At 43.1% G+C, this 61,116-nt stretch overlaps 1 protein-coding gene across 1 annotated transcript; it reads right to left on the bottom strand.

The window, feature by feature from the left end:
• Positions 1–14,517: 14,517 nt before the first annotated feature.
• LOC138651901 (transcription factor Spi-B-like) lies at positions 14,518–40,322 on the bottom strand. Its single transcript, XM_069742496.1, has 6 exons — positions 40,196–40,322; positions 31,963–31,987; positions 29,633–29,741; positions 24,585–24,787; positions 21,952–22,105; positions 14,518–16,541 (listed from the first exon to the last, which is right to left on the bottom strand). The coding sequence occupies exons 1-6, from the start codon at positions 40,315–40,317 to the stop codon at positions 16,222–16,224; spliced, it is 933 nt and encodes a 310-aa protein (XP_069598597.1). The 5' UTR covers positions 40,318–40,322; the 3' UTR covers positions 14,518–16,221.
• Between the last annotated feature and the right edge of the window lie 20,794 nt (positions 40,323–61,116).

Here is a 61,116-nt window from a genome sequence, read left to right as displayed (position 1 = left end):
TCTCACTGCCCTAACAGTAAAGAATCCTCTTCTATGTTGGTGGAAAAACCTTCTCTCCTCCAGACGCAAAGAATGCCCCCTTGTGCCCGTCACCTTCCTTGGTATAAACAGATCCCCAGCGAGATATTTGTATTGTCCCCTTATATACTTATACATGGTTATTAGATCGCCCCTCAGTCGTCTTTTTTCTAGACTAAATAATCCTAATTTCGCTAATCTATCTGGGTATTGTAGTTCTCCCGTCCCCTTTATTAATTTTGTTGCCCTCCTTTGTACTCTCTCTAGTTCCATTATATCCTTCCTGAGCACAGGTGCCCAAAACTGGACACAGTAGTCCATGTGCGGTCTAACTAGGGATTTGTACAGAGGCAGTATAATGCTCTCATCATGTGTATCCAGACCTCTTTTAATGCACCCCATGATCCTGTTTGCCTTGGCAGCTGCTGCCTGGCACTGGCTGCTCCAGGTAAGTTTATCATTAACTAGGATCCTCAAGTCCTTCTCCCTGTCAGATTTACCCAGTGGTTTCCCATTCAGTGTGTAATGGTGATATTGATTCCTTCTTCCCATGTGTATAACCTTACATTTATCATTGTTAAACCTCATCTGCCACCTTTCAGCCCAAGTTTCCAACTTATCCGGATCCATCTGTAGCAGAATACTATCTTCTCTTGTATTAACTGCTTTACATAGTTTTGTATCATCTGCCAATATCGATATTTTACTGTGTAAACCTTCTACCAGATCATTAATGAATATGTTGAAGAGAACAGGTCCCAATACTGAGCCCTGCGGTACCCCACTGGTCACAGCGACCCAGTTAGAGACTATACCATTTATAACCACCCTCTGCTTTCTATCACTAAGCCAGTTACTAACCCATTTACACACATTTTCCCCCAGACCAAGCATTCTCATTTTGTGTACCAACCTCTTGTGCGGCACGGTATCAAACGCTTTGGAAAAATCGAGATATACCACGTCCAATGACTCACCGTGGTCCAGCCTATAGCTTACCTCTTCATAAAAACTGATTAAATTGGTTTGACAGGAGCGATTTCTCATAAACCCATGCTGATATGGAGTTAAACAGTTATTCTCATTGAGATAATCCAGAATAACATCCCTCAGAAACCCTTCATATATTTTACCAACAATAGAGGTTAGACTTACTGGCCTATAATTTCCAGGTTCACTTTTAGAGCCCTTTTTGAATATTGGCACCACATTTGCTATGCGCCAGTCCTGCGGAACAGACCCTGTCGCTATAGAGTCACTAAAAATAAGAAATAATGGTTTATCTATTACATTACTTAGTTCTCTTAGTACTCGTGGGTGTATGCCATCCGGACCCGGAGATTTATCTATTTTAATCTTATTTAGCCGGTTTCGCACCTCTTCTTGGGTTAGATTGGTGAGTGGTGACCCTTAATATAGGGTTTTCATTGTTTCTTGGGATTTCACCTAGCATTTCATTTTCCACCGTGAATACCGTGGAGAAGAAGGTGTTAAATGTTAGCTTTTTCCTCGTCATCTACAACCATTCTTTCCTCACTATTTTTTAAGGGGCCTACATTTTCAGTTTTTATTCTTTTACTATTGATATAGTTGAAGAACAGTTTGGGATTAGTTTTACTCTCCTTAGCAATGTGCTTCTCTGTTTCCTTTTTGGCAGCTTTAATTAGTTTTTTAGATAAAGTATTTTTCTCCCTATAGTTTTTTAGAGCTTCAATGGTGCCATCCTGCTTTAGTAGTGCAAATGCTTTCTTTTTACTGTTAATTGCCTGTCTTACTTCTTTGTTTAGCCACATTGGGTTTTTCCTATTTCTAGTCCTTTTATTCCCACAAGGTATAAACCGCTTACACTGCCTATTTAGGATGTTCTTAAACATTTCCCATTTATTATCTGTATTCTTATTTCTGAGGATATTGTCCCAGTCTACCAGATTAAGGGCATCTCTAAGCTGGTCAAACTTTGCCTTCCTAAAGTTCAGTGTTTTTGTGACTCCCTGACAAGTCCCCCTAGTGAAAGACAGGTGAAACTGTACAATATTGTGGTCGCTATTTCCTAGATGCCCGACCACCTGCAGATTTGTTATTCTGTCAGGTCTATTAGATAGTATTAGGTCTAAAAGTGCTGCTCCTCTGGTTGAATTCTGCACCAATTGTGAAAGATAATTTTTCTTGGTTATTAGCAGAAACCTGTTGCCTTTATGGGTTTCACAGGTTTCTGTTTCCCAGTTAATATCCGGGTAGTTAAAGTCCCCCATAACCAGGACCTCATTATGGGTTGCAGCTTCATCTATCTGCTTTAGAAGTAGACTTTCCATGGTTTCTGTTATATTTGGGGTTTGTAACAGACCCCAATGAGAATTTTGTTACCATTTTTCCCTCCATGAATTTCGACCCATATGGACTCGACATCCTCATTTCCTTCGCTAATATCCTCCCTTAAAGTGGACTTTAGACAAGACTTTACATAGAGACAAACCCCTCCTCCTCTCCGATTTTTACGATCCTTTCTAAACAGACTGTAACCCTGTAAGTTAACTGCCCAGTCATAGCTTTCATCTAACCATGTCTCGGTTATTCCCACTATGTCAAAGTTACCTGTAGATATTTCTGCTTCTAGTTCTTCCATCTTGTTTGTCAGGCTTCTGGCGTTTGCGAGCATTCAGTTTAGAGGATTTTGTTTTGTTCCAATCTCCTCGCTGTGGATTGTTTTAGAAATGTTCTTACCTCCCTTCTGAGTATGTTTTCCTGGATCTTCTTTGTTCAAGTCTAATGTTTTTCTTCCCGTCCCCTCTTCTTCTAGTTTAACGCCCTCCTGATGAGTGTAGCGAGTCTTCTGGCGAATGTGTGTTTCCCAGGTTTGTTGAGGTGTAGTCCGTCTCTGGCGAGGAGTCCATCGTACAAGAAATTCACACCGTGGTCCAGGAATCCGAATCCTTGTTGTCTGCACCATCGTCTTAGCCAGTTGTTTGCATCAAGGATCCTGTTCCATCTCGTGGTGCCATGCCCGTCTACTGGAAGGATAGAAGAAAAAACTACCTGTGCATCCAGTTCCTTTACTTTCTTCCCCAACTCTTCAAAGTCTTTGCAGATTGTCGGTAGGTCCTTCCTTGCCGTGTCATTGGTGCCAACATGTATCAGAAGAAATGGCTGGACGTCCTTGGAGCTGAAGAGATTTGGTATCCTATCGGTCACATCCTTGATCATCGCACCTGTGTGTATGTGTATGTGTGTGTTTGTGTGTGTGTTTGTGTGTGTGTTTGTGTGTGTGTTTGTGTCTGTGTGTGTGTATGTTTGTGTGTGTGTATGTGTTTGCGTGTGTGTATGTGTGTGTAAGTGTTTGTGTGTGTGTGTTTGTGTGTATGTGTGTGTTTGTATGTGTGTGTGTAAGTGTTTGTGTGTGCGTATGTGTGTATGTGTGTTTGTATGTTTAGGTGTGTGCATGTTTGTGTGTGTGCATGTTTGTGTGTGTGCATGTGTGTGTGCATGTGTGTGTGCATGTGTGTGTGCATGTGTGTGTGTGTGTGTGTGTGTGTTTGTGTGTATGTGTGTTTAGGTGTGTGCATGTTTGTGTGTTTAAGTGTTTGTGTGTGTGTTTGTGTGTATGTGTGTGCATGTGTGTGTTTGTGTGTGTGTGTTTGTGTGTGTGTGTGTTGTGTATGTGTGTGATTGTGTGTGTGTGTTTGTGTATGTGTGTGTGTTTGTGTGTGTGTTTGTGTATGTGTGTGTGTTTGTGTGTGTGTTTGTGTATGTGTGTCTGTGTGTGTTTGTGTGTGTATATGTGTGCATGTGTGTGTATGTGTGTGTTTGTGTATGTGTGTGCATGTGTGTGTTTGTGTGTGTGTGTATGTGTGTGTGTTTGTGTATTTGTGTGTGTGTGTGTTTGTGTGTGTTTGTGTGTGTGTGTGTGTTTGTGTGTGTATTTGTGTGTGTGTGTTTGTGTGTGTATTTGTGTGTGTGTTTGTGTGTGTATGTGTTTGCGTGTGTGTGTTTGTGTGTGTGTGAGTGTGTGTGCATGTGTGTATGTGTGTGTGTGTTTGTGTGTGTTTGTGTTTGTGTGTGTTTGTGTGTATGTGTGTGTGTGTATGTGTGTTTGTGTGTGTGTGTTTGTGTGTGTGTTTGTGTCTGTGTGTGTGTGTTTGTGTGTGTGTTTGTGTGTGTGTATGTGTGTGTAGGTGTGTGCATGTTTGTGTGTGTGTGTTTGTGTGTTTGTGTGTGTATGTGTGTGTATGTGTGTGTGTTTGTGTGTGTTTGTGTGTGTATGTGTGTGTGTTTGTGTGTGTTTGTGTCTGTGTTTGTGTCTGTGTTTGTGTGTGTATGTGTATATGTGTGTATATGTGTGTGTATGTGTGTGTTTGTGTGTGTGTATATGTGTGGATATGTGTGGATATGTGTGTGTATGTGTGTGTTTGTGTGTATATATGTGTGGATATGTGTGGATATGTGTGTATATGGGGGTGTATATGTGTGTGTATATGTGTATTCAATTCAATGAAGCTTTATTGTGTGAGGCTGTGGCCTCTGATACTGCTAGGGGGCGTTGTTTGTTCTCCCCAGAATGTGCATGCACACGGATGAAGTCCATAGGTGTGCATGAGAGTCATGGATTTCCGGTCCGGGTTTTCAAGGTGGCTGAAGGCCACAGGTTTGTGTGTGCTTATAAACCCTGCAGTAAGGGGTATGGGTGTGTCAGGTGTCTGGCCAGGTGCACGTCAGTGTCAGTCTGGTGTGTGCTGGTCTGCAGAGTGCATGGAGGCCAGCAGAGCCAGCACCCAGGGCAGCTGAATAGCCTGGCACCCGCAGCGTACACAGAGATGCAAGTTGTCCATGGTACTGGTCTCGGATGTGGACAGTCCTGTGCCCGGATGTGGATGTCCTGTACCCGAAAGAGGACTAACATGTGCAACGATTGCAAACAGGTGGATATGGTGCCTGGCTGCTATCCGGAGGATATCCTGAACTGTGTACGACTGTGTGAGTAAAGAGTCTGTAAAGAGACTGTGATACAGCGATGCAGGACACCCACGAGAACTAGTCAGAGGTTGGCTGGCGTGTGTAGTGTCTGCAACATAGGAGGCTGTGTGTATGGAGACTAATATGGCGTGCGGTCACCCAGGGAAACTGGACAAGGGGAGTCTGGCCTGTTTAGGGACCGCAAATCCAAAGCCATGTGATATGTATTGCTTCGAACTGGTGTAAACTGGTCACTGATAATGTCCACTGAAGTTATATGCATTTATGTGAATTGGACTTTAATGCTGTGAAGAAACACATTAACAGAGACTTTTGTGTTTGAATTTGTGGGTCACTGCTTCTTCACTGCGTACGATGCTACTGCAGCTTTACAATTGGCAGGACAAACTGTGGGGACAATGGATGGGGTACAGGGTGGGGGGTAAGGAAGTCCATGGCATATCATAGTTGTCTTTCTCGCAGCCTATGGCAAGCGCTCACATCTCCACTGCGCTCTCTTCGTCCCCCAGCAGGATATATGTTTTCTCTTACTCCTTCATGGAGCTGAAATCCGGGAAGAGATCGGAGAGTCTCCTGAAATGTCCCTCACTGCTGAGTATTTGGTGCAGTGTAGCAGGAAGTGGGTCTCATCCTCCAGGTCACAGTGTAGTCACAGTCTGTCCTCCCTGGGATTGAAGCTCTGTCTATGCCCGGTTTCTGTGAGCTGCTGATCTCATTCCTCCAGACACTGATATACATCTCCTCTACCATCTTTCTAATTGTGGCTTTTGTCAGGTTGTTTTGGTTGACGGTTCGGTCAGGTTGTGTTTGGGTGAGCTGTTCTAGGGGTCCTGGTTTGTGGGGACCACCTTTATGTAGCATGACTTTATGGTGATGGGAGCTTGGGTTCCTACTCTGTAGGTGAGCCTAGAAGGACAGCGTCCTCTTCAGGACTGCTAGGTGCAGTGAGAATCTGCCCAGCTCAGCCCGTCAGGCATTGTTGGTGGTGCTCCGATGCACCTGGAGAAGGTGTTGACAGAATTCCAGGTGGAATATTTCTGTTGGACTGGAATCCCACTTTGACCAGTCTGGGTATGTGCCATACAGGAGGATTGGGGTGATTATGGCATCGAAGATTTTTAGCCAGACTCTCACTGGTGGCTTCAAATGGTAGAACTTCCTTCGGATGGCATAGGTTTTGCAGACGTTGTCCTTCAGGGTCTCTATGGCTTGTTTGAAGCTCCCTGACCGGTGACTTTCCAGGCCCAGGTAGTTATATCTGTCAGTTTCTGTAAGAGCGCAGTTGTTTAGCACGAATGGAAGGTGCTGGTTTGGTCTTGGCTTTCTCTTTTGGAACACCATGATGTTGGTTTTCTTTGCATTTATCGGTAGTGCCCAAGTGGAGCTGAATTTCTCCAGGATTTTCAGGTTTTTTTGGAGAACTTTCTCAGTTGGTGACAGCAGCAGTAGGTCATCCGCATACAGCAAAAATTTCACCTGGGTGTCATGGAGTGTGAGACCTGGGGCCGTGGAAGATTCCAAAGTGGTGGCCAGCTCATTGATGTAAATGTTGAAGAGCGTTGGGCTTAGGGTGCAGCCCTGTCTGACTCCGCGGCTCTGCTGGAAATCAGTCGTTCTTCTACCATTCACACTCACGCTGCATTGGTTCTCGGTGTAGGAGCTTTTGATGACATCGTAGGTCTTTCCTCCTATTCTGCTCTCCAGCAGTATATGTATGTATATATGTACGTATGTATATGTAGGTATATATGTGTATGTATGTGTGTGTGGTGTGTGTGTATATATGTATGATATGACGAAAGTGTAATCAGAAAATTGTATTAATTTAAAAGGTATTTTTTGTTTTTAATGTAACATTTCACTATCTACATTTTAATAAAAAAAAAAAAAAAATTTTGCCATTTTTAAATGGGCTACTAAAATTAATATTTGGCTCAACATTCCTGTTCTGTATAGAAGACTTTTCATAATTTAAATTTTATATATCAATACAACAAAATCCACCATTCACAATAGGAGCTGTCACATTTTACACGTTTGTCTCTATAAAGTATATAACACAGGATCCACCATTCACAATAGATGATGTCACAGCTCACCTCCTCCTCCTGTAGAATGACTGATAACACCTCTATATACAGTAGATAACACAGGATCCACCATTCACAATAAGTGATGTTACAGCTCACTTCCTCCTCCTGTACAATGACAGATAACACATCTATATACAGTAGATAACACAGGATCCACCATTCACAATAGGTGATGTCACAGCTTACCTCCTCCTGTACAATGACTGTGGAGACCTGGGTGTCGTAACCAGTGCCTTCCCCCCTCCCATCAGTCCCGTAATGAAACACACACAGTCCTAGGTGGGTTGAACAGGTCGGTCACAGTTTATTAATTAAATAATCGGAGAAAGGGCAATTACATATCGTAACGAGCGGCTCGCGCCGATCTCCTGTCAGTGATCGACAGGGGAATTGGCCCAACGAGCGGTTACGACCTTTGCCCTCCTCCGCTTTTTCCGCTGTGACTTAATAAAGGTTACCAGGGTTAGTTATATCAACATGCGCAATAATTTTTTTTTTTTTTAAATCTTATAACATAATTCACACATTTACATTCTCCTGCGGGTTAGTTTAATCATTAGCCTTTAAAAGGGAGGGTGGGTGGGACAAAAGCTTCCAGGTGTCCTGCCGAGAGTGAAAGAGAAAGTTCTCGGCTGGACACCTGGATTTAACCCCTGTAGGAGTGGCCGTAGGACCCCTCCCCTCTAGTGCCCACTGGCCGGCTGGGGGTCTTCCAATTAGTGCATCACTAAGGGGGGGCGGGGGGGAATGATGCTAGGGGGGGAACTGGCACAGACAACCTTTACGTGCAGCTCTCTATGTGCTCCCCAGTCAGAGACGCGCACCTTATTCAGTACCGCGTCTGCCAGACTGTGGAGACCTGGGTGTCGTAACCAGTGCCTTCCCCCCTCCCATCAGTCCCGTAATGAAACACACACAGTCCTAGGTGGGTTGAACAGGTCGGTCACAGTTTATTAATTAAATAATCGGAGAAAGGGCAATTACATATCGTAACGAGCGGCTCGCGCCGAGCTCCTGTCAGTGATCGACAGGGGAATTGGCCCAACGAGCGGTTACGACCTTTGCCCTCCTCCGCTTTTTCCGCCACGGAGGATCCCGTGTATTAACTACACGGGACTCCGACCCCACCCCTCGATGTTAGGGCCTGTTCAACCCCATCCTGTAAACCAGACAGAAAAATATCGAGGCCAATGTCCGTTAGGTGAACTCCGTCCGGTCCTAATTGTGGCGTGTTATCCCCTTGTAGCTGGCGGTGCCGGATCACGATACCGCCTCTTCCTCTCACATATTTTCCAATCCGCGCGTTGAATTTCCTTCTTGTCCGCTCTATGGCTTTTTTTACTCCTCGCCAAACGGCCCGTGGTGTTATATCTGACCACACCAGCATTATGTTCCTGAATAGACAGTTGAACCTTTCGATATCCGTTGTCACCCATTTGTACAATTCGGCCACCTTTTGTTTGCCAAGGTCATTGCCACCCGCGTGTACCACCATTATCACCGGATGTTCTGCCATCCTTGCTATGCCAACCATCTCTTTGAACACCTGTTTCCACTGGAGGCCTCTGACACCCCTCCAGTTAACTTTTATGCCCGGGAGGTAAAGATTTGCTCCTCCTGGCCGCAGTTTGGCCCTCTTTTCGGCCCAGTAAACGTAGGAATCTCCTACAACCCAAACTTCAACCCCTGAAAGAGACAACACCTGTTAATTAAGCAAGTCGGGTCTTATGTATCTGGCGAAGCATGCGGACTTCCAACGACCCATTCTCTGCACTTCGGCCTGCTCTGACACTCCCCTATGCGGAACGAATGTGTTCCGTACTCCTTTGGATTTGCCCCGGCTTTTTCCAAGCATACCTTGAACATCGCCTGAAATTGGTACTTGGTAAGAGGGGACCCGTCTGTATGAGTGAAGAAAAATCTACCAGCGTGTCTTATCCCGGCGTATCTTCTAACCATTTTTAGCGGGCAAGCTGGGCCATCTGTGGAGTTAACCAGTACCCATGTGCCCCTACCGGTGGGATCGCATTTGGATTTCCTAACCCTGATGCATAGGGCATCACTGCATATAAATATGTCCTCATTAATTCCGACGCGTTTTTTGACCGCGGTAGCAATTCGCTGATACGCAGTGTTCCGAAAAAGACGGTCGCAAAAGCTGCTGATATGAGGGCCGCCTCATATTGCGATAAGCAGACCGACGGGGATATCGCAATCAGGTCCTGCAATAGTCTAAGAGAAATGGGGGGGCGACATTCTTGGCTTGGCTGAAGCCTTTTCCAGCCTTTTATAGCTTGTCTTATGCAAAAGGACTTAGTTACGTCTACCCAACCCAATAATTGAAAGAAAAATGCTAGCTCCGATAATTTCCGTTGTGCCGAGGTGCCCGACGCCCCACTTTCCCTCATCCGTAATAAGAAATCGGTTGTCACCGCGCTTCGTGCTCGGTCGCATTTATCGACTGGCCTACCCTGAATTAGTGAGCACCACTCCTCCCAAGCCTTACCATACACCTGCCAGGTAGCTGGCGAAACAGAGGCCCGGATTAAGGGCATCAATGTTTGGCCACTGTGTCCCCCAGGGACTGTGGACACCAAATACCCCGGGGTTGCGCGTTGGGCTGCTGGATTCTGAAAGCCTGCCAATTGGAAAATAACAATGGGTTAATGATATTCTCGTCAACTTCCGCCACCATGATGGCTCTACACCAAATATTGTTTTCCAGGCATATCAGTGCGAGCCTTCGCAAGAGAGCGAGTATGGGCAAGGATGAAGAAGACATGTGATTTAGACTCTTCGCTGTTTTCACATTTTTAGTTTGGAAACGAATGTTCATGTTCCTCAACTGATCGGCCCATATCTCCATCGCTGCTACTACCGCAAACAATTCCCATAGGGCCGGGTCTTGCCCCCACTTTGTTGTCGTCCATTTCTCTGGCCAACCAGATTTGCACCATTGGTTTTTATAGATTGCTGCGAAACCCTCTTTTTTGTTCCACCCTAATGTCAGCCCTAATTCCTTGCTTGTGATCTCTCTAGCCATGACGCATGTGTGACCGTTGTACGATTGTAGGAACGTCTGCCATACAAGCAGATCTGCTTTTAGCGAACGAGTGAGCCTAATTCTATGGCCGGGCTGAGAAGCGCCTTTTGTTGCCAGGGATAGTCTGCGCGAGAATGCTCTGCCGACAGGCATTACACGGCAGGCGAACGTCAGAAGACCCAATAAAGCCTGCATTTGCTGTAGGGTTATCTTGTTAACTTCGCGGAAGCCTTTCAACATTTGCAGGTTTTTTTTTTTTGTTTTTTTGGGTTTTTTTTTGTATATTTTACCCTCTGGTAAGCGGAACACCATCATGTTGGTATCTATTTCAATGCCCAGAAAGGGCAATACATTACATGGACCCTCCGTTTTCTCTGGTGACAAGGGCACGCCGAATTTGAGTGAGATAGATTTGAATTTTTCTAGTAGATAGAAGCAGAGTTTAGAATTTCTGGGGCCGACAAACAGGAAATCATCGAGGTAGTGAATTAGGGATTTACTGCCCGTCTCGTACCGAACTACCCAACCTAGGAAGGTGCTGAACAGCTCAAAATAGTGACATGAGATGGAACATCCCATCGGGAGGCACATGTCGAAGTAATAGTATTGGTCCACTTTGCAGCTCAGAAGGTGGAAACATTTGGGGTGCACGGGTAGTAACCGGAATGCCGATTCTATGTCGGATTTGGCCAGCAGGGCGCCGGGTCCGGCTGCCCAGACTAGTTCTACCGCTTTATCGAAGAATGCGTATGAGACGGAAGCTTCTTCTGGGGAAATTGCGTCGTTAACCGAATCGCCCTTTGGGTGAGATAAATGGTGGATTAGGCGGTATTTACCGGGTTCCTTTTTTGGTATGATGCCTAACGGTGATATTCTCATGTTTTTAAAGGGGAGCGATTTAAAGGGGCCGGCTATTCTACCCATTTCTACCTCCTTTTCGATTTTTAGTCTGAGAATTTGGGGAAATTCGCGAGCCGATTTTAGGTTATCAGATAGGGTTGGCGTTTTTGTTAGCCTAAAGGGGATAAAGAAACCGTCGGAGAATCCTGCCTGCAGCTGCTGAGCCGCTTGCTTATTAGGGTAGAGCTTTAGCCAGGCTGCGGAATAATTAGTGGTCGTGGCTGAAAAGGGGGGCTGCTTTTGGGACAGCATCAGCCGCAACCACACATCTGTCGCTTTCACCCCCCAACCTAGATCGGGCTGTAGGGCCAGACGCCTGCGGAACTCCTCGTCATACCGTCGCCAGGCTGAACCGCCGTGCGACTTATACGAACTATATATCATGTCCTGATATATAAACAGTTCGGAGCAGCGTTCCGGATGTTTCTGGCCCATAATACAGCCCAATACTGCGAAGGCCTGGAGCCAATTATTCATGATTAAACCGATTTTCGATCTCCCCCTATCGAAACCCCTATCGTTAGGTCTATCCACCGTTAGTTGGTCCGCTGATAACAGCGACCATATATCAATGTAATCGTTGTTCCATATCTTCTGTCTAGTTTCCTGATCTATATGAGCGCCTAGCGGGCTGATTCCGCAGAAGAACGTCTTTGTGTAGATTAGCGGACTGTGGTGTTGTATTGTTCACCACTTTACCGCTCGAATGTGAAAGTTGTAGGATTATCTCCTTTAACGCTGAAGTTAGCTCCATTTCCTTTACATTAACCCCGTAGCGTAACGTTTCCTCGCTATCCTTGGAACACTCACCGCTGTGTGACTCTGGACGAGTGTACACCGATCCTGGAGGAACCCCCACAGATGTTGACGGGGTGATGTCGCAGGACGGGGAAACTCTGGCTCCCGCTACAGCGAGGGATTGAAGGTGAGTATCTTGCGATGGAGCCCGATTACAACCACGTAGTGGCGGATTGTTGGCTCTGTCTTCGGCAACTGCGTGGTGGTTGTTGTGGCTGGAAGCCGCGGGGGATTGTTCTCCCCGGCTGATAGCCCTAGAGGGTGCCCGTGATTTAGATGATTTGCCACGTGCGCGACTTCTATCCGGGCTCTGCGATGATGTTGTCTGAGATCTGCGGCAGCTCCTATGGGAGCTGCATCTGCGACGGTGACGGGAGGGGCGTTTAGAGGGGTAGCGGGAATGGTGTTATCTGATGAGGATTGGGAGGACGTGCGGCGTCTACGCCTTCGTCCGCCGTTGCTCAGCGGTGTAATGGGGGGGTTCTAACGGAATTATGGGGGTGAATAGTGGAGGTATACGGTCCTGTCGTGCTACTTAGAAGGGGGGGAGTCAGGCGGTAACTGTATTCATCCTCGTTGCTGGGATTTAACGGGGCGGCAGTTGACGGATAATTTTTATTAGGAAATTGGGCAATGGGGGGAGGTGTAAATATGTCCGTGCTTGGTGCGTTTATTGATATTTCGAAGTGATTCCCGTTGTGCAGCTGTTGAGCGCCCTGCTTGGTCCTATGGGACCGAACAATGAGCTCTTCAGCCGCGCTGTAACCGTTTCGTCCTGGCCCCTGATACCCCCGAGCAGGCGTCAGTGCGGCGTCTGCCGGGGGTGGGCAGGAGGTCAGGCCAGGTGAGAAATCAGCGCGCTGATCGGTCTGGTTTGACCGATCAGCGCGCTCTGGGGACCGTGGGGCGCTAGTGGTAGCCTCCAGGTTACCCCCTGCGGGCGGCATATATGTGCCCGCAGGGAAGGTAACGGAGGCCTGTCCGGCGCTGTAACCAGCGCTGCTGAAATGAGGGGACCGGAAGTGGGTGGGCGGGGACCGGAAGTGGGTGGGCGGGGACAGGAAGTCGGTGGGCGGAGCTTCCACCGAGCGTCGGACCGCTGCAGCGTGCGGTGCCCGAGGACGCCGGCCGCTGCGAGGTGGCGAGGCCGCCCCTTCACCAACCTGGAGCCGCTCCGGGGCGCGGGGTAGGCGGGCAGACCGCCTTCCCCCCCGCACAGCCGCGGTACCCGCCGGAGCGGCCAGGGAAGGAGGCGAAGCCTCACACCGCCTGGCGCCGCTAGCCAGCTCACCACCGGCCACCAGAGGCACATGGGGAGGAGGCGACCCTGCCAGCTGCACGGCGCGGCCCGCGACGCCCGGGGGGACAACCCTTCTTTTGCAATGTGTGCGGCGCCCGGCCCTCCCCCGCCGCTTCCTGGAGGCCCTCACAGCGTCTGCGGCTGTGATACCCTCAGCCCGTAGGGGGGAATAGAGGGGCAGCACCGAATCAAAACCTGGACCGCATGAATGCTGCACGGGACGGCCCCCAGCTGGCGTGAAAGGTGAGCTTGCCATAAGGGGCCCCGGGGGCGCAGGCGTGAGGGAGGACGAGGCCGGACCAGATAAGGGGGGTGTGAGCAGGGGGTCAGGAGAGGACACAGAAAGCTGAGCCCTGATGTCGGTAAAAATGGACCGAAGCCAGTTCTCACCTCTCTGTGCCGCTCTCTTCTGTAAGGCCTCAATCAGGGGGTCCGACATCACGACTGCAGGGACAAAAGCTTCCAGGTGTCCTGCCGAGAGTGAAAGAGAAAGTTCCTGGCCGGACACCTGGATTTAACCCCTGTAGGAGTGGCCGTAGGACCCCTCCCCTCTAGTGCCCACTGGCCGGCTGGGGGTCTTCCAATTAGTGCATCACTAAGGGGGGGGGGAATTGGCACTGACAACCTTTACGTGCAGCTCTCTATGTGCTCCCCAGTCAGAGACGCGCACCTTATTCAGTACCGCGTCTGCCAGACTGATAACCTCCATATACAGCTGATAACACAGGATCCACCATTCACAATAGGAGATGTCACAGCTCCACCTGCCCAGAACAGAACATGCCTAGGAAATCTCTCTTGTGCAACTCAATGAGTCAGTCTGTCACTTCCTGTTCACAATAGGAAGTATAAGGCTATGTGCACACGTTGCGGATTTTGCTGCGGATCTGCAGCGGATTGGTCTCTGCGGATTTGCACCAGTTTTCCCTGAGTTTACAGTACCATGTAAACCTATGGAAAACAAAATCCGCAGTGCACATGCTGCGGAAAAAAAACGCACGGAAACGTAGCGGTTTATTCCGCAGCATGTCAATTCTTTGTGCGGATTCTGCAGCGGTTTACACCTGCTCCATAATAGGAATCTGCACAAAAATCGCGGTAATTCCATAGGAAATCCGCAGTGCGGGTTACCTGCGGATTTACCAAAATCAGTCCGGAAAAGTCCGTACCACTTTCCGCAACGTGTGCACGTGGCCTCAATCTAGAAAATTGCAAGATTCTTTATTATATCATATTTTTTAATACACATTGTATTATGAAAAAATAAAATTAAACATTAGGTCCTTTTCTCACAACACCTTCCTTTACAATGTCCTTGTCGGTGGGCGACGGTTACTAGTGTGAGATGAGTTTAAGATTTAAGATAAGCCGGATACAAGTATAATGTCCCAAAAGAGTTTAATGATTTAAACACATTTTATTTTTTTTTAAAATAAGAAAAACACTTAACCATTTACATCAATTTCAACATTAACATCCCTTTAAAAATACAAGTATATACATAAAACCGCCACTCGAAAGAGATGAGGCCCTTCCTAGTCTCCCCCGTATGTTCTATATACAATGTGTGTGACTTTGGCCCTCCATATATCACATTAGTACCATATGAGTATAATGCTATTACGCCCTTCTGCTCTCGATTTGCACAGAATTACTGTTACATCAAAGGTGTCTGTGTTTATTATTTTACATCATGATTTTGCATGGGAAAAAAAATGATGTCTGGACCTAGAATGTTCAAGGTTGTCAATATATTTCTATTGACTCAGTAATGAGGATCCTATAGTCACCTAAGATGACTTTACTTTGGATCCTAGTGTCATACATTGTCATTCATTTCCTCAACTACTTTTTTTGCTATTTGATCTGAGAGCATCATCTTATAGCGGGAGATACCCTGATTGCAGCGATGTCAATTATTAGGCTGCTTTATGTAATTTCAATAGAATCACTATTTATCAGCAAGAGACTGAGTAGAGGACTACTTGTCTCATGCCATGCAGTCTTCCTGCTCTGTATAACCCCGCCCTCACCACTGATTGGTAGCTTTCTGCTTACACTGTACATAAGCAGCCAATCAGTGGTGTGGGAGGAGCTATACAAAGTTCAGATAACTGGACGATCTGCAGCAGAGGAAACAGTGATTTTTTTTTATTTTTTTTTAAATCAATACAGCACTAACAGTCTAATAATTGATACATTGCTGGAATCAGGATCTCTGCCTCTATAACATGTTGCTCTTAGTCGAGATAGCAAAAACTTGGTGACAGATTCCCTTTGAAGGTTGTCCAGTGCCTCTCATTTCAGCGTTAAAAGATACGGAGACAATATTTGAATTTGAAGCATGTGTACTATTAGGGCGCATGATACCTGCCTGGGTGGCTGATGGTCTGTCTAAAGGAGTGGACAATTAGTAGTAGATCTAAAGGATCCATATATATATGGCAGTGCTGGTGCTTGAGCTTCACTAGAATCATACAAGATCACAAGTCTCTTAATTGTATTTTTAATCTATCCAATATGGAAGAAAAGAAACGGACAAAAGAAATGGAAATGTGGGGGTAAAATATTTTTTTAGAAGAAATCTAATGATCTTACCAGAAGACATTTAGAGGGAAGGAAACAAAATATCAAAGAACACAAATTCTCTTACAGTAGAGGTTCTCTTGGTGTTTTTAGACCTTCTTGAAAAAGAGATCAGTATATTATTAAACGAAGATCACGCAAAGTCCACTTGTGTCAGGATAAGGCCTGGAAGTGGGCACGAGCTCTTCAGGCACCATTGGTGGTGATAATCTGGTTTTAAGGAACATTGTTGGGTTTCATCCTTCAGTTGATGGAAAATAAACTTTTTTCCCCCCTAAATTAATAGTCTTTATACGTTCCTCCTCCATGAACCAGATGGTTGTCAGATGCCAGTCGTGAAGAAGGTCGCTGGTAGGATTCTAGGCCTTACGTCTTCCTTCACTTACTATGATATTCTATGAAGATGTTGACGATAGTCCTATATACCTGCCATTGTGATGTCCACTAATCTTCATAGAAATAAGAAAACAAAAAAGAGTTTATAAAAATTGACAAGTCAGTAGATGATGGTTGGCTTACAAGAGAGGGAGCATGGTGGACTCCGCTTTCCTTTCGCTCAGTAATACGTTATCAAACTGATATGTCAGCTTCTTCTTCACCTTCCTGATCTCGCCAGTCTTGCCGTAGTTGCGTAGAGCACGGGCCATCTTCTGGTAGGTCATCTTTTTGCGGTTTCCCTTTTGTTGCCCCCATCTGTGAGCGAGAAGCTCTTTGTGCTTTGAGGAGAACTGAAAGGTCCCTCTCTCCCGGTCCAGCCACCAAATGCAATCTCTCATGTCGCCATTCTGGAGGAGCTCCAGGAGAAACTTGTACAGTCGGACCTTCTTACGAACGCCTTCAAGAAAAAAATACAATATGGTGGTTAAGTTTTGTAGAGTTTTATAAGTCCTTAGAGTTGGAAAAATAAAATCATGATGAGGAAAGCCTACACTAGTGATTTGCAGCTGTGCTTTATGGTAGCTATTTTGATTCATGTGTACGTCACCGGGGTCATCGTCTTACTTGATTTATAGGACAGTCCTATAACGATTATCGTTTATTAGTATTTACAGTGGATGGAACACACACTGTCACTGACTAATGATCCTCTGATAACAGCTAGCAGGCAATTTACTTTTTTTTGGTACCCTACAACTCCAAGAAACTGTCATTCATTGATGAAACAGAAGGCTAACGAGCCCTGTGCAGGACCTTCAGGAGGTCATTAGTTTCCATATTTAATATGCGTGAGCTTCATGTGAACTACTACAGTACTTGGAGCTTCGTGAAATCCTTGGGTCTCCTTGTAGGTCATTTCTTCATAAGAAGAAAAGATCGACCCATTTTGTTTTAAAGGGGTTTCACAGGAGCTATGAGCGAATGTGCTGGGATAAGGTGTTATCTAACTATGTTTGGGTGGTAACCGAGTGTCTTCGGCATGCTCAAAAAATGTGTTCGAGTGCCCGTGGCTGTTCGACAGGCGCAACGCATGTAGGGATTGCCTAACAAACAGGCCAAGGTTATTAAGGGAATAGGTGATTAATACCAAGACAGGTTATCAAACTTGGGGTTAGTCAGATTGGAAAAAAAGAAATGTTTAGGTGCAAACTTATTCGAATGTATAAATATATGAATGGACCATACAGAGATCTTTCTAATGATCTGTTTACACCTACGCCTGCTATGGTGATAGGGGGACGTCCTCTACATATAGAGGAAAAAGATTCAATCATCACAGATGCAGATTCTTTACTGTAAGAGTAGAGAGATTACAGATTATTTACTGTAAGCAGTGAGACTATGGATTCTTTACTTTAAGAGCAGTGATATTATGGTTTCTTTACTGTAAGAGCAGTGAGACTATGGATATTTTACTGTAGGAGCAGTGAGATTATCGTTTCTTTACTGTAAGAGCAGTGAGACTATGGGTTCTTTACTGTAGGAACAGTGAGATTATAGATTCTTTACTGTAAGAGCAGTGAAACTATGGATTCTTTACTGTAAGAGCATTGAGATTAGATTCTTTACTGTAAAGGCAGTGAGACTATGGATTCTTTACTGTAAAGGCAATGAGATTATATATTCTTTACTGTAAGAGCAATGAGATGATAGATTCTTTACTGTAAGAGCAATGAGATTAGATTATTTACTGTAAAGGCAATGAGATTATAGATTACTGTAAGAGCAGTGAGATTATGGATCCTTTACTGTAAGAGCATTGAGATTATAGATTCTTTACTGTAAGAGCAGTGAGACTATGCATTCTTTACTGTAAAGGCAATGAGATTATAGATCCTTTACTGTAAGAGCAGTGAAATTATGGATTCTTTACTGTAAGGGCAGCGAGAGTAGAGATTCTTTCCTGCAACAGCAGTGAGATTATGAAACAGTCTTCAACATGATGTTGTAATGGTTGATTCACTACAAAAGTAGCCTAGATGCCGTTCTTGACCCATATTACAGAATCTGGGTACTAGATTCTGTGATGGGACGTTGATCCAGGGAAGTAGTCTGATTGTTGTATGTGGAGTCAGGAAGGAATTTTTCCCTAATGGGACAATTAGCATATGTCTCTAGATCAACAGGCTGGGCTTTAGGTTGACTTCTGTCTACCTTCATCTTTGAAGAAGTGGCTACATGTCATATGAATTCTCTGCATTTACGAGCAGTCGATCGAGTGGCATCTAGACTCGTGATCGCTCTATCCACCCAGTGACAGCAGTGATAACGAGGCACATGGCACTTCCGGGCAAGTTCAGACACTGGAAATATAAGTATGACTTTTTTCTTATTAGGCCGGCGTCACACACAGCGTAAAACAATACGGTCCGTATATTACGGCCGTAATACGCTGAAAAGTCCCGAAAAAAGTGGTCCGTAGCTCCTCCGTAGGCAGGGTGTGTCAGCGTTTTTTGCGCATGGCATCCTCCGTATGTAATCCGTATGGCATCCGTACTGCGTGGTTTTCTCGCAGGCTAGCAAAACCAACATACCGCTATAGAAGTGATCCATGTGTCCCAAAAAGAAAAGAAAATATATATATACTGTCTATATATATATATATATATATATATATATATATATATATATATATATATATATATATATATATATATATATATATATATGTCAGTAGACACATATATTAGAGAGAAAAGCCGGTAATTCAGTGCGGTGTACAGTAATATCACACTGACAGCTTACAGTAGAATAGGTAGAATAAATGTGTACACATAGAATAGGTATATATATATATATATATATATGTCAGTGAGACACATATATGTATATATATTAATATTTATTCCAGCGCTAGACAGCTTGAAAGCCGGTAATTCAATTACCGGCTTTTTCCTTCTCCTTCCTAAAACCCGACATGATTTGAGACATGGTTTACATACAGTAAACCATGTCTTCTCTCCATTTTTTTTGCAGATTCCACACTACTAATGTCAGTAGTGTGTATCTGCAAAATTTGGCCGTTCTAGCTCTTAAAATAAAGGGTTAAATGGCGGAATAAATTGGCGTGGGCTCCCGCGCAATTTTCTCCGCCAGAGTAGTAAAGCCAGTGACTGAGGGCAGATATTAATAGCCTGGAGAGGGTCCACGGTTATTGGCCCCCCCCTGGCTAAAAATATCTGCCCCCAGCCACACCAGAAAAGGCACATCTGGAAGATGCGCCTATTCTGGCACTTGGCCACTCTCTTCCCATTCCCGTGTAGCGGTGGGATATGGGGTAATGAAGGGTTAATGCCACCTTGCTATTGTAAGGTGACATTAAGCCTAATTAATAATGGAGAGGCGTCAATTATGACACCTATCCATTATTAATCCAATACTAGTAAAGGGTTAAATAAAACACAAACACATTATTTAAAATTATTTTAATGAAATAAAAACAATGGTTGTTGCAGTATTTTATTCAACGCCCAATCCAGTCACTGAAGACCCTCGTTCTGTGAGTAAAAAAACATAATAAACCAACAATATACTTACCCTCCGCAGATCTGTAACGTCCAACGATGTAAATCCTTCTGAAGGGGTTAAAACATTTTGCAGCAAGGAGCTGTGCTAATGCAGGCTGCTCCTCGCTGCAAAACCCCAGGGAATGAGGCTAAAAATAGATCAATGATCTATATTTAGCTTCATTTGCGGTGAGGCGCCCTCTGCTGGCTGTTCATAGATCGTGGGAAATTACCTAGAAAGCTCCCTGGCTTTCTAGGTAATTTCCCACGATCTATGAACAGCCAGCAGAGGGCGCCTCACCGCAAATAAAGCTAAATATAGATCATTGATCTATTTTTAGCCTCATTCCCTGGGGTTTTGCAGCGAGGAGCAGCCTGCATTAGCACAGCTCCTTGCTGCAAAATGTTTTAACCCCTTCAGAAGGATTTACATCGTTGGACGTTACAGATCTGCGGAGGGTAAGTATATTGTTGGTTTATTATGTTTTTTTACTCACAGAACGAGGGTCTTCAGTGACTGGATTGGGCGTTGAATAAAATACTGCAACACCCATTGTTTTTATTTCATTAAAATAATTTTAAATAATGTGTTTGTGTTTTATTTAACCCTTCACTACAATTGGATTAATAATGGATAGGTGTCATAATTGACGCCTCTCCATTATTAATTAGGCTTAATGTCCCCTTACAATAGCAAGGTGGCATTAACCCTTCATTACCCCATATCCCACCGCTACACGGGAATGGGAAGAGAGTGGCCAAGTGCCAGAATAGGCGCATCTTCCAGATGTGCCTTTTCTGGGGTGGCTGGGGGCAGATATTTTTAGCCAGGGGGGGGCCAATAACCATGGACCCTCTCCAGGCTATTAATATCTGCCCTCAGTCACTGGCTTTACTACTCTGGCGGAGAAAATTGCGCGGGAGCCCACGCCAATTTTTTCCGCCATTTAACCCTTTATTTTAAGAGCTAGAACGGCCAAATTTTGCAGATACACACTACTGACATTAGTAGTGTGGAATCTGCAAAAAAAATGGAGAGAATACATGGTTTACTGTATGTAAACCATGTCTCAAATCATGTCGGGTTTTAGGAAGGAGAAGGAAAAAGCCGGTAATTGAATTACCGGCTTTCAAGCTGTCTAGCGCTGGAATAAATATTAATATATATACATATATGTGTCTCACTGACATATATATATATACCTATTCTATGTGTACACATTTATTCTACCTATTCTACTGTAAGCTGTCAGTGTGATTTTACTGTACACCGCACTGAATTACCGGCTTTTCTCTCTAACAGCGCTGCGTATTTCTCGCAAGTCACACTGCTTGTCCGTGTGTAATCCGTATTTTTCACGCTTCCATAGACTTTCATTGGCGTATTTCTTGCGCAGTACGGTGACAAACGCAGCATGCTGCGATTTTGTACGGCCGTAGAAAGCCGTATAATACTGATCAGTAAAATACGGCAGATAGGAGCAGGGGCATAGAGAATAATTGTGCCGTATTTTTTGCGAGTTTTACGGACGTAGATTCTGCGCTCTTACGTCCGTAAAACTCGCATGTGTGACGCCGGCCTTAGACTGAAACTAGTCACAAAATATAGGACGCATACCAAGTTTTCTTATTTTTAAGTGTAACCCCTTTCCTCTTAAATGGGTTGCACAGATTAAGAAGAAACAGCGCCAACACGTGTCCTCAGATTGTGTCTTCTGTTGCAGTTCAGCTCCTTGAGGGTATCTGTGCACACGCTGCGGATTACTCTGCGGATTTTTCCAGACTGATTTTGGTAAATCCGCAGGTAAACCGCACTGTGGATTTCCTGCGGAATTACCGCAATTTTTTAGCGGATTTTGTATGGATTCCACCTGCGGATTTACACCTGCGGATTCCTATTATGGAGCAGCTGTAAACCGCTGTGGCATCCACACAAAGAATTGACATGCTGCGGAATAAACAATGCAGCGTTTCCGCGTTTTTTTCCACAGAATGTGCACTGCGGATTTTGTTTTCCATAGGTTTACATGGTACTATAAACTCAGGGAAAACTGCTGCGAATCCACAGCGGCCAATACGCTGCGAATCAGCAGCAAAATCCGCAGCGTGTGTACATAGCCTTAAAGTAAATTTGTGTGGGTTGCAATACCGAACCCGACCTGTAGACTAGTGTGACACTGTTTTTTAAATCTTTTTAATCTTCGAGAAGGTATAACACTAAACCCTTTTGGTAGATAGATATATACACCGTATTATGCGACTTATTCTGCTGTATTTAAAATACGACAAATCTTCAAATACCTGGTTCACAACACCCAAAGCCAGAAGGCGAATCCCTGCTAGAATCGCTGTCGGACACCTCTAGATTTGGATCTGCAAAGTCATCTTCTTCAGAGCGGGAAGGACTCCGGAGATTACATGATAACGTATAGGTCTGAGGATATGGATTAAACGGCTGTAGAAAGAAAAATTCCACCATTAATACCACTGATGAGTATTAATACCACAGCCAGGCTTAGGCAGAGGGTTTATTGAATGATGAGTATTAATACCACAAGCAGGCTTAGGCAGGGGGTTCATTGAACGATGAGTATTAATACAACAAGCAGGCTAGGCAGGGGGTTCATTGAATGATGAGTATTAATACCACAGCCAGGCTTAGGCAGAGGGTTTATTGAACGATGAGTATTAATACAACAAGCAGGCTAGGCAGGGGGTTCATTGAATGATGAGTATTAATACCACAGCCAGGCTAAGGCAGAGGGTTTATTGAATGATGAGTATTAATACCACAGCCAGGCTTAGGCAGAGGGTTTATTGAATGATGAGTATTAATACCACAAGCAGGCTTAGGCAGGGGGTTCATTGAACGATGAGTATTAATACAACAAGCAGGCTAGGCAGGGGGTTCATTGAATGATGAGTATTAATACCACAGCCAGGCTTAGGCAGGGGGTTCATTGAACGATGAGTATTAATACAACAAGCAGGCTAGGCAGGGGGTTCATTGAATGATGAGTATTAATACCACAGCCAGGCTTAGGCAGGGGGTTCATTGAACGATGAGTATTAATACAACAAGCAGGCTAGGCAGGGGGTTTATTGAATGATGCGTATTAATACCACAAGCAGGCTTAGGCAGGGGGTTTATTGAATGATGAGTATTAATACCACAAGCAGGCTTAGGCAGGAGGTTTATTGAATGATGAGTATTAATACCACAGCCGGGCTTAGGCAGGGGGTTTATATAATGATGCGTATTAATACCACAGCCAGGCTTAGGCAGGGGGTTTATTGAATGATGCGTATTAATACCACAAGCAGGCTTAGGCAGGGGGTTCATTGAACGATGAGTATTAATACAACAAGCAGGCTAGGCAGGGGGTTCATTGAATGATGAGTATTAATACCACAGCCAGGCTTAGGCAGGGGGTTCATTGAACGATGAGTATTAATACAACAAGCAGGCTAGGCAGGGGGTTCATTGAATGATGAGTATTAATACCACAGCCAGGCTTAGGCAGGGGGTTCATTGAACGATGAGTATTAATACAACAAGCAGGCTAGGCAGGGGGTTTATTGAATGATGCGTATTAATACCACAAGCAGGCTTAGGCAGGGGGTTTATTGAATGATGAGTATTAATACCACAAGCAGGCTTAGGCAGGAGGTTTATTGAATGATGAGTATTAATACCACAGCCGGGCTTAGGCAGGGGGTTTATATAATGATGCGTATTAATACCACAGCCAGGCTTAGGCAGGGGGTTTATTGAATGATGCGTATTAATACCGCAGCCGGGCTTAGGCAGAGGGTTTATTGAATGATGCGTATTAATACCGCAGCCAGGCTTAGGCAGGGGGTTTATTGAATGATGCGTATTAATACCGCAGCCGGGCTTAGGCAGAGGGTTTATTGAATGATGCGTATTAATACCACAGACGGGCTTAGGCAGGGGGATTACTGAAGTGACACATGGATCACTATTCATAAACGTTTTCTATATTAAAGTGAGAAGATGAAGTTGGATTCACCACTCTGATCCTACACCATGTACAAGTCACAATACACATGAGCCAAGGTTGTTAAATCAATAGGAACATTTTTGGAGCTTTTGCTAATGCGTTTGTGTCTACCCTTGCAAAAGAAAAAGCCAAAATTTGCTGCATCAAGTTTCAGATCTTTTTCATTTCTGCGGTTTATTTGAAAAAAAAAAAAAAACTGGTGTTATGTAAAATGCGACAACTAAATTTAGGAGTAAAATGTGTCACAAATTAAGCCAAAATTTTTGTAAAATTTAGACAAAGTGTCTAAAGATGCGCCAAATTTGTTACCCAGCATGAACCACTTTAATAAATTTACGCCATTTTCAGACTTGTCTAGTCTAGAACTGGCTTTAAATACAAGTTAACTCTTGGCTCGTCCGAGTATTTTCGATGGGAAGAGAGGAAAAAGCCGCTGCGTATCGCCACTGAAATTCCAACTATCTAATTCTTCTCATTGACTAAGTACGCCGTATTGTGTTCCGAAACGCGTTGCCTTGTGCTTCCTGTCTCTTTATTTCAAATATTTTTGGAATTCATTTTTAATAACCAAATAAAGTTGTAATTTTTTTTTTACAAGAAGCTGGAACTTTTCTCTTTTTGCATCTATCCATGTTTATTCAGAACATGATTTCTTGTATAGTGGACTTTATATAATTATGGTGAACGGGCTTTTTTTCCACGTTCCCATTTTTCATTATTCTCCTCTCCCCTGACAAGTATGAAGAAGCCCCCAACTATATCAGATGGTCGTCCAGTCTTGTCAAAATTGCTGAGTTCACACTGTGCGCCATGAAGTTTTTGCAGTGGAATCTTATCAAATCTTAAAACCTTGAGTTTATGCTCTGAAAACTCAGAAAAAAGACTCCCTGTGCACTTTGGGATTCTTACCTCCGTACTGTATGGATCCTCAGGCATGGGACATTGAGTCAGACAAGGAGACGTTCCGCTAAGGTTCTGGTTGTTATCCTGGTAGTAATGGGGGTAATTTTCCTGCATGTAGGTGGAATCTTGAACATTTTGGAGTGGTGTTAGCTGGCTAATCTCGTACTCCTCATAACAGACATCATGTTCCATCAAGTTCCAAAAAAAGTCTAAAATCCGAAAAACAAGACATCAACCCATTACAAATCAAGAGGAAGGAATTAATGAAAAAGAATAATGCACAATCACTGAACTAGAGCAAGAAGACCTGACACATACTTGTTTTGTGACTCTCGGTTCGGTCGTATGGAATAAATGCAAAACATCTTGGAGAACCAACCACAGATCTTCTGCGGATATTGCTAGCACGCATTCTTTTGTTTCTTCCTGTAGTGCCAGACCTGATGTTGAAATCAGGGCTCTACGTTTGCACAAAGTCAGGGGTTTTGTAGGTGTATGAGTAACCAATTATACCAACCAGGAGAAAATGATCATCATTTTGATACCTAGGCTGAAGCACAGTAGTTGAAAAAGCTGTGTAGGTGGCTTAAAAGTGGGTGAGGAACCGCCAAACTCTGCTATAAAGGTGAGGTTGTGAAGGTAGTTATACTCCATCAGCAAGGTCTCTCCCAGGAAAAGAGATCAAAGCTCATTGGGGTTTCAAGCTGTTTTGAAGAAGCACCAAGACAATGTTGAGAGCTGCCCAAGGAAACTTAGTCAAGACAGACACATCAAGCTTGCTTCCTTTTGAAACTGGAAGATGTCCAGCAGTGCCATCAGCCAAGAACTGGCAGCAACCACTGGGACTCAGCTAGACCTATCTACTGTTAAGAGAAGTTTGGACAGAAGCTGTCTTCGTGGAAAAATTCCTTGAAAGTTTTGAGGGTGGCATTTCAACAAATGATATTGGGTTTTTGGTCAGGATTTATGGTGTTTTCAAGGCTAAGAAATACGGGCAGATATCTATCCATCATTCAATACTATTAAGTAGGCATCTAATTGTCTCCAGATATATTCTGCATTGGGATAACAACCCCAAACATCCAGTGCAAAAAGGAACGAAGATTCCTGGAAGTGATCCCACAGATCTCTGATCTTAACATCATCCAATCTGTGTAAAATTGCACAAATGACATCCACAGAAGATCTGCGGTTAGTTCTCCCAGATGTTTGGAATAACCTGCCTGCCGAGTTCCTTCAAAACCTGTGTACAACTGTACCTAGAAGAACTGATGCTTTTTTGAAGGCAAAGGGCAGTCACGCCACATATTAATGTGATTTAGATTCTATTTTTCACAACATTCTTACTTTTTAGCATTTTTTTTAACACTTGGCTAAAATATTGAATATTTTAAGTATCACAATGTTAGGAGGGATGGCTTTTATGCAGCTTTTCTTGCTTAAAAAGGCAAAGAAGAAATACAGTGCACAACATAACATTTACAAAACTGCACAATGTCGAATTTTCAGAACCGAATTGCCACCTATGATTCAAACCTAAATATTGAAGTGTGTCTGTGGTTAGGAGATCGCGATTGCTGGAGGTCCGACTTCTGACACCACTGCTGATACTCAAAATGGGGCACTACACACCCCATACTGAATGAAGGTGGTCAATCATGCACACCTCCTCTTCACCCATGGTCCATGGCACTGCTGGAGATAGTTGTCAGCTCCAGCATTGTCATGGAGAATCAATGGAGCAGATTTTCGTCTTCGGTGGGAGTCCCAGAGGTCGGATTCTCAGTGATTAGAAAGTTATCACCTGTCCTATGCATAAGGAAGAACGTCCATACTTGGTATCAGGGCTGTGGAGCCAGTAAGCCAAACCTCCAACTCGGACTCCTCAATTTCCATGACACCGACTCAGACTCCACCAAAATGAGCTCCGACTCCGACTCTACAGTCCTGCCAGGGCTGTGGAGTCAGTAAGCCAAATCTCCGGCTCCTCAATTTTCATGACACCGACTCCGACTCTACAGCCCTGCTTCGTATAAACCCTGAGGTTTTGGTGGTTTTTGCAACAAATTTTAAGGCATAAAAAGCTACTGTAAAAACGACAACTATTTTTTTCACACGGTTTTTGTGTAGGTTGGGTATTTTTTTTTTCCATTAGCGAGGCTGAAACAACCAAATTATTAACATGATGTTTTTTTTCAGCATGGAAAAAAAGTAAGGGGAAAAACAGTGCCGTCCACGCTACTACAATAAAAGCATACAGTGATGGAGATAATGAAGACTGTAATGTTAGTGATAGGGTTTATTAGAAGGGAGGGCACAGAGCTTCCTTTGTTAGGGAACTGTTAAGGAACTGCCAGCTCCCGCTTTCCATACAACAGTCTTGCAAATTTCCTAGAGGATTATTTGCATGCCACCTCCAGCCCTAACAAGGTCTTTGTATTATATGCCCCATGCAGGAGAAAAGATCTGTGGCCTAAGGATGGGAGATCAGTATCTGGCAGGGAGGATATGGAGGAGAAGGGACCCCATTACAATTAGCCCCCTACTTCCAGGTCTAGGGATGTGTCATGTCACTTATCCTAGCATTGGAAAATAGCATGTTTTTAGTTTGCTGCTAAACACCTTTTCTGAATGTTTCCATTCAATGGCAGCAACATTTTTATATATGTATATTTTTTTTTTATTTATTTTTTTTAAGCAGAAACGGGGACCTGGTGACTGGGGCTCTTTAAGACGCCTGCTGCGGTCTGATGAGTAATGGTCACATGTAATTCGGAGATTTCCCTGTCTTGTTTCATTACTGTTTTTTTTTTTTTTTGTAGTCAGACTCGTCATATACCACAACTGTTAAGCTCAGAGAGACATTTATAACGTTGTGACGCGTCAATCATCATCTTAAAGACGCAGTCAGACAGCCATATAAATAGAACCGTGATCTGAATGCAATGCACGGACTGGCTGACCGAGATCCGAGTGCAATGCAAGGACTGGCTGACCAAGATCTGAATGCAATGCACAGACTGGCTCACTGAGATCAGAATGCAATGCAAGGACTGGCTGACCGAGATCTGAATTTAATGCATGGACTGGCTGACCGAGATCCGAATGCAATGCACGGACTGGCTCACCGAGATCAGAATGCAATGCACAGACTGGCTGACCGAGATCTGAATGCAATGCACGGACTGGCTGACCGAGATCCGAATGCAATGCACAGACTGGCTGACCAAGATCCGAATGCAATGCATGGACTGGCTGACCGAGATCTGAATTTAATGCACAGACTGGCTGACCAAGATCTGACTGCAATGCAAGGACTGGCTGACCGAGATCTGAATGCAATGCACAGACTGGCTGACCAAGATCCGAATGCAATGCACAGACTGGCTGACCAAGATCCGAATGCAATGCAAGGACTGGCTGACCGAGATCTGAATGCAATGCACAGACTGGCTGACCAAGATCCGAATGCAATGCAAGGACTGGCTGACCGAGATCCGAATACAATGCACAGACTGGCTGACCGAGATCTGAATGCAATGCACAGACTGGCTGACCAAGATCCGAATGCAATGCACGGACTGGCTGACCGAGATCTGAATGCAATGCACAGACTGGCTGACCGAGATCCGAATGCAATGCAAGGACTGGCTGACCGAGATCCGAATACAATGCACAGACTGGCTGACCGAGATCTGAATGCAATGCACAGACTGGCTGACCAAGATCCGAATGCAATGCACGGACTGGCTGACCGAGATCTGAATGCAATGCACAGACTGGCTGACCGAGATCCGAATGCAATGCAAGGACTGGCTGACCGAGATCCGAATGCAATGCACAGACTGGCTGACCGAGATCTAAATGCAATGCACGGACTGGCTGACCGAGATCCGAATGCAATGTACGGACTGGCTGACCGAGATCCGAATGCAATGCACGGACTGGCTGACCGAGATCTGAATGCAATGCACGGACTAGCTGACCGAGATCTGAATGCAATGCACAGACTGGCTCACCGAGATCAGAATGCAATGCACAGACTGGCTGACCAAGATCCGAATGCAATGCATGGACTGGCTGACCGAGATCTGAATGCAATGCACGGACTAGCTGACCGAGATCTGAATGCAATGCACGGACTAGCTGACCGAGATCTGAATGCAATGCACGGACTGGCTGGAGGCTTTCCTGACCCAAGAGCATGAAGGCTTCATATATTTCTATATGTCGGAGCACTGAGGTCAGATCTCGGTCCAATTTATACGATCATCTGACTGTCCCCTAATTATAAAGCATTTTGCACATGTATCCATAAATTACACAGACTAAGGATGAAATCAGTCATCCGTGTATCACGGTCCGGGTCAGGCACCAGTCTCCTGATTTGAACTGGACAGCCTTGTATATATATGCCTATGATGCTCTCAAGATTTGGTCATAGTTCTGGCATCGGGTCATGATACACGGAAAGTGTAAAATCAGGAGGGTCACAAACCGCACATGCATTGCCAGCTCTACCCATTTCTACTCTTGCCTAAGAACGCTCTTTTCACAATGATCTTGCAGTCCAATTATTTGACAAAAAGCTTGTTCGTCGGGTGAAACAATCTTTCGTGCTGAGATCGTTTCACCCGACGAAACAGGACCTGTGCTGCCTAGAACAATGGCTGCCTATGTGCACTGAATGATTTATTACAAATCGTTCAGACAGCATCTGAAGCGGGATCGGCCTGTTTAGGATATGAGACAACCGGCTAGAATGTTGATTAGTCGGCGGTCATAAAAGTTGCACATCGTGCACTGTAAATGGACTATTGGTCCCCAATTTTAGACCCTTATATCTCATCGGGGGATCAAATGACCATTCTCTCGGTAGGTGGAGATCTCAGGCCACCGCCTGTCAGACATTTATGGCAAATCCGGTAGATACACAGCCGGCCATTGTTTGCTCGTCGGATATCTTCCTCATTTAACTATCAAATAGTCGTGATATTAATACCCAAAGTATTATGTGTAGTAATGGAGGATGGAGGGAGGGATGTGTGCTTTACCTAAGTGAGGCTCAGGCTCAATGGTCTGTGGTAAGTTGCCGGGATGTTTGGTGACGTTCTCCAAGTCTTGAAGCATCATATCAGGATATTGAGGAAAAGCGTGCATGCCCTGCGAAGGAACAGGCTCGTTATAAGGTTATAATATGCCTTGGTCATATAGGGACTTGTAGTTCTTGCCACAGGTTGGAAACCATTAGTTTCTATTTTTACAAAAAAAAAAAACAGATAGACCACGTTTTACACAGACATCTATTTATTTCAATACACGACAGTCAACACAACATTTATTAAGGAGTGGTAATGGAAAATGACCAGAGGTGTCTTTTCCTTACAGCGTCTGTCATTCTTGGACAAAATGGAGGAAAAGGAATAGATTCCAGTTCACTTTTCATTTGTTTTCACAGTCCTCAATTTCAAGACTCTAACTAACACGAGCAGGCCTCATTTCTCAAAGAAGGCCTCGTTGTCCATGGCAACCAATCAGGGCTCAGCTTTCATTTCTTAAATGGCTCTGGAAAAATGAAAGCTGCGCTGTGATTGGTTGCAATGGTTACCAAGGCCAGTTGTGGTAAATAAAGTCTGATATGCCAGAAAATATAATCATTTCTAATCTTTAAAGATACGGAGGGGACTACACTAAAAATTAGTAATGTATGTTGGGAAACAATGGAGAGGTGGAAGCTCAGAAGTTGGTAGTTGTGAGCAGTGGAGATGGAACTTGCCCATAGCAACCAATCAGATGAGAGCTCTCTTTTTTTTAAGACCCGTTGCAAAATAAAAGCAGCAATCTCATTGGTTGATATAAGAAACTCCATGTATCCCGCCCATGCAGGACAGGGAGAAGGATTTAGGAAGTGGTAGTGGAACTATGTATAGGTCTATGGCGGATTAATAAGTGTAACACCCTGCCGTGACCATTACTAATGCCTATCCACAAAAATGGGCCGTAGAACAGCCGTTTGTTAGTTGAACATACATCTCAGACCTCATCGGCCAATATTGGATTTTTAAGCAATTGATGCAAAAAGTGCTGATCATCAGACAAAAAAAATCCACTAAGTCCGAGTAAACAGACACAATAATAACGGGATCAGTCAACAGCAGCTTTAGTCTCTGCTCAGCATAATGGCAGCTGGATACTATCAGCTATCTGGACCTGAACACAGTATACGGGACATCACCTAAGTAGAGGAAAAATCGAATAGACTAAACAGAGACTATATTAACGGGATCAGTCAACAACAGCTTGTTGTTAGCTTCCAGATTCCATTCTACGTGGCAGAAAATATCAGCAAGCAGGAACTGTAATCGGTATATGGGACATCACCTCGGTAGGGGGAAAACTTGACCAAAGACTAAACGGAGACAAGGATAACTGGATCTATCAACAAAAGTTTATTGTTAGTCTCTGTCCAGTATAATGGAGCCTGGAAATGGTATATGGGATATCACCTCAGTAGGGGAAAACATTAAGCTAAACAGAGACAATATTAACTGCATCCGCCAACAACAGCTTGCTGTTAAGTTTCCAGGCTCCATTCTACTGGGCAGAAACTATCAGCGAGCTGGACCTGAAAATGGTATACAGGACATCACCTCAATAGGAGGATTACATGACCATAGACTAAACAGAGACAAGAATAACTGGATCCGTCAACAACAGCTTGTTGTTAGTCTCTGCCCAGTATAACAGAGCCTGGAAATGGTATATGGGATATCACCTCAGCAGGGAGAAAACATAATAAACTAATGAGACACAATATTAACAGGATCAGTCAACAACAGCTTGCTGTTAGTTTCTGCCAAGTAGAATGGAGCCTGGAAACTATCAGCAAGCTGGACCTGTAAATGGCATACAAGACATCACCTCAGTAGGGGAAAAACATATCAATAGACTACACAACAGAGACAACAATAACAGAGGATCCATCAACAACAGCTTGTTGTTAGTTTCCAGGCTCCATTCTACTGGGCAGAGACTATCAGTGAGCTGGACCTGAAAATGGTATACGGGACATCACCTCAGCAGGCGAAAAACATAACAATAAACTAAACAGTGACAACAATAATAGAGGATCCATCAACAACAGCTTGTTGTAAGTTTCCAGGTAGCAATGTGCTACACAAGAAAATAGTAAGCTTCTGTTCCTTAAAAGTAAAGGAGCAAATTCACTAATCCACAGTTTAGCCCCCCCTTTTTTTTTTCTTGCCGCCGCTAATTACTAAAAATTATATACCAGATCCTTAATATAGTTTATTGTTACTTCTATGTGGCTTTTCCCTATTTACACACATACACATATAAGTATAAACATATAGGGATGACTTACCAAGCAACTAAAAGTACTGTCGATGCTGTGGAGAAAAAAGAAAAATACAAAAGTCATTTACAACGGTCAGAGCACGGCACTGGGCACTAACACAAAACTTCCTAACAGTCGATTCATATCTTCATCACACTTCCTGAAATGGCGCTGACGAATAAGACACATGATAGAAGTGAGAATACATATATATATATATTATTATTATTACATTATTATTTATTAAAGTCCCATGGATTCCAGTACCACCTCTATGCTGATGACACTCAGATCTACCTTTCTGGCCCAGACTTCACCGCTCTGCTGTCCAGAATCCCGGAGTGTCTATCAGCCATCTCCTCATTCTTCTCCTCTCGCTTCCTCAAACTCAATGTGGACAAATCTGAACTCATCATCTTTCCTCCATCTCATAGATCTTCCTTACCTGACCTATCTATCACAATTAATGACATCACGCTTTCCCCCGTACCGGAAGTCCCCTGCCTCGGAGAAACCTTCGACTCTGCCCTGTCTTCCAAACCGCACATCCAAGCTCTTTCCACCTCCTGTCGCCTTCAGCTCCAAAATATCTCCAGAATCCGTCCTTTCCTCAACTGTCAATCTACTAAAATGCTTGTGCATGCCCTCATCATGTCCCGCCTTGACTACTGCAACATCCTTTTCTGCGGCCTCCCCGCAAACACCCTTGCACCTCTCCAGTCCATCCTTAACTCTGCTGCCCGACTAATTCATCTCTCTCCTCGCTACTCCTCTGCTTCCCCCCTCAGCAAATCTCTTCACTGGCTCCCATTCCCTCAGCGTATCCAGTTCAAATTACTAATACTGACCTACAAAGCCATCCATAACCTGTCTCCTCCATATATCTCTGAAGTAACCTCCCGATATCTTCCCTCACGTAATCTCCAGTCCTCCCAAGACCTCCTTCTCTCCTCCACACTTATTCGCTCCTCATCCAACCGCCTCCAAGACTTCTCCCGAATATCCCCCATCCTCTGGAATTCTTTGCCCCAACACATCCGACTATCAACCACAGTCAGATCCTTCAGACGGAACCTGAAAACTCATCTCATCAGGAAAGCCACCAGCCTGCACTGACCCCGCTGCTGCCTCATCACTATCGAAGCTACCGCCTCACCAACACCGGAGCTACCGCCTCACCAACACCGGAGCTACCGCCTCACCAACACCGGAGCTCCTGCAACCCTCGACCTACTGTCTCCTTCCCCACCATCCTGTAGAATGTAAGTCCGCAAGGGCAGGGTCCTCGCCCCTCTGTATCAGTCTGTCATTGTTAGTTTGTTTACTGTCAGTGATATCTGTAATTTGTATGTAACCCCTTCTCATGTACAGCACTATGGAATCAATGGTACTATATAAATAATAATAATTATTATTATTTTTATTTTTTTACACTATAGCCAGAAACTGTTGTAATAAACTTGCTATAATCCAGAGGTAAATTCCTTGTTAACCAAAACTTTCGTAAGTGCTTTTCTATCGATTGATCAGTTATTAATTAAGAGAATAATATACTGAATCTTTTCCCACAACCTGCGCATCACTCCACTCAGCTCCTCCTGAGACTAGCCGATCAGACTACATGATTAAAGTGATATTTCCCTTTAAGATTGAACATGTATATAATGGAAACTAATGAGCAGCTGACAATACATTCAGAAACCATTTTGCATCATATTGTTGATGGTTATCCAATAATCCAGATAATAATTCAGAATATTTGATAATCTATCACCCATTAATTCTAACTCACTTCAGTTTAAAATCATTTTTTTCCTGTAATACCTATAGTTTTTCACATCATTATTTTTTCTTATAGGGAAACATTAATCTTTTTTTGGTATGATAACTTCTGATAGGCCTATAGACATTAAACGTCCGGGCGGTTCACACTTTTCTCTCCACTGACATTTTAAAATGTCAGTGCAGAGTAAGCAGCTTGTAGTAGTTGTGCAGCTGCAGAGGCAGGGAGCTGGCTGTCAGACACAGACGGACTCGCCACATAGATTTATTACCACGTCTGCCTTCCTGATCAGTGTGCACACAATGTTGAACAAGCATTGTGTATACACATAAGGACTGACAGTGCTTCCTCTTCAGGACCCAGTGGTCATGTCATCACTGGATGTAGAGAGGAAGCAGGAGCTGATGGATTCTGGAAGAATGGGTCAGCTCTGCTATGCAGCCAGGAGGCTGAATTTCCCCTGTAACTGGGGCTACTATTCCAGTCCCAGTTAAAGGTGAACTCAGCAATAAAAAAATTGTATTAATAATGTAATTATTGTAGGACTGACAGTGCTTCCTCTTCAGGACCCAGTGGTCATGTCATCACTGGATGTAGAGAGGGAGCAGGAGCTGATGGATTCTGGAAGAATGGGTCAGCTCTGCTATGCAGCCAGGAGGCTGAATTTTCCCTGTAACTGGGGCTACTATTCCAGTCCCAGTTAAAGGTGAACTCAACAATAAAAAAATGTATTAATATTGTAATTATTGTAGGACTGACAGTGCTTCCTCTTCAGGACCCAGTGGACATGTCATCACTGGATGTAGAGAGGGAGCAGGAGCTGATGGATTCTGGAAGAACGAGTCAGCTCTGCTATGCAGCCAGGAAGCTGAAATTCCCCTGTAACTGGGGCTAATATACCAGTCCCAGTTAAAGGTGAACTCAACAATAAAAAAATGTATTGATAATGTAAATAATATGCGTGAATTCAGCCGCCTAAAGGAATGTCGGAATCTGTCCTTCTGGATTTGGGTAAGCTAGGATATTTTTTTTATGTTACTGGAACATGACTATTTTCTATCGCTCTCTGCTGAGGGTTGTAGTTTAGTTTCCCCTTTTTCTCAGAATAAAAAGCAATTGCACAAGTTCTATATCTCACACATACGTCTCCCAAGCAGTAGACATTTATTATTTTTACCACTTTACTAGCCCTATGGGAAAGCGATGCAGTTGCAAAAGGAAAGTCCAATACGTCGACAGAAAGGCTAGACCTGTGCGTCATTGGTGCCGCCTTCTGCTTCTTGGATCACGGCCCGCACAGTTCCATCGCCCACATTGGCGCTCATTCTGTGCATCTTACTGCCCCAAGGGAGAGAATTTTGCATAGCAGGGAAAGGGAGATACTATAAAAGTAACAGAAGTAGAATTCTGTTTTGCTCTAATGAAACACAATGACATAAAAAAAAAAATCACCAAAGCTACATGAAGGTAAAAGGGCTCCGCTTATCAATGTGTCTAAATTTGGCACCTACTCATGCTCGATGCACTGGCAAAAATTATCATTCACCAGCTTTTTCCTCCAGAGATATATGTATACTGCAAGATCGCAACTTAAGTTGGATGAGCCTTTGACGGAAAAAGAAAAGCATAGCCCTAAGTGTAGTATGCAGAACATATTGTAACCGTATGATTTCTAATTGCCAAGAGGTTCTGCAGGGGCCGGCATGTTCTCCAATTTGTAACAATACAGTTTTTATTTAAAGGGACATAGGCTGAGTCTGCAACAAGCAGATACTATAGTGGCCACTAGGGGGAGCTGCTGAAGATCTGTTTCTGTGCAATTATACTTGTCCAAGACTGATAGCACAAGCCGGCAGGCAGTTCCGCCAATAGCTTCTATATAAGTTTTGGTTAACTCCAAATATCTATATACAGGTGCATCTCACTAAATTAGAATACCATCAAAAAGTTAATTTATTTCAATTCTTCAATACAAAAAGTGAAACTCATATTATATAGAGTCATTACAAACAGAGTGATCTACAGTGTGTCCGTAAAGTCATGGCGCACTTTTAAACAGTCACTGGAAAGCAACAAAAAAAAGATAGAAATGTGAAATCTGCTCCAAATAAAAGAAAAACTCTCCCAGTTTCATACTTATTCAGTGCAGTTCGGTGTGGGTTCCATTTGTTGCCCTACACACATCCAAACGATAGCATAAGCTTGTGGTTGCATGATGATGTCCCAGACCTGGCACTGTATTAATCAGAGTTCAGTTTATCACGGGTTAATCTGACTTGGGGCTCAGCAACAGCTTAAATGAGTTTGTGTTGTTTGATTGGTTCTTGTTATCTCTCCTCATGAACAGGTCTGATATGATTAGGACAGAGAAAGTGCACCATGACTTTACAGACACACTGTATTTCAAGTGTTTATTTCTGTTAACGTTGATGATTATGGCTTACAGCCAATGAAAACCAAAAAGTCATGATCTCGGTAAATTAGAATACTTTATAACACCAGCTTGAAAAAATGGTTTTAAACTCTGAAATGTTGGCCTACTGAAATGTATGTTCAGTAAATGCACTCAATACTTGGTCGGGGCTCCATTTGCATCAATTACTGCATCACTGCGGTGTGGCATGGAGGCGATCAGCCTGTGGCGCTGCTGAGGGGTTATGGAGGCCCAGGTTGCTTTGATATCAGCCTTCAGCTCATCTGCATTGTGGGGTTTGGTGTCTCACTTTTTTCTTGACAATACTCCATAGATTCTCTATGGGGTTAAGGTCAGGCGAGTTTGCTGCCAATCAAGCTCAGTGATACTGTTGTTTGTAAACCAGGTATTGGTACTTTTGGCAGTGTGGACTGGTGCCAATTCCTGCTGGGGAATGACATTTCCATCTCCAAAAAGCTTGTCGCAGAGGGAAGCATGAAGTGCTCTAATATTTCCTGGTAGACGGCTATGATGACTTTGGTCTTGATAAAACACAGTGGACCTACACCAGCAGATGGAAACTTCACACTAGACCTCCAGCAGCTTGGATTGTGGCCTCTCCACTCTTCCTCCAGACTCAGAGACCTTGATTTCCAAGGCACCGTCCACACTGCCAAAACTACCAATACCTGGTTTATAAACAACAGTATCACTGTGCTTGATTGGCAGAAAACTCGCCTGACCTTAACCCCAATAGAGAATCTATGGAGTATTGTCACGAGGAAGATGAGAGACACCAGACCCAACAATGCAGATGAGCTGAAGGCTGCTATCAAAGCAACCTGGGCTTCCATAACCCCTCAGCAGTGCCACAGGCTGATCGCCTCCATGCCACGCCACATTGATGGGGTAATGGATGCATAAGGAGCCCGACCAAATTTTGAGTGCATTTACTGATCACACATTTCAGTAGGCCAACATTTCAGACTTTAAAATAATTTTTTCAAGCTGGTGTTATAAAGTATTCTAATTTACTGAGATAATGACTTTTGGGTTTTCATTGGCTGTAAGCCATAATCATCAACATTAACAGAAATAAAGACGTGAAATAGATCACTCTGTAATGACTCTATATAATATATGAGTTTCACTTTTTGTATTGAAGAACTGAAATAAATAAAATTTTTGATGATATTCTAATTTTGTGAGATGCACCGGTTGCTATCTATAAAAATGCAAGAAAATGTACAAAATACATATGGTGCCAGACCCCAGGTTGTAACCAACAACCGAAATTAAATAAGGAGTTCAGAAAAGTCCTGACATTTTTTCAGGACTTATCCATCGTTCTATCTATAATCTATCTATCACTTCATCCATTCATCCAGCTCTCATCTATCTATCTATCATCTATCTATCATCTATCTATTATCTATCATTTATCTATCATCTATTATCTATCTATCTATCATCTATTATCTATCATCTATCTATTATCTATCTATCATCTATTATCTATCATCTATTATCTATCATCTATTATCTATCATCTATTATCTATCATCTATTATCTATCTATCTATTATCTATCATCTATCTATTATCTATCATCTATCTAGTATCTATCTATCTATCTATCATCATCTATTATCATCTATCTATCTATCATCTATCTATCATCTATCTATCATCTATCTATTATCTATCATTTATCTATCATCTATTATCTATCTATCTATCTATCTATCTATCTATCATCATCTATTATCATCTATCTATCTATCTATCTATTATCTATCATCTATCATCTATTATCTATCTATCATATATCTCTCTATTATCTATCTATCTATCATCTATCTATCACTTCATCCATTCATCCAGCTCTCATCTATCTCTTTATCTATCTATCATTTATCTATTATCTATCTATTGTATCTATCCATTGTATCTATTGTATCTATCTATTTTGTCTCAATATGTAAATATGATAATTTTTTCCATTATTTTAATATCTATTTGCAACCCTAATATCTATGTAATATCTATGCACCAATCCATCTCTCCCGAACATCTACTTCTTACTAAAATGTAATCAGTTATGATGTAATAAACTTTAGGAAACATTAAATGACGTGTACTATCATATGGAGCAAGATTTCATCCAGATATATATTTTATTTGCCACCGTTCTGTCTGGGCCCCAAAACAGTTTCTCATTGTTTGAAGATCAATATTTTAGGAATGATTAATACTTAGCATATAACATCGGCGTGTCAACTACAGCTCGGACCGTGCAAAGTGCAATCAGAGCAAGAAAGGAGAGGAACAAAAAAACAGCAAACTTCTGTAACATTAATAAAGTAAATGATGGCGTGTACATCACAATGTCCATGGCTCCTCATCTAACGGGGCCCATTACCAGAGAGCAGAAACCCTGCTGTATCCAGGACGGAGCATCATCTACAGGAATTCTTAGTACTTCGGTAATGAATGATATCTACAGGTCACACCCATCCCAAAACGGAGACCTGTCTGTGCCAATATCTCCCCATATATCCTCTAGTGCTAAGTTACCCCATATCTACCCATCTCATATCTACAGAACAATACATTCAACACATGCAGAACATTTTTAGTCCAACTATTGACCATCACATATCTGTTATGTATCCATTTCATATCTATTATCTATCATCTATCTATCATCTATCTATCTATCTATCTATCGATCTACTATTATCTATCTATCTATCATCTATCGATCTACTATCTATTATCTATCTATATATCTACTATTATCTATCTATCTATAGATCTACTATCTATTATCTATCTATAGATCTACTATCTATTATCTATCTATAGATCTACTATCTATTATGTATCTATAGATCTACTATCTATCTATCTATCTATCGATCTACTATCTATAGATCTACTATCTATTATCTATCTATAGATCTACTATCTATTACCTATCTATATATCTACTATTATCTATTATCTATCATCTATTATCTATCTATCATCTATCTATCTATAGATCTACTATCTATTATCTATCTATAGATCTACTGTCTATCATCTATCTATAGATCTACTATCTATTATCTATCTATAGATCTAGTATCTATTATCTATCTATATATCTACTATCATCTATCTATCTATAGATCTACTATCTATTATCTATCTATAGATCTACTGTCTATCATCTATCTATAGATCTACTATCTATTATCTATCTATAGATCTAGTATCTATTATCTATCTATATATCTACTATCATCTATCTATCTATAGATCTACTATCTATTATCTATCTATAGATCTACTATCTATTATCTATCTATAGATCTACTGTCTATCGTCTATCAATCATCTATTATCTATCATCTATTTATCTATCTATTCAAACTGTCCATTTACCTATGTAATACCTATCTCATATCTGTTCACACCCATCTATATACCTGTCTAAGTAATATCTATCTTTAAAAAAAAATAAGTAAAAAAAAAATGAAAAAATAGAAAAGTTACAGAACATCTTAAATATCTGCACATGGAACATTTAGCTCAGGTCCATCTACAATATAATATCTATTAAATAAATAATAATAAAAAAAACAACTCCATAATATGTATTATAAGGTTGGAGATCTTTTATTTTATACATCAAGTTATTGATTGTAGTTAAGTAATAACTGTCTACATAATATATATCCATCTAGTAAAAAAAAATCTATATAGGAAACATACAATATCTATATCTTTTCATAGATATTATATTTTTCTTATATAGGGGAAAAAAAGAAATGTAAACATAATATGTATTAAAACAATGCACACATACTGTATATACATGCACCTATTGATCTCCTATGTATTCATCCATGTGATGTTTGTCCATCTACGTATAGCCGCAGCAGTGTGCGCACCGCTAGTGGTGGGTCGGTCGCACAGACAGGACTGCGGTTACACACAAGGGACGCCGACCCCCCGACATAACCATCACAGTCAACTGATGAATTAAAAAATAAATTAATTAAAGCACCCCCTACCGTAGTGAGTCCAGGGAGACCATCGTTATGGGCAGGACGGTGAGGCTGCCGCTGGCAGTGAGGTTCGCTGTACAGATGGGTCTGTCTTTATGGCGCCCCTTCCAAACTCTAATATCACACATTTACCTGAGGCGTGCTTTTTAACTTTTTTTGCTTGAGGGAGGGACAAGTCCTACAAGTCACAGGAGGAGCCACAGGTTTCACAATAGAGGAGATGCACATGTGCACAGTGATAGCACGGCCCCACTGACAGCCTGCCCGTCACCCACAGAGGAGGCAGCCATGTACAGCCTCCACCAGCAGACTCCTCTGCTGCAGCGCTACACTGGCCTCACAACTTTATAGAACTTTCTACAACTCTATTACTGCCACCCGCTTGCCTAGATAGATAGATATATACATGCACATACACACACAGACTCAATATATACACATAAATGTATCATTTGGCTCAACCATAAACGTGTAAGAAAAATACAATAAATAAATATATATATTTTGTTTATTTTCTTAAAAGTTTATCTTTTAAGTCAAACCATATGTATAGCTAAAAAAAGATAAACTTTTAAGAAAATATATAATTATGACCAATATTTTGTCCAAAATAGCAAAAGAAAAAAAAAGGAAAAAGAGAAAAAAAAGAAAAAAAAAAAAAAAAAAAAAAAAAAAAAAAAAATATATATATATATATATATATATATATATATATATATATATATATATATATATATATATATATATACATATACATATACATATATATACACACACACATATATATTTTTTTTTTTTCCTTTGCCATTTTGGACAAAATATTGGTCATAATTAATTATATATATATATATATATATATATATATACATATACACACACACACACATATATATATATATTAGCTGAAAAAATGAAAAAAATAGACTTTTGTGAAACTAAAAAAAAAAAAAAATTTTGAACATTTTTCTGTTCACTATTTTTATTGACCCCCATCACCCCTTTCACAAAGTCAGGATCGTTCTTGGCCTTTTGGGACCCAAACAATTTATCAGTTTTATTTCTAGTAATTATTGTTAGCTGTATTATACCTTTTTTTGTTGGGGGAAGGGACTTTGGTTAGGTTTATGCCATTTTGAACATTTCAAAAAAATGTATATATATATATTTACATTTTTACATTATGTAGAAAACGGTGATGAAACATAATACAATTTTTTTTTTCTCTCTTTTTTTTTTTTCAATTACATTTTCCGTTATGTCGCACATGGTATATTTCTACTGCGGGGCTGTATGATAGACATCGTACCAAATATATATATATATATATATATATATATATATATATATATATATATATAGATATATACACACACACACATTATTTTTTTTCCTATCTAAATAAAGAAATCTATATTTTATTTATATACATTGAAAGGAAGTGTCCACAATCGGGGCTTCATGGAGAGCTGCAGAGACAGGCCAGACATAGGTGTGAGCCATGTTAGCATCTTATCTCGGGGAGCGGAGCAGATGCCTTGGGTTTATGTCCATCCATGCCCAGCGTGACACCGCACTGTGTAATGAATAGGGAAGTTTTCTGTTTGCTTTCCTTACCCGGGCTGATGAGTTCCTGAAATTTGGAAGTGGAGTCACAGATTGCTTTTTTTTTTTTTTTAACATTTTTTTTTTTTTTAATTTTCTACAACTGCAACATGCAACTATCTGCAGAAAAAGGTATCATCTAATCATTCATTACACAAGATAGCCAAAATAATATTACTTAGAAGCAATAGTGCATTTGTGTACTAGGGTCAGGTCCTGTACAGTGCGTCCCACGGGTCAATGTATTGGTGACCCAGTCCGACACGGTCTATGGGGCCACAATATTTGGACACCTATACATCAGACATTGCCTGTGAAAACTGGCAAGGTAGGTGATAATTTGATCAGTCGGGGAGCCGCATCGATGGGCAAAACGAGGCACTTTTATCCTAAAAATGATGATGACTGATGTTCCAATGGAAAAACACTGGATGCTCCCATAGGGGGTGAATGAACTGGCACAATGCCGATCGGTGGAGATCACAGAGGTCAGACCCCCCCCATAAATCACCTACTCTGTGGGTAAACAAAGACTTCTTTAAGACATCTAGTGATGAGGTGTTATATGAGCATGCTCGGGTCCTAACCGAGTGACTTCGACGTGCTTGAAAATTATGTTCGAGTCCACATGCAGGGATTGTCTATTTGTTAGGACAACCACGAGACACACAGCTATGGGGACTCGGACATATTTTTCAATCACGTTGAAGTCACTCGGTAGTACCGGAGCATGCTCAGATAACACCTTATTCGTTCATCAGTAGTAATAAACCCCTATTAGAACTAAGCCTCCAAATCACATCATGGAATATTTTCTGGTCTTGCTATGTTGAAAAGTCATGAAGCAATCCCTGGGCCTATCTATTGCGGACAGCTGTCCTCACAAGCCCTATCTGTACAGCCGCCTATTAGTAAAGGATGTTATGTAACACACGTTACTTAAGGAAGCGATAGGCCGGCAGATCATTTCGACAATCAGACCACTAATGCAGGGTATAGGGGTCCTCCTCCCCTAAGATTAAGCTGTTCTTCATCTCCGTCTGGTTGCAAGAAACAACAATGAAATGATTCGTTAATAGGATTGTCCGTAGTACCCAGTCTGTGTTCAATAACTCACTACATTTCTTTCCAACTAAATTTAATTTAATTTCTAAAGTGGTAAAAGGGATCTGGGATTACAGGAGCATTTAAAGGGAATCAGTCACCAGGTTCTTGCTCCCCCATCTAAGAACAGTATGATGTAGGGGTGGAAATCCTGATTCCAGCGATGTATCACTTACTGGGCTGCTTGCTGCAGTTGTCATAAAATCACTCTTGTATCTTCTGTATATCTCTGTATGACCCCGCCCACACCACTGATTGGCTGATTTCTGTGTACACTGTGCATAGGCAGAGAGCTGCCAATCAGTGTTGGGGGGCGTGGTTGGTTCTCCAGTTGATAATCTCACCCTCCCCTGGTCCTGTTTTTTTGTTACTGTCTGCATCACTTGACGTCACTTCGACAGCGCTGTAGCCAATCAATGAACACAGTGGCTCGTGCCGTCAACTTGGCGTGCAGCGCAATAGGCAACAGCAGACACTCATGGCTGGACCTGGGAAGGGTGAGTAGGGAAGAGTTAGTTTTGGTTTGTTTTTTTAATACAAAATCCAGCCAGGAGACAGGGGTTTTCCCAAACTGGAAAATCCCTTAAAGTTAATATACAATGTGATACACATGGAGCTATTTAGGGCGATGGTGTCATTACTTTGCCCACTTACTGCCAATGCTACCAGTCCTTTCACCACCTTATAACATCGGCAATATGTATGTACATGGTACCAGGGAATAGCCCCTAGAAACACAGTCCGGCTCCTGCACCCTTACTTCTGCTCACTGTGCCGGGACGTCAGTAGCGGTGAGTGTAATTGGTGGTCAGACAGTAAGACCCCAGACTTCCTGCCGCACAGGATGACAGGGCGCAGGGTTTCTTATCTGCCGCTTGCATCGGTGGGCGATAGGAAGGGCACTACCAGCTACCCACCACAGATCAGTTGCGGCGAAAACTACAACTCCCAGCAAGCCCCTGACAACCACAGGATATCTTCGCACGCCGGCTGTAGTTTCTCAACAGCTGGAAAGCCACAGGTCACCAACTACAGCTAGAGACCAGGACCGATTTCTGTGCCGTGACCGTACATATAAGTATGAAGCATTACAAGATGACTTTTTCTTTTTTTTTTTTTTTTTTTAAGAGTCTTTCCATCAAACTGGGTCAAAAATTAATTTGCGACCCCAACCACATATCTAAACACCCTAGGAAATGACGGACTGGTTTATTGGCGCCTCAATCTGGTCATACATAGGAGATGGGTGTCAGACGAACGTTCATTTGGGTGACGTTATCGCTCCCATGCAAGAGTGCTCGGCTTTGCATAGGAAGAGAGTGGACATCTCCTAATGGACATCTCCCCTAAAGACAAAATGGTTGGCCACCATTGAGATTCCAACTTCCAGATCATTCCTGTCCCAACATCATCTGTTGGCGAGTTGGAAGGCCCCCCTATCATCAGATGGGGGACGGTAGTGTTCAAACCAGCAGGTTCGGCTGATTGTCATCTAATATTCTTGGGGCCACAGAGTAAGTGGTCCAATGAATATGAGACTATCTACATGGGTAAACCAGAAGAGCATTGTGCAAAGTCACATGGACATCTCCGTTCAGATCCTCGTAAATCATTTGTTCTGGGTCTTCTGGTATGAGGGTTCTTGGACATCTCACAGTGTACTCCACCTATGACTGAGGAGACACTTGGCCCTTAGGTACTTGGCCGGTGGCTACCGGGCTACTCAAAATGTTACCAGCTTAAAGGCTCAATGTGGAAATAGAAGAGTTATTACTGGAAGGAATGAAAAGCGTCCTTCCACAGTGTCTCCTACTGGATATCTCCAGTGGCCACCTTGTTGAGTCATTATATTTAATGGCAGACCATGAAGAAACCTAGCAAAGCTGTCGGAAAACAATGTCCTAGACCTGCTGCCACCTCGGAGAAGGCCACATTGGGGTCACTGTAACGGATCGTTCTGGTTATCAGTCAATAATAGAGTTGAGCAAACAGAATTATGCTACCCTGGTCCGGCATCCAGATCGGTCCTTCATGGCATCCGGACCTGGTCATTCTTCACTTCTGCCACCGGCATCCTTGGCCAAGAATCCTGAACGCTTCTTGTGCTTAGGAGGCTCCATGGCATCACGCTGCCGCAAGATGTAGTGGGTTCAAGAGGCACCATGGATGCTGGCCACAGAAATAAAGACTGCCCTAATCGGCAGGCATGGCTGACCGGTCTGGATGGAGGTTCAGGGCAGTGCAAATCTTCTTGCTCAACTCGAGTCAAGTAGAAGTCTCAAATAATGGAGTCCCTTAAGATTAGATTTTTGGTGTCATGGCTGCAGGGGCCTTATATGCTACGGCTAATCATCGGCAAAGATTTGTCTGTGTCCTTACCCTCTCCAACTGTTGAGAAAATACGACTTTCAGCCAGATAGGAAAACCATTAGCACATGCTGGGATTGGAAAACCAGAGCACCACCTCCATGTACAAATTATTATTCACAGCATCATGGCCTTCTCTTTAAAATAATAACACTTACATTGGATCATGAATGTTCCTCTTATCTTCACTTGCTGGATCACCGAGTTTCTTTTGTACATGCGATTTTCCTCCTGTAACTAGGGATGCCACCATAGACCGCCATTGTGAAGAATGAAGGGAGCGTTATTCGGTCACGCAGGCGCACAGTATACTTAGAAGTACTGTATATAGATACCTAAGACACTACAAAAACAGGACAAAAGGAGGAGCGTCTACCATCAGCGCATACAATAAGATATATTCATACATACAAAGCTAAAATCAGTATATCATTAGCAATTTAAGACAAATACATTGTGAAAATTCCAGATAGATAATAAATGATCTGTAAATATTAAATAGATAGATAGAACAATAGATAGGTGATGGATAGATAATAGACAGATAATAGGATAATAGATAGATGATAGATAGATAATAGATAGAAAATAGAGATAATAGATAGATAATAGAAAATAGATAGAAAATAGACAGATAACAGACAGATACCGTAGATAATAGATAGACAAATAGATAGATGATAGAAAACAGACAAATAGATAATAGGTAGAAAATAGGCAGATAGATAATAGATAGATAGATAGATAATAGATGATATAGATAGATAATATACATATAATAGATAGATAATAGATATGTAGATAATAGATGATAGATAATAATAGATGATAGATAATAGATATGTAGATAATAGATAGATAATAGATGATATAGATAGATAATATACATATAATAGATAGATAATAGATATGTAGATAATAGATAATAGATGATAGATAATAATAGATGATAGATAATAGATAGATAGATAATAGATATATGGATAATAGATACATAGATAATAGATACTTACGGCAATATCTATCCATGTAAGGATATGGTCAAATTATACAATCGCACTGTGTTTGTTTTCTTATGCAATTTTCTGAAAGGTCTTCGTTATTACCCAGATTTCAGAAAGCCGAGGCAAAATAAATGCACAATACAACTACCTGGAATTCCAGGGAATAGGAAGAATCACAAAAACGTTATGATCTGATCAGTGCTTTCTCAGAACAAAGAAATTATCTTACAGGTACCACCTAGTATAAGTAGCTACCCCATAAAGTCAGTGTCTGACCCTTTAATGAGCTTTACGTCATGACGAGGGATAAATGCCAAGACAGGAACTCCTGTACTCCAGCATGTTTAGGGGTGCTTGCCCTCTGGCAGGGCTGTGGAGTTGGTAAGCCAGACCTCCAACTCCGACTCCTCAATTTCCATGACACCGACTCCATGACTCCACAGCCCTGTTTACACCACCTCCTCACCTCGCCCCCTATCTGTCAATGTCCCCCAAGGTTCGGTTCTAGGGCCCCTGCTCTTCTCCATCTACACCTTCGGCCTGGGACAGCTCATAAGAGTCCCGCGGCTTTCAGTATCATCTCTATGCTGATCTGCCTCTCTGGACCCGATATCCCCTCCTTACTAACCAGAATCCCACAAGGTCTGTCCGCTATTTCATCCTTCTTCTGTTAGATTGATAAAACTTAACATGGATAAAATAGAATTCATCATCTTTCCCCCCATCTCACTCAACCCCCCCAAAAAAGACCTATCCATCAAAGCCAATGGATGCCCACTCTCGCCAGCTCGCTGCCTCAGGGTAACCCTTGATTCTAATCTCGCCTTCACACCACATACCCAAGCTCTTTTCCACTTCCTGCCGACTCCCAACTCAAAAATAATTCCAGATTTGCACATTCCTCAACCAAGAAACTGCAAAAACCCTAGTCCATGCCCTCATCATCTCCCACCTCAACTACTGCAACCTCCTGCTTTGTGATCTCCCCTCTAACAATCTTGTGCTCCTCCAAGCTATCCTAAACTCTGCTGCCCAACTAATCCACCTGTCCCCCCGCTATTACCTGGTCTCTCCTGTCAATCCCTTCACTGGCTCCCCATTGCTCAGAGACCCTACCCTTGGCATACAAAGCCATCCACAACCTGTCTCCACCACACATCTGTGACCTCGTCTCCATAGTCCTGTGTCATACAGAAAATAGAAGATGATCTACCGGGACCCTAAGACCTGAGTTTGTACTTCAAGAATCCAAGGCATCGGGTATTCTCCTTAAAAAATTTTCTTTTATTGACACCAGTGTACACACATGGAAAATTAGAAATTTTTCATGCAGGGCCTTTACCAAGCCAATAAAAAATAGCTGAAGATCAGGAAAACTTTCAGATATGAAGTTACATAATTTACTAACTTAAGATCGTTATAACTTTTTTTTTTTTTCAGACGATCCCCTTTAACAACATCAGATATGGTAGAAAAGGTAAAATAAAAAAAAAGTTATATGATCTGAAAATTAGGCAAAGAAAAAAAAATAATATTAGTAAAGACAAATTCCCTTTAAGCATACTTTCCCAGTGAAATTCCATCAGTTTTGAGACTAATCTGTCACCAAGTTAAGAGACCTTTTTTGCTCCTATTTTATTCCCATTTATTGTTATGTGCTAATTTTTATTTTCTTTATCAAGATGGTTGGGCTTACAGGGTAATAAAGCAGAGCAAGCTAAGGACACGCCCCCGAGGATCCTGTAAGCAACGCTTCCTTCTAAAATGCATTTATTTTGGGTTAAAAATTGTTAAAATTATTCTGATAGATTCTAATAAGCAGGGAAACAATCAGTGAGCTACACATTTAATTTGTAACTCTTATCTGTCTTTTACGGAGCTCCTCTTAGGTGATTTATACCCAGAGATCTGATCAAAGGAAAAGCAGAGATTCACGTGATCAATGCCCGCTAAGAAAAGAGATAGATAGAATGTATTACCACAACTGCAATGACCCATAGAATAACAAATAGTGGGTTTTGTATCTTTTCCCATTTTCTCTCCCTACAAAAAAAAAATTATAATTTATTTGTTCTGGAAAAAAAGCCATTATGCAGCAATGAGAGAACACACAATGTATGGCTCTAAGATTGTAAAAAAAAATTATTAAAAAAATTCACAATATGGTCCCAATTGATAATTTTCTAGATTTTTTTCTCCTTTTTAGCGTTTCTTTTTTTGTGCGTTATTCTCTAAAAGTTTTGCACCGCATTTTAAGTTGTCTTTCTTTTTTTCAAGTATTTTATTTTTTTATTTTCCCTTCAACAACTTTCCCTTTTCAGATGTTTTAGGCAGATTCGTGACTTTATTCAAACATTGCTTTTTTTTTTGTTTGTTTTTGGTTTATCTCATTCAGAGTAAGGTTTCTGGACAAGTTTTCAGTCTGGCACGTTTTTGCGACTTTTTTAAAGAATTTGCGAGTTCTGGGGCTAAAAAAAAAATATCTTGTAGATATTTTGTTTCTGGGGAAAACACCTTGAAGAAATGATCAAATGAATCTTTCTTTGTTAATGATTAATAAAATCCGCAGTCACAAATTGTAAAAAGTTAAAAAGAAAAAAAAGGTCTACGAATACGTCTTTCGCGCAGTATACAAAAAGAAGTGTTTCCAAGATTTTGGATTTTATAAGTCCTTAATAAGGAAATATTGGGTTAATCCGGACTGATATTTGGCCTTCAATGTGCTCCATGACAAGGAAGCCTTAAACATTTCCCGGTGAAATGGTGCTGATTTCCATTTTACACAGCTGTATGCAGTGAAGAATTGTGCAGTGCCTATGGGTTGTTTTTGTAAAGATGGACAGGACAAGGGGACCTTTGCAAAAGCTCTCTGGATCCGGTAGGTCTTAAATTGGGGACCCGTACAATTCCTCCCCAAAACTTTGCACAAATCAATAGTACGAGCAATTATAAAAATATATCTTATCAGAAAAATATGCTTCTTAATCTGCTTCTTCTCATGCCCTGTACCTGCTGAGCTCATCAGGTCTTTAAAAAAAAAAAAAGTTAAATTCTATATTCAATCTAATCCATACAAGTTTGGCTGAGGGACCAGATTAAGGTGACCTGTTGAAGTCTATGAGGAGGGCAGGAGGATGGAGGAGCACAGTGAGAAAACCAGGAGAGGGAGAAATAGGAGCTGCAACTGCCTTGTGCTTTATTTCACCCCGGTGCTGGATTCACAACTACACTGCTCAGTACTTGAAATGAGAGAATCAATTAACAGGACCCTGATCCAGCGGCCAGGTCAGTATACCAGACAGGAGCCCTGGGAAATTACTCTTTTTTTTTCTTTTTGAGAAAACCAGCAGGTGCTACAACTACCCTTGTGCTCATCTCACCCCAGTGCTGGATTCACAATTACACTGCTTAATACTTGAAATGAGAGAAACAATTCACAGGACCCATGGACGCTAAATGAGAGCCCTTGGAACAGACTTCTGCCTGTTGGTATCACTGACTCGTCTTTTGCTTAGCCGGCCTGGCGCAATGTCATTGTGACGCACACACATCTTGGTAGGCCATCTGGTCAAACGATCAGGTAGAAGGTTCACACAACGTACAAATTTATTCGCTCTTCTCTATTCTGTATTGCTGGGGGGCTCAAATGGCCCATCCATTGCCCCATGAGACAAGAAATATTAATTCTGGAAGCATTGCTGTAGAGAATCACCAAAAAGTGGCTCAGAAAATGGCTGCTGCTCTGTGCTAAGAGAAGAGTCAAAAAAGTACATAAAGTTGGGTCATAAATGTGAGGTCGGAGAGGACTCATTTGCATTCTTTGAGTATAAATTTTCAAAAACTTGAAGCTAAAGTGTAAACACTGTTCTCCGTAGAAAGAGATGGATTTTTATCTGAAACATGCAAATGACCCGGGTGGAAGACTCTTTGAATGTTTAATGATTTCAAAGATAACGGAGCTCGTAGACAAAGCATCATTAAATGTTTAAAGGCAATTCTCGGAGGATATGGAAATGTCGTCACCTGTTCAGGTCTACGTCCTTGTTCTAAAGCCGCGATGTTATAACATGTAGCACCGATGTCCTATAGGGACCCAAGTCATATTAGGGTAACGGCTGAATGGGATTGTGTGACAAACGCTTTCTCCTAGCAGAAACATGCAGCAATCCTCATTTCCTCTCCTCTAATTCTCTACACCTTATGCAAAGCGGATTTCTCAACAAGTAAGAACAGGACAAAGTGTCTCCGAGGGTAAGGAGGATTGGATATTGCAGACACTTCTGTGAGGATGAAAGAGACACTATAGGGCATGTATACTTTTATTTATGTCTCCATGGAAATAAAAGTTTTCCCTAAAAATAAGCTGTTAACAGGTCACTGCTGTAAAATACACTGCGTGGAAAAAATCACTTAATTCAGATGTTTCATTCAGTCCTGTTGCCCACAAGGTATATCTGGCCCCATTGTCCCCCTCCCCAGTATATAACATCCGGCCCCACTGTCCCACACTTCACCCCTGGTGTAGAACATCCAGCCCCTCGCTTCTTGGTGAATAACATCCAGTCCCATCGACTCCTCCTCCGGTGTATAACGTTCGCACCCCCCTACCCCATGTGTATAACATCCGGCCCCATTGTCCCTCTTGGTCTATAACATCCGATCCCATTGTCCACCGGCGTATAACATCTGGCCCCTCGCTCCCTTGTAGTATTAACATCCGGACCCTCGCTCCTCTGTGTATAACATCCGGTCCCATTGTCCCCTGGTGTATAACATCCGGTCCCATTGTCCCCGTGTATAACATGCGGCCCCATTGTCCCCTGGTGTATAACATCCGGTCCCATTGTCCCCCTGTGTATAACATGCGGCCCCATTGTCCCCTGGTGTATAACATCAGTCCCATTGTCCCCTGGTGTATAACATCCGATCCCATTGTCCCCTGGTGTATAACATCTCGCCCCATTGTCCCCTGGTGTATAACATCAGGCCCCATTGTCCCCTGGTGTATAACATCCGGCCCCATTGTCCCCGTGTATAACATCCGATCCCATTGTCCCCTGGTGTATAACATCCGGCCCCATTGTCCCCTGGTGTATAACATCCGATCCCATTGTCCCCTGGTGTATAACATCCGGCCCCATTATCCCCTGGTGTATAACATCCGGCCCCATTGTCCCCTGGTGTATAACATCAGGCCCCATTGTCCCCCTGTGTATAAAATCAGTCCCATTGTCTCCTGGTGTATAACATCCGGCCCCATTGTCTCCCCCTGTGTATAACATCCGGCCCCATTGTCCCCCTGTGTATAACATCAGTCCCATTGTCCCCTGGTGTATAACATCCGGCCCCATTGTCCCCTGGTGTATAACATCCGGCCCCATTGTCCCCTGGTGTATAACATCCGATCCCATTGTCACCTGGTGTATAAAATCCGGCCCCATTGTCCCCTGGTGTATAACATCCGGCCCCATTGTCCCCTGGTGTATAACATCAGTCCCATTGTCCCCTGGTGTATAACATCAGTCCCATTGTCCCCTGGTGTACAACATCAGTCCCATTGTTTCCTGGTGTACAACATCCGGCCCCATTGTCCCCTGGTGTATAACATCCGGCCCCATTGTCCCCTGGTGTATAACATCAGTCCCATTGTCCCCTGGTGTATAACATCAGTCCCATTGTCTCCTGGTGTATAACATCAGTTCCATTGTCCCCTGGTGTATAACATCCGGCCCCATTGTCCCCTGGTGTATAACATCCGGTCCCATTGTCCCCTGGTGTATAACATCCGGTCCCATTGTCCCCTAGTGTATAACATCCGGCCCCATTGTCCCCTGGTGTATAACATCCGGCCCCATTGTCCCCTGGTGTATAACATCAGTCCCATTGTCTCCTGTATAACATCAGTCCCATTGTTTCCTGGTGTATAACATCCAGCCCCATTGTCCCCTGGTGTATAACATCCGGCCCCATTGTCCCCTGGTGTATAACATCCAGCCCCATTGTCCCCTGGTGTATAACATCAGGCCCCATTGTCCCCTGGTGTATAACATCAGTCCCATTGTCCCCTGGTGTATAACATCAGTCCCATTATCTCCTGGTGTATAACATCAGTTCCATTGTCCCCTGGTGTATAACATCCGGCCCCATTGTCCCCTGGTGTATAACATCCAGTCCCATTGTCCCCTGGTGTATAACATCCGGTCCCATTGTCCCCTGGTGTATAATATCCGGTCCCATTGTCCCCTGGTGTATAACATCCGGCCCCATTGTCCCCTGGTGTATAACATCCGGCCCCATTGTCCCCTGGTGTATAACATCAGTCCCATTGTCCCCTGGTGTATAACATCCGGCCCCATTGTCCCCTGGTGTATAACATCAGGCCCCATTGTCCCCTGGTGTATAACATCAGTCCCATTGTCCCCTGGTGTATAACATCAGTCCCATTGTCCCCTGGTGTATAACATCCAGCCCCATTGTCCTGTGGTGTATAACATCAGTCCCATTGTCTCCTGGTGTATAACATCAGTCCCATTGTCCCCTGGTGTATAACATCAGGCCCCATTGTCCCCTGGTGTATAACATCCGACCCCATTGTCCCCTGGTGTATAACATCCGGCCCCATTGTCTCCTGGTGTATAACATCAGTCCCAATGTCCCCTGGTGTATAACATCCGGCCCCATTGTCCCCTGGTGTATAACATCCAGCCCCATTGTCCCTCTCGGTCTATAACATCCGGTCCCATTGTCTACCGGCGTAGAACATCTGGCCCCTCGCTCCCTTGTAGTATTAACATCCGGCCCCTTGCTCCTCGGTGTATAACATCTGGTCCCATTGTCCCCTGGTGTATAATATCCGGTCCCATTGTCCCCTGGTGTATAACATCCGGCCCCATTATCCCCTGGTGTATAACATCCGGCCCCATTGTCCCCTGGTGTATAACATCAGTCCCATTGTCCCCTGGTGTATAACATCCGGCCCCATTGTCCCCTGGTGTATAACATCAGGCCCCATTGTCCCCTGGTGTATAACATCAGTCCCATTGTCCCCTGGTGTATAACATCAGTCCCATTGTCCCCTGGTGTATAACATCCAGCCCCATTGTCCCGTGGTGTATAACATCAGTCCCATTGTCTCCTGGTGTATAACATCAGTCCCATTGTCCCCTGGTGTATAACATCAGGCCCCATTGTCCCCTGGTGTATAACATCCGGCCCCATTGTCCCCTGGTGTATAACATCCGGCCCCATTGTCTCCTGGTGTATAACATCAGTCCCAATGTCCCCTGGTGTATAACATCCGGCCCCATTGTCCCCTGGTGTATAACATCCAGCCCCATTGTCCCTCTCGGTCTATAACATCCGGTCCCATTGTCTACCGGCGTAGAACATCTGGCCCCTCGCTCCCTTGTACTATTAACATCCGGCCCCTTGCTCCTCGGTGTATAACATCTGGTCCCATTGTCCCCTGGTGTATAACATCCGGTCCCATTGTCCCCTGGTGTATAAAATCCGGCCCCATTGTCCCCTGGTGTATAGCATCCGGTCCCATTGTCCCCTGGTGTATAACATCCAGCCCCATTGTCCCCCTGTGTATAACATGCGGCCCCTAGCTCCCCGATGTATAACATCCGGTCCCATTGTCCCCTGGTGTATAACATCCGGCCCCATTGTCCCCTGGTGTATAACATCCGGTCCCATTGTCCCCTGGTGTATAACATCCGTCCCATTGTCCCCTGGTGTATAACATCCGGCCCCATTGTCCTCTGGTGTATAACATCCGGCCCCATTGTCCCCGGGTGTATAACATCCGGGCCCATTGTCCCCTGGTGTATAACATCCGGCCCCATTGTCCCCGGTGTGGTGTATAACATCCGGTCCCATTGTCCCCTGGTGTATAACATCTGGCCCCATTGTCCCTCTCAATCTATAACATCCGGTCCCATTGTCCCCTGGTGTATAACTTCCGGCCCCATTGTCCCCTGGTGTATAACATCTGGCCCCATTGTCCCTCTCAATCTATAACATCCGGTCCCATTGTCCCCTGGTGTATAACTTCCAGCCCCATTGTCCCCTAGTGTATAACATCCGGCCCCATTGTCCCCTGGTGGATAATATCCGGCCCCATTGACCCCTGGTGTATAACATCCGGTCCCATTGTCCCCTGGTGTATAACATCAGTCCCATTGTCCCTTGGTGTATAACATCCGGCTCCATTGTCCCCTGGTGTATAACATCCGGTCCCATTGTCCCCTGGTGTATAACATCAGTCCCATTGTCCCCTGGTGTATAACATCCGGCTCCATTGTCCCCTGGTGTATAACATCCGGCCCCATTGTCCCCTGGTGTATAACATCCGGCCCAAGTGTTAAAATCGAGCACCAACTCCCCAGTGTATATCATCTAGTCCCTTGCCTCCAGTATATAACATCTGCCCCCCCCCCCCCCCCTCGGTATATAACATTCGGCCCCCCGCAATGCAGTTTGCCTTTACTAACATGTAACAGAACGGCCGGTGATGCAGAGCTCAGCGATATCAATGTGGTCCTGTATTAGGAGCCACCGGTGTAACAAGTCCGTTCATGAAATTCATTCCCTCCTAAATCTTCCCCATCACCGGTGAGTGATATTATTGAAGTGGGGACCCTGTAATGTAACAGAGCAGCAGAACCTTCCTCAGACGTCCATTATTAACCTCACCGATAGCAGCCGAGGCTGTAAGTGCGGGAATTTCTGCATGTGGCCCTCATACTTGAGACTAATAAATTGAGATATTTTGAAGGTTTTATTTCCATTTTTCTCATCATTTGCAGATCGTTTACATGTATCCATCCTGAGATTTCCATCATTCTATGACTTTTCCTTCTTGGTGGTGCAATTATAATGTTGAGGAGTGTGTATCTTATGAGAGAAATCTGCTTCTTTCTGCTCCTAGACTGATCTTCCACTCAATTTACGGGTAAAATCTGTATAAAGTGAATGTTCTTGTACACAATGAGGTTATTGAGTTAAGACACGCTGCTCATAAAGTGTCTGGGTTTGGTGAACTTCAGGAGAACGATACCCGTCTGACTGCATTTTGCTCGCGTACAGTTTGGTGTGATAATTGTATTGGTTTGTTTTTCAAGGGTCAGCCTTGGCCCTCTTCACTCTAGTGAAGGTAACTAATACTTCAACACAAGACATTGTGGACAGTTATGGCTTCCAGCTTTGTGGGAACGGTCTGGTGAAGGCCCTTTTCTGTTCCCCATGACTGTGCCCTGTACACAAGGTCCATGGTTGGATGAGCTTGGAGGAAGAACATGACCAGGCCCACACAGATCCTTGACCTCAACCCCGTCCAACAACAAGATCAAAGATTGTGAACCCAACCTCTCCCCAACATCAAGGTCTGACCTCACAAATGTTCTTCTAGATGAAGGGGCAACAATTCCCACAGACCTTTGCCAAAGTTCCCAGAGGAATAAAAAAAAAACATCAAACATTGGATGAGAATCTAGTCGGCCCGTGACTGCCCACTAGGGCTGGAGATAGGGGAATCTTGACAGTGTGCTTATTTCTGATGATCCTTGAAAAGCCCATGAATGAAAAATGGGATGTCATAAAAGCTCTTGTAGGTGTAATGTGTTCGCGTATCAATACTATCGCCTGTATAATGACATGCCCATGAACTATTTAGGTTAGAGAACTACAAGCAATATTTAGAAAAGAGCACACCTGGAAAGTATAAAAAGTATCATAACTTAGGTAAAAAAATAAAATACCAACTCTTATATCAGCCTTCTATGTTTAGTTATTTTATCCATTATTCCATATTGCCCACCCGACACATTATGATGTCGCGGCCACCTTACGGCCCTCATCCTTGACTTGCTCTTCCGTGAAGACCTCAGTGAAGCCGCTATGAAATCATTGAATCAGTTTTAATTCCAGGTCTATTTCTTCCTCCTGTAATGGGCAACTGATGGAGCCTAAGTGACTTCATATTTACTTACCAAGATATCAGCAAACTGCTCCTGGAATTTCATGGGATCTTTACAGTGATTTACTAGCGTACTCGGTAATGAAGGACAATCTGCAATGTTTGCTCACATCGGGTTATTAAATGCTGATACACCTGGTGCACGGATTTGTAAACAGGGCGCCATAAAAATCTGCTGTGTGTTCATAGAGGGGCACGTCCGTACTGGTATCTCCAATTAATAGACAACGTTCTTCTAAAGAACGGGGCACAAAATGGCACTGTCAACAGGAAAGGATAAGGGCTAGTGATGAGCAAACGTGCTGGGATAAGGTGTTATATGAGCAAGCCTGGGTGCTAACCGAGTGTCTTCGGTGGGCTTGAAAAATATGTTCGAGTCCCCGTTGGATGTGTCACTTACTAGGCTGTGTGTTGCGGTTCCAATACAATCAGTGTTTTATTAGCAAGAGATCATCATTACAGGACTAGGTGTCACATGCAGGCTAGTCCAGCTAACCACGCCCCCGCCACTGATTGGTAGCTTGCTGACAGTGTACACAGGAATCTGCCAATAAGGAGTGTGGGCGGGGTTATACAGAGCTCAGTATTCTGACCACTGCTAGATCTATAGCAGAGAAAATAGGGATTCTATCAAATCTACACCAAGCAGTCTAGTAAGTGATACATCACTAGAATCAGGGTCTCTGCCCCTACACCATGCTGATCCCCGATTAGATAACACACACCTGCTGACAGATTCAATTTAAGCCTCACCTTCCTGATTGTTTTCCAAGTGAAGATTTATATTTTCACTACATTCATTTTTAAGTGTATTTTTGGGGGTCAAAATATGCCACATTTTTTTAAAATTAAAGGGAATGTAATAAAATCTGCAATATCACAGGTAGGATTTTTTTCCACGATACATACTTTTTTTTCCTCAAACAAAAAAAAAAGCAGACTATGCTCACAGCAGTCTCATGCCAATAGCATCCCTGCTGTGTCCAGTGATTGGCTGCAGCGGTCGCATACACTGTTAATCACAGCAGCAGTGAGTTAACAAAGACCAGTGACAGCGGCGGATGAGTAATTCCAATTTTTTTTTCAGTCTTTTAATTTGTTTGAGTGTTTTTAAAGTAGAAAAGTATAACCCCAGTTACACAATCCGATGACTCGTAGAATGCAATAAAGTTGACAAAAAATAAAAATAAAGTAAATGACATAAAGACAGACCACGTGGAAATAGTCTAAAGGTACCTTCACACTGAGTAACTTTAGAACGATAACGCTAGCGATCCGTGACGTTGCAGCGTCCTGGATAGCGATATCGTTGTGTTTGACACGCAGCAGCGATCAGGATCCTGCTGTGAGATCGTTGGTCGGAGCAGAAAGTCCAGAATTTTATTTCGTCGCTGGATCACCCGCTGACATCGCTAAATCGGCGTGTGTGACGCTGATCCAGCGATGTCTTCACTTGTAACCAGGGTAAACATTGGGTTACTAAGCGCAGGGCCGTGCTTAGTAACCGATATTTACCCTGGTTACCATTGTAAATGTAAAAAAAAAAAAAAAAAACACTACATACTTACATTCCGGTGTCTGTCGCGTCCCTCGTCGTCAGCTTCCCTGCACTGTGTCAGCACCGGCCGGCCGTAAAGCAGAGCACAGCGGTGACGTCACCGCTCTGCTTTACAGTCGGCGCTTACACAGTGCAGGGAAGCTGACGCCGGGGGACGCGACAGACACCGGAATGTAAGTATGTAGTGTTTTTTTTTTTTTTACATTTATAATGGTAACCAGGGTAAACATCGGGTTACTAAGCGCGGTCCTGCGCTTAGTAACCCGATGTTTACCCTGGTTAACAGGGGACTTCGGCATCGTTGGTCGCTGGAGAGCTGTCTGTGTGACCGCTGTCCAGCGACCACACAGCGACGAAACAGCGACGCTGCAGCGATCGGGATCGTTGTCTATATCGCTGCAGTGTCGCTTAATGTGACGGTACCTTAAAGGTACCTTCACACTGAGCGACTTTAGAACGATAATGATAGCGATCCGTGACGTTGCAGCGTCCTGGATAGCGATATCGTTGTGTTTGACACGCAGCAGCGATCAGGATCCCGCTGTGCCATCGCTGGTCGGAGCTAGAAGGCCAGAACTTTATTTCGTTGCTGGATCTCCCGCAGACATCGCTGAATCGGCGTGTGTGACGCCGATTCAGCGATGTCTTCACTTGTAACCAGGGTAAACATCGGGTTACTAAGCGGCGGGCCACGCTTAGTAACCCGATATTTACCCTGGTTACCTAAAAAAAACAAACACTACATACTTACATTCCGGTGTCTGTCACGTCCCTCGCAGTCAGCTTCCCGCACTGACTGTAAGCACTGGTCGTAAAGCAGAGCACAGCGGTGACATCACTCACAGTCAGTGCGGGAAGCTGACTGCGAGGGACGCGACAGACACCGGAATGTAAGTATGTAGTGTTTGTGTTTTTTTAGGTAACCAGGGTAAATATCGGGTTACTAAGCGCGGCCCTGCGCTTAGTAACCTGATGTTTACCCTGGTTACCCGGGGACCTCGACATCGTTGGTCGCTGGAGAGCGGTCTGTGTGACAGCTCTCCAGCGACCACACAGCGACGCTGCAGCGATCGGCATCGTTGTCTATATCGCTGCAGCGTCGCTTAATGTGACGGTACCCTAAGACTTCGTCAGCTACAGAAGAGTCAATCGATCATTATGTGAAGTCACTGTGCCCGGCACGTTAACGAGCTTAGGACCAATACAATTTCCACATCAAGCAGGGTCAACAACCTGACTCCACGCTACACAAATGACACAATTCCCAGTTTAGGGACAAAGTAAAGGTTAAAATCCCACAATAAGATCTTCCAATACGTCGTAAGTACATGGCAAGAGGTGACTGCTGACATCTGTAATCTTACGCCTTCACCGCTCTCTCGAATGAAGGGTTCCCCAACATGATGAAAACTTAAAAATAAAAATACCAGGCCCGATTCTTAAAGATTGATGTTGTACATGCCAGTCTGAAAGGGAATCTGAGAGCAGCATGATGTAGAGGCAGAGACCCCGAGTCCTGCGATGTGTCACTTACTAGGTTACTTGTTGTAGATTTAACATAATCAGTGTTTTATCAGCAGGAGATTATTATAGGAGGACTAGTTGCCTCTTGACATGTAGTCCTCTTGTTCTGTGTAATCCCGCCCCCACCACTGATTGGCAGCTTTCCGTGTACACTGTACATAAGCTGCCAATCAGTGGTGTGGGCGGGGTTATACGGAGCACAGCCTTCAGAGAACTGGGAGATCTGCAGCAGAGAAAGGCGGTAATTAATTATAACGACAGCACGCAAACCGGCATTGTTGGAATCAGGGTCTCTGTCCCTATAGCTTGTATGTATGTGTGTGTGTGTGTGTGTGTGTGTGTGTGTGTGTGTGTGTGTGTATATACATATATATATATATATATATATATATATATATATATATACGCACACACATATACACAAATATATACACACACATACATACATATATATATATATACCGTGTATGTATATATATATATATATATATATATATATATATATATATATGTATATATATATATATATATATATATATATATATATAATATATATATATATATATATATATATATATATATATATATATATATATATATATATATACACACACACACACCCATACATACATATAAATATACACACACATGGCAATAACGTTGTGACAGATTCCCTTTAAAGAAGGGCCGTTTTTGAGTCAGATGCACCAAATGAAATAATTCGGCACACCTCCTTAGTCACCATAAATGCTACGACTCGAAGTAACACTTCTGGCATGGAAAATGCCTCCATTATTGCAGATCTTTATTGCCACGTCCGACCTCAGCCGCGCCCATTTTGCTCAGAACTGTTGTGAAAACGGCAAAAGTTGCAAAACTTTTTGTGCAACACCGGGTTGCACAAAAACTTTGCGACTTTTTCAAGTGTTTTAACACCTTCATGAATTAGAGCTCATGTATCAATTTTCACTAAAATATCGTCCACTTGCCCCGTACCGTAGTCCGCTGTGTTCCGACCAGTGTGAAATTACTAGGGTCGCCATACCAAACTGCCCTCCCCACCCCCCATTAAACTTCACATACAGAACAAGTAACTCTTCCCCAGACTTTTCGTCCCGGTCTGCAGATGTTCCATCTTCTGCCGTCAAGTGCAACTAACAATGCAAATAATGTGCAGGTAAGTGTGACGTTACAGTCATGAACGCGCTGGATACATTCGCGGGGTAGAACATGTTTCCTGCTGTTTGACTTTGCAAGAGGCGAACGACGTGAAGTCTGCAGGGCTGGCACAAGTTGTTTGTTGCAAGCGTCCAACATATGTTCAGTGGGTATTACAAAATAAAAAGTATTCTGCAATACAGACAAAGCACACATCCTTGTAAATCTGCAGATAACATCTGCAAGGAAACAGATTAACTTATCTGACACATGCCTCCACCCTGAGCCAGGAGGCCCCTGGGCCTTACACATGTTTTTTTTTTTTCGACTTAAAAAAAGAAAAAGCTTCCGAGACAAAGTTTTTAACACAGTAAAGGGCCCAGCTTTTTTTGTTTTGTTTTGAAAATTATTTTTTTCGTTACTGAAAGAGGTTGAGAATGAAATAAAAAATAGTTTGAAGATCCAAAACTAGGAAGGGATGAGACTAGTCCCCGATGACTGACAGGTGTCTCACTATGGGATCTCCAAACGCTCCAGCTTTTCAGAGAAGAACATACCCCTGCTGCAACCATGCAGCCTGGCCATAGTTTGGGCAGCGCAAATCGCGTGACAAATTCCCTTTATGGGTTTT

The sequence above is a fragment of the Ranitomeya imitator genome, chromosome 10 (genome assembly GCF_032444005.1).
Source record: "Ranitomeya imitator isolate aRanImi1 chromosome 10, aRanImi1.pri, whole genome shotgun sequence".
NCBI classification, from domain to species: domain Eukaryota; kingdom Metazoa; phylum Chordata; class Amphibia; order Anura; family Dendrobatidae; genus Ranitomeya; species Ranitomeya imitator.
This window is presented reverse-complemented; position numbering and strand designations above follow the sequence as displayed.

Excerpts from the sequence above, each read along its gene's own strand:
- LOC138651901 (XM_069742496.1), bottom strand. The coding sequence starts at position 40,317 with ATGTGTGATATTAGAGTTTGGAAGGGGCGCCATAAAGACAGACCCATC. Across the intron at positions 22,106-24,584 it reads AGGATCCATACAGTACGGAG|CCGTTTAATCCATATCCTCA; the intron begins GTAAGAATCCCA and ends TTCTTTCTACAG. Across the intron at positions 16,542-21,951 it reads CTTTGGGTGTTGTGAACCAG|GCGTTCGTAAGAAGGTCCGA; the intron begins GTATTTGAAGAT and ends TTTTTCTTGAAG.